Raw genomic sequence first — 72089 nt, 5'->3', positions numbered from 1 at the left:
AAGTACAAACTATTGGGTGTAAAGTAGGTTCCAGGATGTATTATACAACAGGGGGAATATAGCCAATATTTTGTAATAAATGGAAAGTAGTCTTGAAAATTGTATAAAAATATTTTCTTTTTTAAAAAAGATACTTCTTAGCTGATAGAAGCTTTAGAAGTCTACAGAGGCAGATAATTTTAAAATTGCAGCATATAACTTCTGGAGCCTGGCTGACATTCTCATAGGAAGCCGCATGAAAATTACTTTCAAAGGCATTCATCACCTTAGCTTACAGGAGTCTGTTCCTTCAGTGTGTATTAGTCCATGGTGCATCCTTACTTTGACTTATCTGTGAGGTTCACCTCTCGCCCCCAGGAACAAAGCCTGCAGAGGGGCAACTTGTTTGGCTTGGGAGCCTGCCCAATATGAAAAGTTTGCAGGCAAAATCAGAAAGAACAGCTGCAGGAGGAGAGATGAGGGTTGCTGACAGCTAACGATTCGGAAAGCAATTTGCATGAGAGCCTTCTGCTTAACAGGAGGCAGCATGTGCTGGGCAATGGTTTACCATCCACTGCCAAGCTGGTTTCTACACCCTGAGTCCTCATTCCATCAAAACACGTGTCCTGAGGGAACGCCCAGCCACCAGCTTCCACTTACCTGAGTTAGCATGACCTGCCATCTAGAATTTCAGAGAGCTTTTCATTTATTAACTCACATGAATCTACTTTATCCTGAGGCTCTGGATACTAGTCCCATGCAAACTGATTTAATAACAAACATTTAAGTGCAAATCCAAGGTCATCTAGATAATATTCTTTGACAGCTTATTGCATATGAGGCACTGCACTGTGCACTTTTTATACCATATCGGACTTCATAACAGACCTCTGAAGTGGGTGGTTAAGTTTCCTGCCAAGGGATCCATACACAAGAAACGATAACCAGAAAAGACCAAAGTATTACTTATTACTAGTGAGCTAGCCGCTGTTCCTTCATTTTGGAATTCTAATTGAGGCTTTCCTTCTCTCTCTCTCTTGCCCCCAAATCACAGCTGACTAGGTCATGGGACAAGCTTAAGCTAACATGCCTTATTCTGTGAATCATAAGCTGAGCTACTGGGACAGAACCATGTGACACGTTTGTCCCTTTCAAATGTAATAATTCTACCCATTGCTCCATGGATGTTCTGGTTACTGACCAATAACATTAACAATTCCTCTTCCAAGAATAAGATAGAGGGGAAAGGCACTGGATCTCCTATGCCTCCCAAACATGTGAAGGCCAAAGCATGGTGGGAGGAGAAGCATATCTCTTTGTAATATGTTTTATTCCCTGTTTTATAGATGTGCCTATGGAAGATTAGAAAGGCTGAGTAACTTGTCCATGTCATGTAGCCCATGCTTTTAACTTTTTTATTATACCACTTACCCTTCTCACCTATCAATTTGCCTTTTATACTGATGTCCTGAGAAACAGACCACTGTATGGTATAGAAATGAACAACCATAAATAAGCTGGAAATGCATTTCTATTTACATTAACTAAGATAGTCACTTGTTTCTTTTCAGTGAGGTCCTCCGCCTTTTTAGGGACCTGAGTAAACTAACGATGTGCTTCCATTGATTAAACAAGAATCTCCAGTATTCCATAGAAGAATCATACATTTCTTTAAGCCCTGTGTATGCTTCTAGGGTTTAGATTCTAAATCAAATAGGTTTCTGTTTTTCATTAAAAAAAACGAACACAGGATTTCACTTGTAAATTTATTAACTTTTTCTTTTCTGTCTAGCAACAAGCAGTGACTGTTGTTGGGTTGGTGGACATAGTAGAGATGGCCATTCAGAAAATCACAAATTTTAGGAACTCTAGCGTTCATGTAGCTCAGAACTGTAAGAAGAGACCAGAGGAAGATCAACATGCTTTAAAGTATATTACAAATCAATATTGAAATAGAGCTTAACATATAATTCATCTGGAAAGAAGCTCAGAACATGATTGCCAGTTATTTCATATTCTGGTCAAAGACAATGGAAGCACTATTAAAGTATGGCATTTTGACTGCCATTGGAAAGGTCAGGTTTCAAACAGCAGTGCACTAGTTGTGCTCAAAATGACTAAAGAATGATGAATAATTAAGTGAAGAGGAAATGGGAGACCTGCATTCTAATCTTGTTTTGGCCACTGATGGGAATCATGTGGACTTTAAGGCCATCACACAGTCATTTACTACCTTGGTTTTCTCACCTGTAAAATGAGGGAGTGACTATAGTTCTTTAATAATCCTTGATGATCTTTAGCGCTATGATTCTAGAAGCATCTTGATTTAATACAGTTTGAGGATTTATGTCTAAACTCTAGCAAGCAGAAAAATGTTCTTTTATTTCTAAAATGGACTTGACATTGCGTTAACAGAGCAAATGAAATCTTTTGAAGATTGTTCAAAGAATCACCAACTTAAAATTCATCGCCATTGTTGGTTTTTATTGTCTGTTTAACTCTTACTAGATCTATAATAGTTTTATTTATTTTCCTTTGCACCTGGACTGGCAGCCTGTGTGGTTGGAGAAACACATCACCACTTATTTTAGATACTTTGTTATCAGAGCCAACTCTGTAATCTTCGCTCTGCCTGTGAATTATTTATTTAATTTGATGTGTTTTTTCCTGGATTCATAGAATTTCCTTTTGTCATGATGGTTCTTTCCATTTATGGGACTGTAAATACAGCTGACTAAACCTCTCTAGTGGCCGAATACGTATCAGGTCTTTTGTGTGAAGGATGCTAGCTAATCTTCCCGTTCATAGGCTGACTACATTTTTATTCATTTGCTTTTATTCTACTCACCCCTGACAGTAGTATCTGTGGAATAAATAAAATAATGATACCTACTACTTATTTAACTCGGATCAGAAAACTTGACCTTTTCCTAATTTTTTACATTTGCTAGCTTTGTGGCAATATGCACCCCTATTTTTCTCTGAATCTCAGTTCACCCTCTACATGGGAATAATTATGCCTACCATATACAACGTGGTGATCATAAAAGAAATTCTACCCATCTACTACCATATTGGGGAAAAATATTTGGATTGACTTTGACCAGACTTGGAGGCACATGTTTGCAGTGGCCTGTTTGTAAATACTGACTACATGGGGTACAGTGGGATACTCTGAAGGCACCTTACAGAGGTAGATAATATCTCTCCCAGGGCATCAACGCTAAAAGTGAGAAGCATTTTGATTTCTCATCAAGAAAGAAATGTTCTATGATGTTAATGGTTCTTAACTTTTGGTGATTCATTAAAATCTCCTGGGGAGCTTTTGATAATCTTAAAGCCCAGCCTGTAATTTATACCAATTAAATATGAATTTCTGGGGGTTGGACTGAGGCACTGGTATATTTTAAGGTTTGCAGAATGTAATGGTTAATATTTAAGTGTCAATTCAACTATATGCTGAGATACACAGATATTTTGCTAAACATTATTTCTGGGTGGGTCTGTTCCCAGATGAGATTAGCATTTGAATTGGTAGATGGAGTAAAGCAGATTTCCCTCCCCAGTGTAGGTGGGCCTCATCCAATCTCGAGGGCCCCAAAAGAATAAAAAGTCAGAGGAAAGGAGAATTTGCTCTCTCTGCCTGAGTGTTTGATCTGATCCCCTGCCCTCTGACTGTGGCTTACGTCAGTTCTGAAAACTACACCCCTGGATTTCCTAGCTTCCAGCTTATATTTCATATACAATATATTTAATATTTAATATGTTTAATATCAATTACATATGTTAAAGCAATTACATATATTACATTATATTTATTATATATCTCCTATTGGTTCTGTTTCTCTGGAGTACCCTGACTACTATGGTGCTTCCAATACACTGTAAATATTGAGAACTACTATATATGTTAAAATACTATGGCTAAGGTATTACAAAAGTGGATACTCTGACAGTGTAGTTCTGCTTCTTAAATGGGCAATTCAATGAGGATAAGTAGCAATGTAAATTATTTTTTTCATTTTAAATGGTGGCCAGTCATATATATATATATAAACACTTTGGGAGGCTATAAGACACTAATTAAAAGAACTTATAGGATATAAGCACTAAAACCACATCGACTCACCACTCAGTAGAAGGAATTCTAGGCCCAAGATACAGAAACCTCCATACCTGAATCATTGGAAAAGATGTAGAAAAGACACTAAAACTATTGAAATTTTCAGAGATCCCTTGTGACCCTTTTGGAGGTCATGATATCAGGACTCACTGTCTCCTGAGTCTTGTTTTGTAATACAGAGAGGGACCCACAGTTACATAGTAAATTGACACCTGAGACTTGTTTTTTTTTCAGCTAGAAGTGGAAAGGAGAAATATCTTTCACTGAAGCAGAGAGTAGAGGTATAAGTGGGGAAGACAAGGTAAAGAAAGAGAAAAGAAAAGAATCCATTTAGAGAAGACTTGCTCTTGGGGCAAGCCCTGGACATATAGTCATTTATATATCCTATTTCAGGATACATTGCATGCTTTACTGTAAGTAAGCATTTAATGATTTGTCTTCCACATACTTTGTTTCATTAAAGAGATTCACTTCTGCTGGCATTTTGTTTCATGGGATCCCAGGCCCTTAGCATAGTCGCTTAGTAAAGTATTTGTAGAATGAATCAGTCAATATGTCCTCAAACTCAGTACCCTTCTCAAATCAGTTACCTGCTTTATACCATAACTGAGATGATATTATCATAGTGTTAGGACTCAAAGGGAAATATGATCTCGATTTTAGGGTGAGCGGCGAAGCTGCCGAGCGCCCGCGTCGCTGCCGCGGCCGGAAGACAGACGCCCCCCAAAGCCCCTCGCCTAGCTCGGACCAACGGAGCCGGCAGCCCAGCACTCCGGTGAGTGGCGCCTCCTCCCCAGCCCTAGACCCCCGCTGGGGACCGGCCGGCCGGGCTCTTTTGTGCAGCGCACCGGGGGTGCTCTGCGCCCCCTCCGCGCGCCCGGGTCAGGTCCGCCGGACCCCGTGGCTGCGGTGCCCGCGGTGCGATCGGTCTTTGTTTCCACCGGGGCCCGAGGCTCGGCTGGGCTCGGCTCGAAGCCTGGCAGGCAGCGCCGGGAAGGGGGAGGAGGAGGTGGACGAGAAGGGGGCGCGGGAAGGGGGGGTTCCCGGGTTTCCTGGCCGCCCCGCGGCTCCCCCGGCTCGGGGGCGAGGTGCGCGCCCCGCGCTGCCGCGCGCCCCCTCCTCCTTCCCCCTCCTTCCGCCTTTGGATTTAAAACTGCAATTTGCTCTCCAGCTTGCTGAGTGTGTGGCGGGGGTGGGTGAAGGGGGGGACCGTGGGACCGGAGAACAAGGCTGGATTTTAGGAACGGCCCTGGGAAAGGGGGAGACTGCGGAGGGAGGAGCCCCTCCCCTTCAACCCCCAAATCCCAAGGTTCTGCTGGTGCTCTGGGAGTTGAGAGGCGGGGACCAAATGACCCGGAGCGGGTGTGGGGCGGAGGAGGGATTTGGGGGCGACCAGGGCCGTAGGGGTTGGGCCGCGTGCCCGGTTACCTGGTGAACAAAGTCGGCTCACTTTTGCATAAATAAATAATCGCCTATCAATGCGTTTCCTCTGAGGCTCTGATTGAATCGGCCCCCTCTTCCCCAGGGGGTGGGGTGCTGAGTGACAGCTGTCAGCCCCCTGGGCCGGTAGCTGGGGGTGAATTGCAGAATCCCTCTGCTTTCTGGCTAAGGGCGCATTCCCCTGCTGGGTCCTGGTCCCCAGGCAGAGCCAGAGGGGCAGAGGGCTGGCTCTGAGTCTAGGAAATAACCTTGTTTCCTGTTCTACAGGAAAAGGGACAGCAACCCAGAGTTTGGGGGCTGGGGATGAAGACTGATGGGAGCTGGAGGGGTTCCCCAGCAGCCTGACCCCCCCAGCCTCCTGCCAGGCGAAGGGGCCAGCTGAGGGAGGAAGGATGTGGGCCTTGCTGGCCGGAGGCGGGAGCTGGGGCCGTCCCCGAGACGGGCAGCGGGCACTGAGAGGGAGGAGGGAGAGAGAGAGAAGCGGGGGCGGGAATTCTCTACCGCAGACCCTGGGGGCCAGGGCCAGATGTGGAGGGGTGGGGAGTCCCCCCTCCCTCCTAGCTTGGGGGCCCTGGGGCTGGGCGGGGCTGAGCCTGGTGCCCTCCGTTCTGCTCCAGTGCCTGACTGGCAGGGCCAGCTGAATTTGGGCCCAGGCGTCACCCTGGGAGGTAGGGCCAGGCTGCACCAGCCTGGCCCCTGAGCACAAGGAGGGACCCTTGGGGGACCTGTGCCTGTCTGGCTGGGCAGGCGTTGCCCACCGGACCAGTTGGTGTCAGGCGGGACTTGGCCCCAGTTCCCTGGGCAGAGCTCAGGGTGTGAGGACAAGTTTGCCTCCGGGTCAGGGTGGCCACATTTCGTCCGCTGCTGCCGCCGGCGGGGCGGGGGCATGCGCCCGGGCCTGGGCAGAGTCCTGCCAGGAGCATTTGGGGTGTTGCTATTGTTGGCTTGTTCCTGTTCCGTGTGGTCCGGTGTGTGTGGCTGTGTGAGCTGGGGCTGTAGGTGACAGATTACCAGTTGGTCCGTCCCCCACCCACACACAGCCCCCACCCCTGCCGCCTGGAGGGGCAGGCTGGGTTGTGGTGGTGAGCTGCAGGGGGACCCCCCAGGTGGCATGTGCCTGCAGCTTGCCATCTCCCTCCTTTGAGCAGATGTATATTTTTATAGTAATGGAAAATCAAACTGGATAGTAAGTTGAATTCATTTTTTTCTTCTGCTGTGTCAATAGTTGGAATAACCTCTAGAGACTAGTGAACTTCTTGCCCCAGAGCTCCTACCCTCCAGAGGTTGCAAAGATCAGTGAGGGCATGAGCTTTGGGGGTCCAGTTCAAACCAGTGACTCTTGTCCCTCTTGGTCTGGCATTGGGGCAGGTGCCCAGGTGGGCGGGCATTGCCCCCTCCCCAGGCATTCCCCCCACACCCCACCCAGCCCAGGTGTAGTCTGTCCTCTCAGCCACCTCCTTGGTCAGTGCCTAAGCTGTGCCCAAGCCCTCAGGGACCTTCTCCTGGTGGGCTCTCTCCCCCTGCCTGGGCTCCCAGCCCACGTGTTGATATTTATTTTCTGTAGTAAAATCCATTTTTAATGCCGTTACTATTGAAATAATATAGAGAGAAACAAATGTGATGTGTTTAAGTTGCCCTCTGTGAGTTTTTAATGTGATCTATGGCTGAGGTAGTGATGGAAGGAGCTGTTCGGCTTGGAGGAATTTGGTGTCATAAAGAAAAAGAGCTTGCTGTTTATTATTGTTGCTGGGCTGGGGGGTCTGGAACAGGGTCGTGGGGGCAGGGAGCCCCAGCACCCCCAGGTGCTGTGGATGGACAGGGTTGCTTCTCGGTTTGAAGGTGCGTGGTTTCCAGGATTGTTTTGCATTGCTTCCCAGCCCTTGATGGGGCCTTTGGTGAGGGGGCTTGGGAGCTGGGGGGCTTTGTCCCCTCCCATTCCAACTGGTTAGATTGGGGCAGGGAGGCTTATGGAACCCCCTGCTGAGCTAAGTGGAGGTGTACTGTAGGGAGGATGGATTTGGATTCTAAAGGAGATTAAGAGACAGAGACGCGGGATCTTTACCTGCTTGGTGTGGCTGTGCTGGAGGCTTGGAGGGCAAACTGTCCCTGGCAGAAGACCTTTTTTTTAGGGGGGGCTGATCTGGACCGGCAGAGCCCCAGAGGGACATTGCTTGTTCTCAATCAGCCTGGAGCGCTGGCTCGAGCCACTACCTCCTCTTGCCTCTGTTCCCCATTGGACAGGGGCTTCCTCCAGGCAAACCTGATCCCCCTCACTTCCCCTCTTCTCTGCTCTGCCCCACCCCAAGTCAACTTCTTTTTTTTTTTTTTTTTTTTGGTTTGTGGAATACAGAGCTCTGTGCCTCAGGCCAGCCACCCAAGACCACAGGGTGCCATGCCTTCATACCAGATGCCCAGGCACTTCTGGTGTGATTAGTGAGGTCAAGCAGACTCACCATTATGGGATGGAGCCCAGCTCTGCCTCTGGGTCCCCTGGGTCTCTTGGGACAGAGCCGGGGAGGGGGAAGCCAGGATGGGGTGGAGCTGGGAACTGAAGGGGGGGAGCAACAGTAACATTGTTGCTAATGTCAGCAGATGGGCCCCCCAGGGAGAGAGCAGGGGGAGGTGGGGAGGAAAGAGACCCAGAGAGCCCAACTTGAGGTGGAAAGAGGAAAAGATGGTGACAGAAGCCAGTGATGAGGGGGTGAGAGAGAAAACGGTCAAGAAGAGCCAGGATCACAGCCCCTGGAGATGGCATCCAGGGGACCAAGAAGGCCTAGGCATGTGCCACGCCCCACCCCACAGCCCAAAATGAGCGGGCACTGAGAGCCTCTCACCCAAGATCAATTGCTGCTAGGATAGTATCTGAAGGAGAGACAAGCAAACGTCTCTGGGAAAAGGGAGGAGGACAGGTGGGAGAGAGAGAGAGAAGGAAGCTCTCCCACAGGAGGAGGGAGAACGGGGAGACAGGGGGATTCCAGGGGTCACTTGACTAATGCTCCTGCCCCAGGGCAGCGTCTCCCCACTCCCCAAATGTCTGGGAACAGAGCCGACCTCTTCTTTGGACCTGGGGGCGGAGCCTGAGGCAGGTACAGCACCCCACAGGTTGTGGGCGCTCTGTCAGGAGGCACCGGGCTTTTAAAAGCGGGGAACATTAGGACTGTTAGAGACACCAGGGGTGTCGTCCGGTTGGATGCCCCCCACCTTGTTTGACAGGAGGAAATCCAGTCTAGAGGGGCCCCCTCCCCTTGCTTGCCTGGGACCTAGGCTCTTTCCGTCCACCTCTCTGTAGTTAGAGAGCTGGAACAGCTGCAGGGGGCCTCCTGGGTGCGGAGGGGGCCAGAGCTTGAGGAGAGGAGCAGGCGGGCACCCTTGTGGCCAGAGCCCCCCCAGGGGAGGGGGAGGCACCGCTGCTGGGAGAGAGGGAGGGAGGGGAGAGAGGAGGGGAAACAGTGAGTCAGGCTTCCAAGAGCTGAGGATGAGAGAGCCAGAGCTGGGAGGGAGAGGGTAGGGAGGGCTGCTCAGAAGTGAGGAGAGGGAGGGGGCCCAGCCAGGGGCAAGGAGAGCTCTAGAGGGAGGGAGCCAGCCCCTGGCCCTGGCCCAGCGGTAGGGCTGTGCAGGGCTGTGCAGCCAACATGGACTTTGCCCGCGGCAGGTCAGGAAGGAGCCAGATTCTGCCCCTGCGGCGTCCTTTTCATTCCCTATTCCTTATTTATGATCCCACCCCAGGGTCTCAGGAAGAATGACTGACTGTGTCATCCCATCCCTTCCTCAGTTTCCCCATCTATTGTGGGATTTGGACTGTGAGCTCTTCTTAGAGAGGGAGGAACAGAGCCTCCTGGGAAGTGTTGTGGGGTACTTTCTCCAGCTGCTGGCTTTGTGCCGGGGGCCCTGCTGGAGGCTGCCACCAGTCAGTGTAGGGTGCAGGTCTCCGCGGTAGGGCTCCTCTTGAGCCCTCAGAGTTGCTGGGCCAGGGAGTGGCGGTGGTGGGCCACGAGTGCTGGGGTGCAGTGTGTGTGTGTGTGTGTGTGGTGCCGGGCTGGCAATGGTAGGTGGACTGCCTGGGGCCTCTCAGGATGGCCAGGGTGTAGACAGGGCCACGAACTCCAGATGTCCAGAGCCAACCTCCATTTGGGGAGGGAGGAGACACCCTTGTGATCCACCCCCCTCCGCCTTATCCCTGTGGGTCAGAGGCTCTGGGGCAGCTGGGAGGTAGGAATGGTCCCTGTGGGAGCTGGTGAGAACTGCCTATGGGGCCCCTCATGTCCGGAGCTGGGACCAGCACTGGAGGGATCCCCAGGGACTGCCTGGGAGGGAGGAGGGAAGGAGCCCCCCTCCCACCCATCTGACAGGAAGCTATGGCTTCGTCCAAGGCCTGGCATCCCCCAGTCCTTCCCTCCTGGATCCCCAGCATCTCTTCCATTGGTGAGGGGATGAGGGAGGTGGGCACTGAAGCTTCCTCTCCTACAGGGCCTGGCTTTGGGGGGAACGGTGAAGTGAAGGCATAGTGAGGCCCCCTGCCTCCCCCTACGTGCGCACACACAGACTCAGCTGCAGTGAGGCCCTGCTTTCTCCTCTCTCTGCTCTGAGGTCCTTGGCTTGGGAGCCCAGGGGAGGGGCCACTTCTGCAGCTGGCTGGCCCCGAACTCCCAGCTCAGCCAGCTGCTATTGAAGCTTCCAGAAGCTGCAGCTCTGCACCCCCTCCCCGCCCCCTGAGCCAGGAGAGGCCTTTGCTGACCTGGGGGAGGGTGTCTTGGTGAGCGAGTGGGCACCCTTAGAAGGACTAGCACAGACAACCAGACAGATGGGTGGCGGAGCAGATGGACAGAGACACCCACGCACAGGCAGACGGAGAGAGACAGACAGATGGACCAGGACTGGGAGAGACGGACATACAGAGGTGCTGGCAGAGACAGGAGTCAGAAAAATGGAAGGGCCTGGGGAGAGAGTAACAGACAGGCAGAGACAGAGACTTGGAGACAGGGAGATCCAAGGGGGGAGACAAGGTGACTGAGATGGGAGAAGGAGAGATACAGGGTAGAGAGGGAGGGGCAGGAAGAGATAAAGAAAGGGGGAAACCCAGACTGAGAGAAAGAGAGAGGAGAGACTGAAGGCTACAAACCACAAACAAGGATTTGATGAGAATCTGGAAGGTGTTTTCTCCTGCTTCCCTCCCCAAACCCCCAGGCCAGCCAAGTCTCCATTCCTTCCACCCCCGGCTCAGTTTCCAGCTGCTAAAGAGGTCAGGGAGAAAGAGAGAGAGGAAGACACACACACACACACACACACACACACACACACTCCCCCAGATCCCAGAGACCCCTTTCCCCTGATCTCTTTGTAGGGGGAGGGAGTTGCGGAGGGTGCCTCTCCTAGCCCTGACCCCTACTCACAAATGTACATACCCCTTGTCTCAGAAAATATCCCAGAATACTTCCCACTCACTCCCCACTCACACTCACTGTGTGTCTCCTTGTGTAAGTGCACCCCCCCATACTCACGCCTGTCCACAGGGGCCTGGCCTCACACACACTCACAAATACACATTTTGTGGCATACATGTCTCTGCTCTCACACTCATCTTGAATCTCACAAACATAACCGGTGAACCTGTCCCTATGCTTTCTTACCCATACAGGCAGTGACACACAGGCCTCATCGTGGCTTCTCAGAACATGTTGATACACACACATACACAGTCACACTCTCACACAACAGTGGCAGACACCCCAGAGCAGAGAGAGGACTCTTTCTCTCTGGAGGAGAAGATCAGGGTTCCCAGAGAGCCATGGTGGGGGGGTATGCCCCCCACTCTGACCTAGCTGGCAGGGCAGGGAGGCAGGAGACACTTTCAGCCGGTGGCAGCCTTCCTGCAGGGCCTGGCCTGGACACAGAGAAACTGGCTGGTGTGAAAGAGCTGAGAGCTGGTGAGAGTGGGTATGCACGTGTACAAACATGTGCACGTATGTACAGGTATAAGGGATGATGAGTGTCTGTTACAATGTGTATGAGAGAGACTGAGTGCATATGAGGTGGGATATGGGTGTGACAGGAAGATCCACTCCCCAAGGTGTGTGGAGTGTGTGGGTGTGGGTGTGACAGCTACTTGTCGGGTATGTCTGTGTGGAGGCATGCATATGTGACAGGTGCATGTGGCTGTACCTGGCTTTGCAGTGTGCGGGTGTGTGTCATGGGCGTACACATGTGAAGGACTGGGACTCTGGGGCTGAGGGGCATGTGTACCAGGGTGCAGTGTTCTGCAGATGTGAAGGTGTGGGAGATGTTTGCGTGTGAGTGTAGTGTAAGCAGGGTGCATGGATGAGGGGGTAGCTGTGTGAGGCTGTGAGCTCGTAGCCTGGGTTGGAGGGCTGTTTTCCAAGGCAAGGATGCTGCGTGAACAGAGGCCACCGGCATGAACACATGCGAAGGGGCTCCAAGGCACACAGTTGGGCGCTGACCCACACGACGTACGAGGACAGACAAACCCGCCCCTGTCCTCCCTCTTGGTCTCTCCTGGCGTCAGTGGTTTTCAAAGCAGCCTCCACGAGGACTGTTTGCTGTGCAGTTCCCCCCACCCCCCAGCCCGTGCCTCTTCAAACACAGGGATGCCCCCCAGGCAGCTTTGTGGAGGCTCCTGCCTCGACCATCTGAAGGCAGATGGGTGGGCTGGGATCTGCTGCCGCCCCCCCAGGGAGCGAGGAGGCGGCACTGCTCCTTCGGCCTGGGGACAGGAAGAGACAGATGGACTGCCTGTCTCGACACCTGGACGTGGGGTCTGGGGGTGGGCGGGCACCACCGGCAGAGGGGCTCTAGCAGGCAGCCCCCAGGTGGGCCCGAGCAAAGGCCAGGACTCTGCCCTTCACCTCCTCAGAGGGGCACCCGCCCTCACCCTGCAGCCCCATCACCTGTCTGGGCACAGGGGCCCAACTCCAGCCCCTTGTACCTCCTAAATACACAACCACTTCCCCACTCACAGCTCCAGCACCCCTAAACACACAGCCCCAGCACGCCCCCAAACACACAACCACCACATGCCTACCCACCCAAACACATATTACAGCCCTAGTACTTAACCAAAACCCAGATGTTTATGACCCCCAATATACCCCCAGACACCCCAACACACACACAAGGCTTCTACCACATCCTGAAACAGATCAACTCTTCCTCCAGTCCCAGCACCTCCCCAGATACACCCAGGACCCTACTGTAGCCCTAATACCTTCCACACACCCAGGTTCTCAGAGTCCCAGCACCTAACCAGACACCCACAGACTCTCCCGACGGCCCCAGCGTTTCCCTCCGCTGCAGCTCATCACGTCCCCAGACACACCAATACAGCCCCCTACACCTTTCCAAACTCTCCCCGCAACATACACGTACACACACCGCCTCAACACCCACGCAGAGGAGGACACCCCTGTAGCCACACCATTTACCTCAAACACACAGACACGGTGCATCTTTGAACAGTAATGTCCCCTCAGCTTCTCGTACCTTCCAGGCCGTGCACGTGCATGTGCATCCCGCACACGCACACACCCCCCCCCCCAGATCCCAGCACCTCCGCAAACAAGCAGTCCTCTGTGTGTTCCCCAGCAAGCTGCAGCTCCAGTACTTTCCTCAGCCATCCAAGGGCCCAGGGACAGCCCCCACCCCTCTCCAAACACCAGTCCCGCACTCATACACAGACACACAGGGCCCCAGCCCAGTCACCCCTCAGAGCAGCTCCGCCCTGCGCCCACACCTCACCCTGCAGCCGCACTCCCACCATCACACGTTCCAGCACAGCCTCCCTCCTCAGCGCTCTCCATCACCGCTCCCCCACCCCACCTTGTCCTCCCCAGCCTCCCTCCCCCAAACTCCCCCCAGATAGCCTCAGCCTTGCAGACACACTGGCCCACTCTTCCGTGCTCTCTCTCATTCTCGGCTGCCTGGTCCTCCCCCACTTCCCAGAGCCTCCTCTGCCTGGGGAGGCATCTCCATCCCCCCTCATTGCCCCAGGCCTTTCATTCCTGGACAGTGAGGCTGTACATCTGGTTCAAAGCTGCCCCACCCAAGACCCTGTGCTCTGGGCACCCTGGCCTGGGCTGTGGGGGTTTGGGGCCTCTTTGGGGGCTCTTGGCACCTGGTCATCCTGGTGTGTCAGCCAAGAACTCTGAGTACCCAGCCATGCCCTGACTCTGTCGTGTATGGGTGGGGGTGGGGGGGTCTGGGCAGAGGGATTTACCCCCAGCCTGCACATTCTCAGGTGCTTGCCAAATCCCCCTCTTCTTGGGCTCACCTGAGGGGGACATTGGGTCTGGAGCTTCAGGAAAAAAAGATGGAGAAGGTGCTGGCTTGATATGCTTCCCCTCCCACCCCACCCCACCCCCAGATCCGGGCTTGGGGCTTGGTCTCCCTGGGAGTCAGTTCCAACAGTGAAGGTTACTTTACTAGATGCATGATTTTAAATGGAATCTCCACCATCTGTTCCACCCCCTAATTACAGATGCACAGAATCCGCCTCAGAGGGCAGCGTGAGGGGAGTGATTTAGAGGCTGAGCTGCTTCTGCCTGCATTAGGGCTGGGGAGACTGGGGGGGGCCTCTGGGTATTGCTCACAGCCCCCCAATCCCATCTCTTTCCCAGGGGCCCCTCGTGCCTCTTCTCTTGTTGGGGGAAAGGCTCCTAGAAAGGTGCCCCGACCCCCTAGAGCTGAAAGAGGAAGCAACTGCAATGCTGAGGGAGGGGTCCCTGAGAGATCGCCTGTGTCCCAGGCCCCAAGTCTGGGGAGGCAGGCTCCATTAGAGCCTTAAAAAATTCAGTGGATCGATCTCTTGCCTGCTTCTTGTGCCCTGGGGAGCCACAGGCGCTGGCCTGGCCCAGGTGTCTGCCCACCCCAGGGGTAGCAAGGATTAGTGAGGTTAGGGAGGGGGCGGTTAGAGCAGAGGTGGGGACATCCAGGTTTTGGCAGCAGAGGATGTGGCCAGGCACGCCAGGACCCACCAGGTGTGTTTGCACGTATGTGTCGGTCCTCCTTGGCGCAGCTGGCAGGCCCGACCCCAGCTTGAGCCTTGCCCTGTGGGGCTGGACGGGCACCAGGGGCCGGAGGGGATGGGCCAGGGCCTGGGCCTCAGAGGGTTCCGAGGGACACCCCGAGGATGGGTCTACCTTTGCCTGTGGCTCCGGGGACCTGGGGCCCCGGCCAGCTCGCCGGTGGTGGTGGCGGCCGCGGGCACGCTGCGGTAGAAGCTGGAGCATTCACTGTGGGGAGAAAGGGAGAGAGGCCGGGCTACAGGAATTTTAAAGATTGCTGCAGGCAGGAGGGTCTCTGGAACCTTGTGGAGCGGGCAGTCATGCAGAAGTAATCCTATCGCCGCCTGCCTGCATGGAGGAGAGGAGAGGAGAGGGGGCTGGGAGGGGAAGGATGGCGCAGCCGCCCCTTTCCCACCTCAGCCCCTGCCCCAGCCAGCTGTGGAGGGAGCCCGGGACCCCAGGGGGCTCCCCCGGGGAGGCACCACCCTTCCACCGCTGCCTGTGCCCCCTGGAGGGGCGGCACCGCAGCTGTTGCTCGGCTAGGAGCTCTGGGTTTTATAAATAATGCAGCTTGGAGGTGGGGGCCCACTCAGCCTTGGGTCACCCACTGTGGCATCATCTCCAGCTGGCAGTCCTGTGGCAGAGCCCCTCTGCCTTCCAGCCTGCTCCTCCTCTTTTGCTATGTGAGTTTGGGCCAGAGGCCCAGCCTGTGTGAGCTGGGCCAGGGCAAAGGAGTGTGGAAGAACCCAGAACCCCCTGTCCTTTTGTACCCCGCCCCCACCAGCCTTCACAGGTTAACTGGCCACTGGCTCAGCAAATCCAGGCTGGGAAGGGATGACCCGCTGTACAGGGGCCTCCCCAGTTCCAGCCCCTCCATTTTGCAGATGGAGTAACCAAGTCCAGAGAGGGCAGGGATGGCCAAGGCCAGCCAGCTGATGAGCAGCTCCTTCCTGTCCCATTCTGCTGTCAGTCAAGGCTCTTCTCAGCCTCAGCTCAGCTAAGAGCAGGGCCTGGAGGGCGGGGGGGATGTTTGGGAACGTGGTTGCGGCTGAGACGTTGCCATGGCGATGCTGCAGGATGCTGAGCTGAAGTGGGGGTCTTACAGGGTCTCTGGGGCCCCCAGCTCCACACCCCTGTGGTCTTCTCCTCCTCATCTCCTGTCCCTCACCCAGAGGCCTGTCAGGCAGCTCCGGTGACAGGCTGGGTGGGTGACAGGTGGTGCAGGTGATGGGCTGGGTGGGTGACAAGCTGGGTGGGTGACAGGTGGTGCAGGTGATGGGCTGGGTGGGTGACGAGCTGGGTGGGTGACAGGTGGTGCGGGTGCGAGGCAGGCAGGTGACAAGCTGGGTGGTGACGGGCCCTGCTGATGACAGGCAGGGGGTGTGGTTGGCGGGGATGCTGTCTCCTGGCTGGTGGCCTGTCGCAGCCCCCAACCCTCACGCGTGTGCACATGCACAGACTCTGGGCTCAGAGCTTGGGGCTAAGATACTAATGAGGCTTATTACATGTGGGGGGGCAGGTGCCCAGGCTCACTAATGAGAGGCCTTTAACGAAGAGGGGAGACAGCTGGGGGGCTTTGAGGAATTCGGCTGGCCCTCCTGGTCTGGAGGATAAGCCAGGTCGGGGCCCCACCTACCCTTCCCCCCGGCCACTTGGCTTTGTGTTAATACTACCCACAGTCATGATAGTTACCATTGTCCAAGCGTTTGCTACACTGGCTGAGCCCTTTACATGCGTTTTCTTATTTCAACTCAGCAGTCGTAGGAGGGAGGCACTATTGCCCATTTTATGGATGAGGAATCTGAGGCTGAGAAGGCAAGGGACTTCACGTAACAAGTTTCTGTTGCAGCTGACATTTTAATCTTAAGTCTTTCTGTCCCCAGAGCCCGTGCTCTTAACCATCCCACCAGTAACACTCAGGTCTTGGCGCAGACCCCGACCTTCTCTCAGGGCCTCGGTTTCACTCTTCTGGAAAATGGATGTGCGGTGGAGGAGTGAGCACCATACATGCTTCAGCTCTGACTTGGGTGGCTTCAGGGGCTCCTCCAGTTAACTGCCAAAGCCTCACCCCATCTGGCCCAGATTCTAGGTGACACCCCTGGACTGGAGAGAGGGCAGGGCTTAGTACTGAGGGAGCGGAGCTGAAGGGGGGATACCTGGGGTATCCAGACCACTTCCTGCATTGTGTGGTGGGGAGGCTGAGGCCTGGAGAGGAGCAGCAAGGGCCCAAGGCCACACACCCTGTAAGCTGTAGGGCCCCGTGGGATCCCAGGTCTCCTGGCCTGTTGGAAGGGCGGGGCTGGGAGTGGTGCCAGAGCTGGAGGTCACCTCCTCCTGGACCCCACCCACCAGCCTAGCTTCTGCCCTGGAGGTTGTGAGCCCCTACATCCTGGGAGGGGGCAGGGGGCTGTTGGCCACCTCTTTAGGGCCATGCCCCTTCCCCGTCAGTCTGGGCCCGTAGTGTCAGTTGATCTCCTCCCTTTGGGACCCATTGGGGTGGAAACTCCCTGGCAACAGCTGATGGATGGGTTAAGGCCTTGACATTGGCCTGGGGCCACAGCATGACCCTGGAGCGACCAGGCTAGGGCTGGGGGGCTTGGAGGGGAATTAAGGGAGAAGAATGAGGTCATAAATCTTGGAGCGTCTGGGTTCTCTTCTCCTCGACCTTAATCTCTTACCAAACCTGCTCTCCGGCTGCTCATCCAAGTCTGAGGGTTGAGGGGGGTCCACCTGCCCATTCCCCTCTCCCTCCAACTGATGCCTCCCCCCACCCGAAATTGCACCCCCTATGGGGAAGAACAAGTTGCAGCCACTGCCGCTGGACAGAATTAAGAACTTGTGTGTCTAGACTACTGGATTTGGCCTCTGATTCATAACAGTAGGCAGGGCAGAGAGCTTCACTGCCTCAGTGTCCCCAGCCTTGGGTTTGAAATCCTCTCCTGATGCCTGACTGCTCAGTCAGGAAGGAGTGCTAAGACCAAGAGGGATTTCACAGCTGCAGGACACATGGCCCTGTCCTCAGAAGCCCCATTCTGAGATAAGCAGCACAGTCCTGGCCATGAGAGCCCTCAAACCCAGAGGTGAGGTCTTGAACTCAGGCTGGGTGTGCGCTGAGGCTCAGGTAGGGATGGGTGGTGCTGGGTGGCTGGTCTGTTTTCTGAAGCAAAGGCCGAGGCTGGGGAGAGGCCAGAAGAAGGGTGGAGGTTTGCCTGGGGGCCTGAGGAGCCGTCTGTGGTTGGGGGTGGGAGCCTGGAAGGGTCTGGCTTTCCCATAGTCCCGGGCAGCTGTAGCCTGAAGTTCTGGGGCCCTCCTAGCTCCCCAGGGAACCCGCTGCTGCCCGGCCCTGGGGACCCAGGCGTCCTGGCGGGTGAGGGCGGGTCTCCGGCAGGCGCCCTGCCAAGCCTCGCAGCCTGCTCACCAGGAATCTTGTTGCTGAGAGATGGAAGATCCAGGTCGGGCCTGCAGCTCATCTCTCCCCTCCGGGAGGAGGAGGGGCCCAAAGATTCCTTCCTGCACCTGCCCTCCCATCTGGGGCAGGGCCCTCCTCAGCAGTGGGTGGGGCTGGGGGGCCCAGGACAGGCCTCTAAGGCTCCGTCACATGTCCTGGAGCCTAGCCCAGCCAGCAGTGGGCACCGGGGCACTCTGGAGGCAGAATGAGCCTGGTGTGGCAGAGGAGAGGTGGGGGTAGGGTGCTGAGGCCACAGGGGGCCCTGCATAGGGGCCTAAGCCTGGCCCTGGCCCCCACTGGCTCCCCCAGGGCACAGGGTGAAGAGTTGGTTCTCTTCCATTACGGGAGCGTGATTTTATTCCACGTGTCACGGAGTCTGAGATTAACTTGCTCACCAGTCTGTGACAAACCCCTCACACCCAACACACACATACACACAGGCAGAGACACACGGAGATCCTTGGTCTCACAAACGCACCTTCCACAGACACACATAAGCATTTCCATGCTACAACGCATGGCAGACTCTCACATGCAGATGCACAAGCACACACCGAGATACAGTGTGTAAAGATACACCGAGACCTAGATCCACAGTCTCCAAAGCACAACGTTCTCCCACTCACACTAAGGCCACACAGACAGAGATACAAACAGGCGGTCCAGGGGGATGCTCGCAGCCCTACCTAGACATGCACAGATCAAGGACGCCCGGTGCCCCACAGGCACAGATACACATAGACACACACAACCCCAGACACAGTCTTGTGGGCAAGCCTAGACCAACCGCCACACACACTGAGACAAAGGCCCAGATACATACAGAGACAAAGACAGGCACAGACACACAGCCGGCAGCACGCACACAAGCACAGGCGTGCACACCCGGACACAGACAAAGACAAATGCCCAGAGGTTTTGCTGTGGACAAAATGTGAGGCGCACACACACATCTGGGCCTCCTGCTCGACCTCTCTACCTGGGGACGTGGTGATCTGGCGCCCGTGGCTCCAGGGAGAACTCTGAGGAACCTTCTGCTTGGTCAGAGCCCCCCACCCTGGGCCCAGGGCCAGCCCCCACCTCTGGCTCCCGGCCCGTGGCCGAGGCCATGCAGCCACACCCTCAGCAGCGCCCTGACATCCTACCTTACCCTCCACGTCGTGCACACTCACGGTCACACCGTCTCCTCCTGCACGTGCTCACGACACCCTCCACGCCCGCACACTTATGGTTTCTCCCTCACACCCCCCTCAGGTGTCCCCTCCTTGTTGTCTTTCTCAATCACTGTCCCCACCCCCTCGCCCCGCAGACATGCACAACCTCCAGCACAGCCTTCGTGGCCCACACCCTCGCCTTCTCACGCAGACCCCCATGCACAAATAGAACGCACGGGCTCTCCGCCACAGACCCACAAGCCACGTACACGCGCTCCTTCACATACTTCCTCAGCACCACTCTCACAGACTGATTCACAAATGCAGCACACTCACACACGCACGCTCCCCCGCATACATCCCCACCGCCTTCTCACATGCGCGTGTGCGTGCACACACACACTTTCAGAGCCTCCCTCACACCATCACTTTCCTTCCTCTGTCTCTCACAAACACTCCCTCTGCCAAGAGCGTGGCTCTGCTGCAGAGCAGCCCCTGAAGTACTTGTCACTCTACTCCACCACGTCCTTGGCCTTCCTGGCCTCAGTCTCTTCCCTTCCACCTCCAGCCCTGCATACTGTGGCCTTGTATTCTTTTGCCATTTCTCTGTTTAGTCAACAAGAATATAGAGAGTATTCATTTATTCATTCAACAAATGTTGACTGAGCACTGATTATGGGTTAAGCATTGGGGATACTATGATGACACAGGTCCTTCCCTCGTAGAGCTCTCAATTTTGTGTCCAATTCGTTTGCTGCTTGTCTCATCTGACTAGAATGGAAGGTAACCCTTGATCTTGGATGTTGAGAGATGTGTAGGAGTTCACAGGAGGAAAAGTAGGGGAAGGGTGTTCTAGGCAGAGGGCAAAGCATGTGCAGAGCCTACAAGTAAATCAAGGTACAGTAGGCTGGAAACTGAGGTGATGCTCAGAGACTAGAGGAGAGGCTGCAAAGAGGGAAGAAGCCAGATGTCACAGAGTTTCGATGCCATGCTCAGGGGTTTAGATTTTGTCTAGTGGGCCACAAGGAGTCATGGGAAGTCTTTAGTGACAGGACAGGGTGAGGAAATGATGGTGGTCTGACCTAGAAGAGGTGAGTGGGAAGGAAAGGAGACTCATTTAGGCACAAGAACCAGTGGGGTTCCAGTTCCAGAGCTGTGACCTCAGGAAAGTCACACAACCTCTGTGACCTGGGTCCATCACATGAGGATGGGAGACAGTACCAGAGCCGGGCTTATGGTATATGCTCGGTAAACAATAGGCATTATTGTCAGTTATCGGTAGGACACGGCAGGGCATCAGATGAGGAGGAGATTTTACTGAGCACCTACTGAGTGCTGGGTACTGCGCCAGGTGCTGGGGCCCAGAGGGGAGGTGGTCTGCGGCTTCAGGAAGCTCACACACCATAACCACAGCTCACGTGGACAACAGAGTGCGGGGTGTGCGGGTGGAGGCAAAGCACCTCGGAAGGTTAGAGGAGCATGAGGGCTCTGGGTGGCTCACGAAGGAGCTGGCATTGAGCCGGACCCTAAAGAGGCTGGTTGAACTTGGGCAGGCAGAGGTGGGAGAAGGAGCTTCGGAGAGAAGGAGCCCTGTGAACGACAGCCTGAGGGCAAGGGGTCTAATCCGGCTGTTGTGCGGGACACAGGAAGGGGGTGTCGTGGGATGGGATTATGGAGGCGAGACCTTGGTGGCCAGGCTAAGAGGGGGGGTCAGCACGGGCTGAGCTGCACTCTAGAAATCCCATGTTTTGGTGGTAACATGGAATGTGTCCATTAGAGACTCTGCTCCAGGCTCCGCCAGTAAGCCGTTGCCCTCTTCGACCTCAGTTTCCCCATCTGTGTGATGAGTTCAGTCTTGTTTAGGAGGGAGTTCCGGTATCATGTCCTGGGGCTGGCCTAGCCTACTTCGTTGGGCATCTTCTGGCCTGGGATTCTGGGTCTCAGCAGTGCTTCCTTCCTGAGCACCCTCAGCCAAAGAAAGGAGCAAAATGAGGGGTTCCCCAGAGGCAGGTTTTGGGCGCTGCAAATGAGGGGCCAGGAGCTCCACACGGAAGGGAGGGGTCTTTGCCTGGATCTGACTCCAAGCCCCAGAGGGAAACCAGAAGAGAATGTCAAGGTCCTTCTTCCCTCTCGCCCTGACCCGTGTGGTGGCGGATGTGGGCCATGTGCCCAGTCCCTGGTCCAGGGGGTATCAGGACTATTCTGCCCACTGACAGAGGAGCAGGGCTTGGGTTCAAGAATGTGGCCCAGGGCTTAGAGTCCCCTGGGGTTAAGGAGCCAGGAGGCCAATCTTAGGGTGGCAGAGCCAAGTAAACGCCCATGGGTAACAGGGTTCATTTATATTTGGTGTTGCCAGGAGTTGTGGTCTAAGGCAAGTCCTGGTGACACCCAAAAAAATAAAAAAAGAAAAAAAATGCTGATTTTATAAAGACTGCTTTCTTCCATAGTTGACAAACTTATGATGGTACTGATGGTTGGATACTACTCTTAGAGATGAAAAAGGTCTTAAGGAATCTTCCATATTCCATTCACCAATCTGTGTTCTTGTTCAAAGCAAAATTAATTCCTCTCAAAATTAACGTATTAGCTTAATAATAATTTTTAATCTTCAAATAATCTATCTGTGAGAATGGGAATTTTGGGTAGGAAAAAGTGACAGAAGATGGGACAAAAAGAGAATTCATAGAAAGACAAAACAGAATTTTTTAAATGGTGGGTACAAACTTCTGTTTCCAACTATATCAGTTTACCTTAGGAAAACATACTAGAAAGGCCAGATAAATCATAAGCAACATTTGACTGTGAGCGTTAGAAAGCTACTGAGGTAACCATGACCTAGAAAAGTAAAATAGAGAAAGAAACTCACTGAAGTGAGAACAATATTCTGCACATGCGTTTCTAGCCCAGTCATTTAGAAACTACTGATGAAGAGCAAAAGTCTGAGAAACCAAACGTGGCTCCTAAGAGGTAGAAAAGCCAGTAGAACGTAGGACAATGTCATAGGACTAAGGAAACCAGAGTTGGAATTGAGAAATAACAAGGCAGCTAGAATTTTAAGGACCAAAATCACAGAGAGAGTAAAGATTCAGAGAACGGAGCTGCATTCAGCAACAGTGTTCCCTTGCAGTATTTTCCATGTATAAAAGGTAGACAAGACAAGATGCTAAGAAGTCAAACAAAAGCTAACTGAAGTCAAAGCAAAGACTTAGTTGGCTCATAATGCTGAAGAGACAAAATTGGGGTTCAGAACCTATGAAAGATTTGTGGCCCAATGGAAAACTAATGATACGAATTAGGACACTGGAAGTCTCTACATATGTGTGTGTGTGTGTGTGTGTCTGTCTGTCTGTCTGTGTGTCTGTGTGTTAGGAAGGTTGATGCAACATCTACATTGAACCTTATAAAGAAGGAAAATGAGTATGAAGTTGGTCCAGGTGACTGAGGTGATCTTCCCCTACCTAAGAATAGGAAATTCTCTCCTCAAGAAAATACAGTTGACCCTGGAACAATGTAGTATTTAGAGCCGCTGATTCCCTGTGCAGTCAAAAATCCACATACAACTTTATGGTCGGCCCTTCTTATCTGTGGTTCTGAATCTGAGGATTCAACCAACCACAGCTCATGTAGTACTGTATTACTTATTGAAAAAAAAATCCATGTATAAGTGGATCTGTGCAGTTCAAACCCAGGTTGTCCAAAGGGCAACTGTAATGTCATTCAGATTCTCTACAACTTGTCATATCCCAAATCTGGTATTCACTGAAGAACCACCAAGACTACCAAGAAAAGGAGAATTAGAATAAAAAACAAAACAGAATCAGAATCATAGATGACCTAAACATTAAATTTCATACATATTTTGGTAAATATTATCAAGTTCAAGAAAATAGATGACAAGGTGAAGAATTTAACTTGACAACTAGAAACTAGAAACTGATTGAAGTTGAGCTGATAGAGTTAAAAATTATACGAAATTTAAAACTCGGTAGTGGATTGGACACAGGTAAAGAGAGGTAAGTGAACTGGAAGATAGAGAGTAGTAACAATATAAAGACTAAAGCACGGGAAACGAAAAGAATAAAAAGTACACATACGCGCATTTGAGACATATGGGCCACAGTAAACATTTTTATCATATGTGTAAACTGGAGTCCAAAGAAAAAAGGAGAGAGAGATTGGGATGAAAACAATATTTCAGAAATATTAACAGCTGAGAGTTCTCTAAAACTAAAAGGAATCTATGGAGCCTTAAATTCAACAAGCACTAAAAAAAAAAGAACAAATACAAAGAAAACCACACCTAAGATCACCACAGTACAATTCATGAACAGCAAAGAAAAACATGACATCTTAAAAGCAGCCCGACGAAAAAGAGAGAGATTACTTTCAAAGGAACAATAGGATTAAGATTACAGTTTACTTCTCAGCGAAACTGAATGGATACTAGAAAATAATGGAATAACATTTTTAAGTGCTAAAGAAAAGAGCTGCCCATTGGGAATTCTAGAGGCAGAGAAATTGTTGTTTGGAAGGAGAGATGCAATAAGGAAATTTGCAGACAAACAAAATTTAGAAAATATTTTCTCATCAGAACTGACTGAATTAAATTATAAAGGGAGACCTGCAGGCAGAAGGAAGATTATCACAGATGAAAATAAGGACTTTATAAAGAATTATGTATAACAGAAAGGATAAATAAGTGGATAAACCTAAATAAAATCTAACAACACAAAAGGGTAATAATAAAATATATCAAAAATTAGAATGCATTAAAACAAATGGAAGAGGAAAATATAGTAAAAGAAATTTAAGATTTCAGCATTGCCTAAGAAGCAGTAAAAGAGCTAATAAGTCATGGTACATGTGTAACTGCTACTTATATAAAAATAACAAGCTAATACAAGGCAAAACGGAATTTGAAGAAATCTCAAAGGAAGAAAGAAGAGCAAAAGGAACATAACAAGGTGGGACAAATAGTAAACAAGGAGTAAACGGTCTGTAAGAAAATACATTAACTGTAAATACTCAAATGACAAGGATTATTGAAACAAACAAAAAACCTAATTCTATGCCACCTACAAGAGACAAGAGTCAGATTCAAAATGAAAGGATTCAACAATTATGTCATAACAACAATAAGCAAAATTGAAGAAGATTTTTTAATGTTAACATAGATTTGAAAGCAAAAAGTATCACTGGCGATAATGCAGGATAATAAAACCCACTGTTACTTTACAAGGAATATATTATAAATCTAAACTTCAATGCAATATATGAAGGGAAATTCCAAAAATCTAAGTAGAAATAGAAAAATCTGAATTACCTAGATCAGTAACATAGAACCACAACAATAAATCAGCAGATTATAGAAGATCTGAATACCATCATTAAAAACTTTGGCCTAAATTTATATAAAACACTGTACCAACAATGATGGAATATATATATCCCGCAGAAATTTTTAGGTGCACGTGGCACATTTATAAAATTGACTATATTCTGGTTATAAAACAAGACTCCGAATAATCAAGAAATTTAAAACTATATAACCAATATTTTAGCAAATAGTTGGATATTAAAGACATACTTCTGATCATTATGTAGGTCAAAGATAAAGTTGCAATGGGAATTAGAATTTTATTAATTGAATGATAATGAAAACATGCCATAACAAAACCTGTGGGTTGCAAATAAAGCTGTGGTCACAGAGAAGTTTATGTATTCCAATTATACTCTCTAAATGTAAAAGGGAAAGGAATAAAGCAACTAGAAGATAACCTATCACCCTGAGGTAGGCAGCTCCTGAACTGTACCTGGTGGGGAAGGCAGGGCAGAACTTCAGGAGGCCAGCTGAGAGCACGGTGAACACCATGTCAGGAGCAGTCTCCAAGAAAGAGAATTTAATGTACAAAGGGATGACTAATATATATTTAAGAGCTAGCACCCTGACCCTTCTTAAGGATGACTTACGTTGCTGGGGAAAAAATAAGAAGTGCTCGATGTAGCAGGTGAATAGCTTTATAATTCCCAGGAGAATCTTGGTACCAGGACCACACAATGAAGAACTTGGAGTCCCCATGGCTAATCCAGCAGAGAAAAAAGGAGGAACAGAGATGCGAGAGAAAATAAAGGGAACTCTTGGTGCAATCCGGTGCTGCTGCAGGCCCAAGTCCAGGTATGTGCTCTGTATCTCCACATCTTAAATAAAAGCCACCATGTTCCTCAGTCTTTCAGGTACTTAGAATTTCTCTTTAGAACCTGAAAATGGGGTCAGGTTTCCTGTCTCCATCGCTACAGTACAAAATAGAGGCGGGATGTTTGAAATAGTTCTCCATCTGGCAGAGGAGGCCTTGAATCTGTGAGCCACTCGCTGCAAACCAGCAGGACATGAAGGATTCTTGAGCAGATCTGAAGCTACTGGGAGGCCTTTGAGGAGTTAAATCCCATAGTAAATACTGTACCTTCAATGGCCCCTTCTCCCTCTCTGTCCAGTCTTCCTCCACTCCCGTGGGGGCCCAAAGGGGTTAAATGAGCACTCTTTGACTTGTACTTGGTGGTCCCAGAACTTGACTTGGGCTTGGAGACTTCCAGGAAAAGTCTGCCTTCCATCTACTGGCTTGGGTTTCTTGGGCTCTCTGCTCCAGGCTAATCCCTTCAACCTGCTTTTCCCATTTCTGCCAATAATCCCCCTCTCCAGACCTTCCTAATGCTCTTCTGGGGCAGGGGGGAGACTTACTGAGGGCAATGTTTATTTCTAGAGGGAGAGGTGACCACATGACTTCACACTGGTCGTCCCCTTGATTATTCAGTTTCTGTCTAGATTAGTCGTGGGTGTTTGTGCACCCCAGCCTCACCCCCAGGAGGCTTTAGAACACTGTCCTTATCTCAGCACTGAGCCTCTATCTAGCCTCCTTCCCTCTCTCTCCTTACCCATCTTTACCCACAGACTCGCAGGCTTTCTGGACCTCAGAGGAAGATAAGCACTTCACAGAACCTCTGCTACAGAACCAAACATATTGAAATGACTCTACGAAGATACTGAAACAACAGAAAAAGAATACATGACGATTGTTTCTCCTGAGGGTTCAGTTACCTAGGGGACCTTTAGCAAACTTTGACTGATAAATCTAACCTTTCCTTCCTTGGCAATAGTTGATCACACTGTGAGGAAAACAAGTTAGAGAATGGAAAAATAATATTTGGATTTCAACGAAATAATAAAGATGCAGGGACTATCTTTGACTTTTGCAAGGTAAGAAGAGAGTTTACATTTTGATTATTTGATGGCAGGAATCCCTTTTACAACACGGCCAGTCTGCATGATGCATTTAAAAATCAACCTTTTCAAATATAGCCATAACCCCCACAAGATTTCTTGATTTCTCTGGGGTCAGATAAACCATCACATCTCACAGTGGTGCCCTGTACATGAAAATGATAAACATAACCTGGAAGCACGGCAGTGGCTAAAACTATGGAGCTGGCAGCCATTCACTGAAAGGATTTTTTGATTTTAATTCATTGCATAAAATGCTAATGTCCAAATTCAGGCAGGTAGATCTTACCAACCATCAAGAGCTTCAACCCTGCTAACAGCTAAGTATGCACTTTTAAACCCTACTTTGACTGCCCCACAAACTTACTGGGTTTCGTTAATGCCTCTGTTACTACTTCCTTTGTGTCGTTTTCTTTTTCTTTAAAAACACAGCTGTGTGATCTTGGGGAAGTTATATTATTTCCTTGAGACTTGGTTGCCTTCTCTGTGAATATCTGGGTATAATTTTAGTTTTGCTCAATAGAATTTTTGGTGATAATGAAAATATTCTATATCTGTACCATGCAATGCAGTATTCAATAGCTACATGGAGCTAATAAACATCTTTGAAATATGGCAAATGCAACTGAGGAACTGAATTTTTAATCTTATTTTTAAATTTGTTTAAATATAAATAATGCCATGTGGCTAGCATCTGTTGACAGTACAGATCTACATAATATTTTAAGGACACTCTCCACTCAAAAACTCTACCATTCATTAACTCAACCTAAATATTTTTGCCCTCTGACAAACAAAAAATAATTTATGCTTCCCTTGAAATTTTCTGTCAAGACCTTTATCAGTTTGGGGACATTATATTCTTAAAATTGACTTTGCTTTATGAAACTTTAATAATGCTGGAGTTTCCTGCCCTTGGTAACACCTTTGTGTTGATGGGAAATATTGTGGATGATCAAGGACCATTTCAAGAGATCATGGAGAGAAACCTCCTTCTGGATTTAATTTCATTATGAGGATGTCAAAATGCTACATTACTTAAAACCCGTACCGTTTTTATGCTAAGTTATATTCTACATGTAGATGGAAAAATGTTAAAAAGATTTTTAAAGAACTGCGCATCTGTTTTTGAAACTGATTTGCCTCTTCAAGGCTTGCTAGCACTTTATCCATCTCAGTACTATTTCACTTAGTAAACAAATGCAGTTGCCATAATTGCTGCTTAGGTGTCTGTGTTCCCTTCTAGGCTATATGTTTTTGAAATTAGATACAATATTTATATCACAGGCCCTATGTATAGCACAATACCCATTGCTAATTCAGATTGTGTTTTAAGATATGAGACAAAATGTAAGACTTTTATTATAGTCATAAACATCTAGCAAACCAACCAGAAAATAAACGCTAGTTTTCAGTTGGTTGGCCGAGAACAAAAAAGTGAAGAATACCTAATGCAAAACCATATCTCTAATAACTACTGTTGGATTTAGAGCACACACATGCTAAAAAATATCTTCTTATCAAAGATTTGAGGTTGGACCTGAAAAAATTATATCAGAAGTGAAAATAATCATGTGGTCTGACCAGCGTGGATCACACAAAGTAAGTGTATATATAAAGTAGATAGACTACGAGGTCCTACTGTATAGCACAGGCAACTAACTATATTCAATACCTTGTAATAACCTATAATGGAAAAGGATCTGAAGAAGAAATACATATATCGGAATCACTTGGCTGTACACCTGAAACACAACATTGTCAATCAACTATACTTCAAGTAAAACAAAACAAAACAAAAAACTAAGTGTAAAGGGAAGTATAGTTTTATCAATTCACCTCTGATATCCAATGGACCAAATGAAAGACAACAGAAACTACAACTATCTAGGAGACAGGACATGGCCGGCAAACCAGGCCGTTACCCTCGGTAACGGTCATACCTGCCAAAAAATATACAGACTAGCCTGCATTCAAGAATACATAGGAATTCTTCATTTATCTGGCATTGTTAGGCAATGAGGTATTGTATGTTAGGAGAAGATTTTTTAAAATGACAAATTGAAGAGGAGTTATTTTAACCTTCACTCGGTAATGTTTTTCTAAAATTAAGAAATGTATCCACTGGTGTATCTAATGTTTCCTTGATAACTCGGGGTCATCAGTTCAATCAACGTTTGCATGAATAATGCAAATGGAAACAAGACAGGCATGCTTACTGAAACTGAAAATGACATGGCACTGGCTGGAATAACTGATGAGAGAGCAAGAAAAAAGCAAAAATGAAAACAAACAGTGATCAAGAAACAATCAGTCAAGTTCTGACTTTCTGTACTTAGTTTCAAAAAGAGATACCACAAATCCCAGCGAGAGACTCCAGCATCATTAGCTGTCTTTCTCCTTTGTTTCCACCTTCCTTTCCTTTTCCTTCTACCCTAGATTGTTCCAGGCAGTGCTTATAGCTGCTTGCAAGACAAATTCTAATACTTGCTTTCTCTCACACAAACTTCACAATATGTCCATGTGGTAAATGGTGTGGAGGTAAAAGAGAATTCATCACAGGCACATCTCCTATGAAAATAAAATTAGAAACTAGCTTCTAAACATGCAGAGAGAAGGGCGTGGTGTCGGGCACTAATTTCCTTGCGAATTCCTCTCCATTTCTAATAGACGTTCTTCTTTACCAAGATCCCTTTTTATTGGTGTCCCGTTCCAGACTGCTCCACTCCGCCCATCCTCATCCTGTAAAATACATTCACACTCTTTTGTGACCCTACTCATTTGCCCATTAAATAATCAATCATAGAACTGTCGGAATTAAATGTAGAGTGAAATTAAAATACTGGAGTCACTTGGAGGGTTTAAGCAGCTCCACCAGAAAATACTGGGCATGGATTTAAAAGAGGCTGCGGGGGACTTGCTCTTGTCCAAGTTCTTTCTCAAGAAGTATCTGAAATAAGCCTAAATTCAGAGTTAATCAGTCTGGCCTGCTTTCTCAGGTGGACTGGAACTCATTGCTCTTTCCCCTCAACTCCCTGATGTCAGTGGCACTTTCCGGAGATGAGGTGGACTTCTCTGCCTACTGCAGAAGCTCAGTTCCCCCAGGACCCACTCCCTGTCTGAATCCCACACTTGAGGCCAGATGCCAGCCTTCCCAGAACATTCGTGGCCTCCTTTCAGTTTTTGACCTGCTCAGATTGAGTCCCTCTAGACTCTTTCTGGAAACCTGATCTTCACCCCCTTTCCCTGACCTCGATGGTTACCTGCCTACTTTAGGCCTCAGGTGCTTTAGCTATAAAATGATATAGTTGCCCTTAATTCTAAAGTCGTCTTTCTAAAGCGCTACAATGTGGTGGCTCCTTGAAAATGTTTCTCTTTGCTGGTTTTAATTTTGTAGAGAATTAAAACCCCAGCCACTCTAAAAGACAGTAAGTTACATTGGATAAGGAAAGTGTGCTTTTGTAGTTAGATAAACAGGGATGGAAGACGACTTAGTATGTTTTAAGATACTCATGATCCGTTCTCGTGAGAGTCGGGGAAGAAGGGGAAGAGAGTTAATAAAATACCAAACAATTGTGACAAATTAAGTTCACCAAGATGTAGGTGATTAGTTACTACTTGAATAAACCACACAAATCCAATCCAAGTTTTCCTTTAGTTTTCTAAGAAGGATCCCAGTGAACTGAGTCCCATGTTCAGTAACTCCACGTTCAATGGCTTAGTCTTTAAAAACTGTTATGTTGCTGGAAGCAGAAATATTGCCCATCAGTCCTAATTGATGTTTAGCTATCACGCACATTTGAAATAAATTTATTACTTTGCCTGATCTCAGTGTAATACATTCTAAAGGGGCAAAGAGCACAGGAAAAGTTATGGAGTCTTCATCTTCTACACTGAAGTGTGCAATAAATTACATATTATTTGGCCGTGAAATTCACAAGCCATAGAAACCACACCATTAGCAATGTATACAGTGGTAAACAGCAGGTAATGAGAATGATATAAAACCAAACAGACTGTGTAGGTTGGCACTGCTGCCAATAAAGCAATTATTAAATGCATTCATATGCATCTACGCTAGGTAAGCTCTTTAGGGCAATTGATATGAGTTCTACATGCCTGTCAGGATATTATATATAGCCCAGTTTCTATGCCCTTTATTCAAAGACGCTCAGAAAGGGTTACTCTGGGTAAATTCAGACCTTTTCTCAATATAGAATTTGGTCAACATGCATTCTGAACAGCAAAAGTTCACAGTATTTTCCTACACTAATTGCCACCTCAGCAAATGCAGGATTAAGTATAATCGATTATAAGAAGTTAGAAAGGAAAGATGGAAGAAAAGAAGGAAGGTAGAAAAAAGGTGGATATGGAATACTTCATAATTTATGTAGAGTGGACCTAAAACTAACCTGAGGTTTCCCTGAATTATTAGCATATGCTATAGAAACTTAAATGACAAAATAAAAAAATCCAGCAAGGGAAACTCAAAGATTCTTTGCTTTTTCACTTTACTGCATATACACGTCCATCTTAAACAATCTATATGCTTATATCCAACAAGAGAGCATTGTTTTGCAAGACTGTTTGGCTTCTATCAGCATGTAAAGGTCAGACAACTCAACTTTAGCAGAGTCAGCTTTCAGGTGAATAATTGTTTCTTTCAGGTTGCGAGCATTTGAATTCTCCAGAAATGTTTCCCAAAACATGAAAATTAAAAGAGTCCTAGGACAGCGTCCTTTAGAAGTTTTATAGTATCAAGGTTTTTGGAGGAGGAGTATCCTTGTCCATTATCAACACAATGATTCCAAGCAGGTCAATTTTTGCTGAGAATATTATATAACAGAACCCACTTCACCTCCATTATACTGACAATGATCTTCCTTACTTCAACCTTGTGCTTCTTAGAAAGTTGAAAATACTGAGCCAAGAACAGACAGTGACAATGCCAGAGACTCAGATGTACCTATAGGTGCCTTCAGACAACATCAGCCACCCAGGCTAAAGTCCTGGTTTAAAACATCCCAACATGAATGAATCTCAAAAACCATATGCTGAGCAAGTGAAGCCAGATCAGAAGGGCACCCACTGTATTATTCAACTTACATGAAATTGTAAACTGGGCAAAAGTCATCTCTAAAGATAAAAAACAGATCCGTGGTGGCCTTGGGGTGGGAGATGGGGATACTTTTGCAAAAGCCTAGGAGGAAACTTTCTAGGGTTTTAGAATTGTTATCTATCTTTATGGGGTGCTAGTTATACAAATGTATACATTAATTAAAAGTCACTGAGCCGTTGACTAAAAATGTCTGCATTTTATTTTATGTAAATGATACCTTAATAAGGTTGATTACAAAATGAACCAAAACCAAAACAAAGCAGAAGAAAAACCTCTCAAGACCTTAAAGAAAATACACTGTTTTCTTCCAGGGTACCAGATTGGAAATGAGGCATTGGTCTGTTCTACCCTCAGATTATCCCTAGGATTATCTAGTCTGTTTTAAAGCACTAGAGTCCCCTATCAGGAAAACTCACCCCATGTTTAATTACTTTGATTTCTTCTGTGCCTCTTCTCCCAGCACAGTGAAGCCATTCACGGAAGAAAAACCAGCTTTTTCCAACTTTGCATCTCCATATATTATTTGCAAAGCTATTATTTATAGAATAAAATTTGGCTACACTTTGTAAAAATCTAGCTTTTTGAGGCTTACAAATCTTAACAGTTAACCTATTGCCTCCACTGGAATTTGGGAAAAAAATTATATTGAAAATGAATAGCTGAGAATTGACATTTTTGTGTGTGTGTGATTTTCTCCTCCCCTAAGAGAGAAGTGAGTAGGAATGAGAAACACATACATAAAGGAAAAAACATTATCTTGCTGCCTTTGCATGGTTATAATTTATAGGAGGCCCTTATCAACAATAATCTATTATCAGAATCAATAAAATATAATCTCCATGCAGGCCAGGCCAGGGTATTTGTCTCTTTTTCAGCAGATTGCAATACAAACCACATTCATGGATATGCTTCTTGATGATTTTGTAATACTGTAACAGTTGACCATTTCCTCATGCCTCTTCCCCTTAACTTCAACCTGGTTTTTCTCTAACGACCTCACATTTCCTTCTCTATCACTTGGTTGTGGGCCTCTTTTCCAACTCCAACTCCAACTCGCATTTCACTCTGGAACCAAAGGAAGACTCACACCTTCCTGCTTTTTAGTGATACCTCAAGGTCATTTCCATATTGTGATCACCCTGAAGAATAGCCAGACAATTGTTATTTCAGAGCCATCTGACAGTTTGTAGCTCTAAAAATTAACTAAGGACCAAATTTGTCAAAAATATCCTAGTTTAAGATTTTGGTAATACAGCAACAGTAATCCCGAAGTCACTTATGACAATCAGTGTGGGAAGCACCCTCCTTCAGGAAGATCCTTTGCCATACAATACTCTTTCCCTGTCTGGTAATAAGGAAGAATGGCCGTGGAAAGTAACCTTTTGTGGAAAGAAATACTTGGCTTCGAGAAGGCTTGCAGTTCATATCTTTTTCTTAAATTAGATTCCCCATTAATTACTTTATCCACAAAGAGGTAATTATCAGAATTATGTAAGCAATTAAGGAGATGCTACTCCACATCCTTTCAGCTTGTTGACCTTTCTCACTTTATTTCATGTGGCTATCTGAAACATCAGTGATTTACATGTCTTTCTTTTTCTTTAACAGATTTCTGTGTGTGTGTGTCCCCATGATGAAAACATCATTAAAGTAAAATATCATGAATAGACTCTTAAGAAGCAGAGTGTACTGAAAGTCCTGGAAAATATGAAAGCACTAATATTCATGGACAGCTCTACACTCTGAAAGTTACTCCAAATGTTGTTGATCTCTCTTTTGTCTAGGAGTTTTTCAAATTTTCTACCATGATCATTTGTTAGTTTTATAATTACATAATAAAGGCATTATATCATACAATCTTTTGTTATCCATTGCAGTTTTAAAACTATTCCTTTCTTTGTCCTCAGCAGATATGTCATAGATTATTAGTACACAAGCAAAGACTTTCAACGTAACAGTACTTTATAGTGAGAAGAACTGTACTGAGCTATCTCTATCCTAAGACAATGCACTAGGAAAGCACTAGGAATTCTTAAGCACTAGGAATACAGAGACGATCAAGGGGCAAGTTCCTTGCCTTCGAGTATACATGATCATTATAGCAAATGCTTAAATAGCACTTAGTATGTAACTCACCACAGCAGTCTTATTATCCTCCATTTTAATAGGTGAGCAGAGGAAGCCACAGGGAAGTCATAGGGTAAAGCCAGAATTTGAACCTAGGTAGACTAGTACACTCTCCACGGCTTTAACTACTACATTTATATATATATATGTTTTATATATATATATGTTTTATATATATATATATGTTTCTTATATATATATATATATATATATATATATATATATATATATATATAAACTCCAAGTATTCCAAAGTTACAAAACACTTATCTACCAAAACTCAAAAAGGAGCACACAAACTTGCATAGAAAATAAACATGTAAAAGTTCATAAATAAACCACAATATAACCTGCTCCACATAATATACTGACTGCAGTGTCCTGGGCCTCTCCCATCCTTAGGTAGCTGGAAATTACAACAAAATAATACTTTTCACCTTTGGAAGCCACACCATCTCCCATACCAACCAACCAATTACTTCCTTAGAGAGAATAGGAAATTAACCTGAATATCATAAAAATATATATATATATAGCATTAGTGATGTAGAAGCTTTGTTTAAAGACAATAACTTCAATAGCAGAGGAAACGTTACCATTGCAGGCTTCCGATAACCTCTATATTTCTCAGATTTCATGCTAAATCATAAAATGCCATATTGTGTCTGAAGCTATTTTTTCAATACTCCATTTTCTTAAATGGACTAGCAATGCCATAAATACTGAGAAACATTTTGGCTCCCAAATCCTAAAGCCATTCTGATTATGCCTGGGTGATCATGGGAACGTCATCGGAACTACCAGAGGACTGGCTGAAATACCAGTGTTCTGGCCAGCTTACAAATTAGAAATTATACAGAATCCAATTTTATTTTTTTGTTAAGTAATTCCTATGAGGCTGTTGGGATGTCAATGTAAAGTCCTTTCATGTGTAATCTTTATCCATTAGATAGGGAACAATGCCAATCCCCGTCATAAATACTTTCACAACCTGACGTTGAAAATCCACTGTAGGGCATAGGACCTGCAAATAGGATATGAATCACACACATCCACTCATTCAGACAATCCACAAATATTCATTTTTAAGTCTACTATATGCCAATAATGTACCGGCCTCTCAGATGCTAGACCATGCTAAATGCTGAAACAGACATACTCAGTTCGGGCCCTCCTGGAACTTATTACCTACAGAAGTGCCTTCATTGTAAATGGTCAGGTCTCAGCCAATGCTATTATCATCAGCAGGTGACCAAATGATACAGCTTGCTTTCTAAACAAGCTCCACACTGTTTGCTTTCAACATATTTGCTTTCCTTCAAGGCACATAATCCAGTGGTCAGTTTCTCCCAGTTAGTGAGGTTTGGGGAAAAGGTACCCAGTGAACAATTCCTTGTGGCCTCACTCTTTCCTCACACTCTCCTCTGTGCTTTTGAGCTAAAGAGACGTGGATTAAAGTCATTTGTTCTAACCTTATTATTTTAAAATACGGCTGCTCCTGCTTTGAGGATTTCCACTGGACCAACAGAGCAGCAAAGCAGCACTGAATCAGAAGCAGGTAAATTTCAAAATGACAGCTCTAAACATATCCACTCTCCTTTTGTTCTCCTCCTATCCCTTTGCTCTGAACACCTCTGCCCTGAGGCTTTGCCTTTACCCTTCTCTGATTACTGCTCCAAAAGGGTTTCCAAGAACAGGGAGTATTTATGGCTTCATTTGCTCCCAAGTCCTTGGTGGAAAAGGATGCTTGCTTCCTGATTCTTACTAATTCCACACTCACATCATCAACACAAAAACCATCATTAAAAAGAAATTTCCTCAGCTTCATATTTCTTCTGGGCCAACACTGAAAGAATATTTTCAAAGAAACAATATCCTCTCTCCTTTGCTCTTCTGAGTTTCACGTTCTTACCTCCAGTCTCATTTTCAACCCTTATTATGGGATGCATCACAAAAACAGAAGAAAGTTCTTTGTGCTTTCCTGTACCAGCTAATTATTCTAATTTGTTCTGTCTCTACCGAACAGAATGCGAAATCAACACAAAGCCTGATTGTGCGACCTCTTCCAAGGGAATGGTCTGAGAGTTGTCTATTTACTAATGAAGCTCAGTGTGTATTAAGGGTTGACTGAAGCAATCATCAGGAATTTTCATCCCTTAAATTAGTCTTTTCTACCAGATGCACATCTTTCATTTCGGATAATATAACTTTTAAGTTCAGGATACAACTGGACAAAAGAAAAGAAAAAAAGGTAACCAACACAACATTTGCAGTAATAACACAGTAACAGCTATCATCCTTCCCTGAGGAATTCAGCCTACTTTATGGACACAATTTAGTACAAACTCATAAGAAAGCTAACAAAGCCCCAAACCACTTCACAAGAGTGTAGAGAGGTAAAGGTCAGAAATTATTACTGCCAGACCCAGCAGACAATGGCACCTACCGGAAAGAGCACAGGACAGGAAAACCTGGAAGCCTGTGTTCCAGTTTCGGTTATTCCTTTAAGCACTAGTACGATCTGAGTGAACTCAGCCTGCCCTGCTTTTTCCGTTTATAAAAACCTACATCATCCTCTCAGTAGAATGAAATGCCACATCTGAAAAGTTGCAGATCTCTTTAGGAAAGAAAAAAGCTCATGCTTTCCAACCAAAATGGAATAATTCAGTCAATGGAGACTTGATAAAAATTTGCCATAAAGCAATTGTTTACTTGAAATCTATCTTTTGTGGTATATTTATTGGGGTAAGGAGTGTAAGCAAATCATAATTAGAGTTACGGATTATTCCAGAAATCAAGGTCATTGAGTTCAGATTCCAACTTTGACCCTGACCCAGGCTTACAGAGATGTAAGATGTCCCAATACCTCATACCCACCATACATGGGAGAAACAAGGTATGCAGACAGATCCTCTTATAAATATCCCATATGTAGTGGTTTTAATACAGGGTCTCAGATTCACTGCCATTCTTCGCATCCAGATGTGGGTGTTTTCCCTTGAATTTAGGCAGGCTTTCCATGGCTTCAAACAATAGAGCAGGGGTCAGTAAATTATGGCTGGTGGGCCAAGTCTAGGCCTCTACCAGCTTTTATAAATGAAGCTTTATTGGAACACAGCCATGTTCCTTAGTATATGTATTGTTTGTGTCTGTTTTCACATCACAGCAGCAGAGCTAAGTAGTTGCAAAAGAGACTGTATGGCTTGTAAAGCCTAAAATATTGACTGTCTGACACTTTATGGAAAAAGGTCTCCAACGCCTGCAATAGTATATAATGAAAGTGATGCTATGTAACATCTAAGACTAGGTCATAAAAGGTCATGCAGCTTTTGCATGATTCTCGTGGAATGCTTCAACCCTGGACACTCATTCTCTTGGGATACTCTATCTTGAATCCTAACTACCACGTTATGAGAAGTCCAAGCCACCTGGGCAGCCATCTATAGGCACTCCAGTCAACAGTTCTTGTTGGGCCCAGTCTTCAAGGGCCAGACATGTGAATTAAAATTATCTAGATGATTCCAGCTCCAGCCATCCGAATCCTCATGAGCTGAGGTTCCAGACATCAGTCATGGAGTAGAGACAAGCCATCTCCTCTGTGTACTGTTTGAATTGCTGACCCACAAAATCTGGGCACATATTAAAACTTTTGTTTATTTCACCACTAAGTTTGGACTTCTTTATTATGTAGCAATAGATAACTATAGCGCTGTGTCTGTACACAGGATATCTACAGAGCACAGATTTTTAGATGTGAATGTTGACTGCTCAATTTCTAAGAAGAACGTATACACACACATAGGTACAAAATGTTTATGCATATGTAAATATTAGACCTATATAAACTAATCTATATTATCCATAAAATGAGGGGGCCTTGATAATGGCTAACATTATTTTTCAGTATTTATTGTGTTCCAAGAACTGATAAATTCTTGCATTGTATGAATTTTCTCTTTCACCCTCATAGCAACTCCCTGAGAGAAGTAATGGTATCTCTATTTTATAGATGAGAAAACTGAGGCAAAAACAGATAACATGCTCAAGAGTACTCAACAAGTAAATTTTAGAGTCAAGATTTGAACCCAGGTTCTCAAGTTTTAGATCCCTTACTCATACTCACCAAGCTATATACTGAGGAAGGGGATGAAAGCTGACACCATTACCTCATGCTCAAGAAGTTAGACAGAAACTTAGCAGGTATGGTTGAAAGAAGACAGAACTTGGAGTCGTAAGTCCAGAGCCTGAGTTATGAGATGAATTCTCCTCTCATCTAGATATAGGTTTGTTTTTAGAAAATGAAGAAGGTCACTGCATATTTTGATTGTTAATTTCTGTACTTAATGATTACCAAAGAATGGAATTTTACCAGGGAGCTATTTTGCAATGACATAAATTATTGATTCAAACTCAAACTTTTATTATAAATTATTGATTCAAAATCAAATCTTTATTAAGTCTCCCTTGCATCAGAAGTTTTTCCCACTCTTCATTTCTTTGAAACCCTTTCCTGTCTACTCTTGGCCAAAGCTTGAAGCCTAATTTAACACTTGGAAATAAAATAATGAAATAGTCATAACACAGCAATTCCAATGCCTACTGAAATGGAAGCTCTAAATAATTTTTCAGATAATTTAGGAGATTAAAAATATTTACATCATAGATGCAAAGACAGAAGTTACTTGTGTAATAAATGGTGAGACAAAAAGTTTCTGGTCAAGTAGATTTGTTTATATATGATCACTAATCTGAGTTCTACCCCTGTGCTAAAACCCAGTGACAGGTTGCATACAGCTTCTAAAGGGATAGTTCAGTGCATTGGGTCAACTTCATGCCATAAAATGTGGTATTAATAGTAGTACTAGAAGACAGAGTGACTGTCTTCTTTGGGACATAGATGAAGACCCCAAGATAGACAATATCAAGGACAAATTATGTAGAATAAGATATTATCTCAGTCCTTGGAACATGTCATCCAGGATAGAACAAGAAGGAGATTTATTATCAAGTACATGAAGCCAGAGACAGTAAGCAATGAGTGGTAGTTGGTTAAAATAGACAGGTTTTAGAAGTAGAGGCACGGATGTAGAAAACAAACTTAGGGTTACCAGGGGATTGTGGCGGGGAGGCTAAATTGGGAGATTGGGACTGAAATATACACACTACTATACATAAAATAGATAACTAGTAAGAACCTGCTCTTCTTATTAGCCCAGGGAACTCCATTCAGTACTCTGTAATGGGCTATTTGGAAAAGACTCCAAAAAAAAAAAAAAAGTGGGGCTTCCCTGGTGGCACAGTGGTTGAGAGTCCGCCTGCTGATGCAGGGGACACGGGTTCGTGCCCCGGTCCGCGAAGATCCCACATGCCGCGGAGCGGCTGGGCCCGTGAGCCATGGCTGCTGAGCCTGCGCGTCTGGAGCCTGTGCTCCACAACGGGAAAGGCCACAACAGTGAGAGGCCCGCGTACTGAAAAAAGAAAAAAAAAAAAAAAGTGGATATATGTACATGTATAACTGATCAACTTTGCTGTACACCTGACACTAACACAACACTGTAAATCAACTATACTCCAATAAAAATTAAAAAAAAAAAAAGGTTTTAAGAACCATAGTCACGGAGCAGTGTGGATTGGAAAGACCTGGCAAGAAAAATTTCTGCATCCTCAGACAATGCTCCCCAAGCTAGCTATTGCAAGGGTGAGCATTTAAGAGATCTTTGACCTAAGGAGGACATGAGATTAACAATCTATCCCAATGTGCATGAATTATTCTCCTCGGTGCTATCAGAAATCAGATGGCATCCTAGAGCAGGGGTCAGCAGATCTTCTTTGTAAAGGGTCAGATAGTAAATATTTTGGATTTTCTGTACCATACGTCTCCATTGCAACTGCCCATCTGCTGCTGTAGCACAGAAACAGCCATGCACAATACGTTAATGAATGAGTGCGGCTGGGTTCAAGCAAAACGTTATGTACAAAACCAGGAGTCAAGCGAGATCTGATCAGTGGGCCAGAGTGTGCGGACGCCAGTTCTGGGTCAGTGTTCACAGCTGAATGAGTCATGAGGCCTTAAGTTCCAGTTCTCATTGTACTACTTTCTACCTGGGTGAACTTGGGTTCATCCTTTTATTTATATGGGCCACTGTATTAGTCAAGGTTCTCCAGAAAAACAGAACCAACAGCATGTGTATACAATGTGCCCATATATACTGACAGATATAGCTCTAGATATCGATATTGATACCTAGATCTATATCCATATCTATATAAAGATAGAGAAAGAGAGAGAGATTTTAAACAATTGGTTCACACAATAATAGAGGCTTGGTAAATTCAAAATCTGCAGGTTAGGCTGTCTAGAGACTCGGAAGAGTTGCAGTTCAATTTCTGTAAGTCTTCTGGCAGAATTCCTTTTTGCGACAGGGAGGTCAGTCTTTGTTTTATTAAGAGCTTCACCTGATTGGATGAGGCCCATGCATATTATGGAGGATAATCTGCTTTACTCAAAGTCCACCACAAATTTAATTATGAATTTCATCCAAAAACACCCTGGTGGCATAGTGGTTAAGAATCCGCCTGCCAATGCAGGGGACACGGGTTTGAGCCCTGGTCTGGGAAGATCTCACATGCCATAGAGCAACTAAGCCCATGCACCACAGCTACTGAGCCCGTGCACCTAGCGCCCATGCTCTGCAACAAGAGAAGCCACCGCAATGAGAAGCCCGCACACCACAACAAAGAGTAGCCCTCGCTTGCTGCAAATAGAGAAAGCCCATGTGCAGCAACAAAGACCCAATGCAGCCAAAAATATAAATAAATAAAACATAAAAATTTTTAAAAACACAAAAACACCATCACAGAAATATCCAGAATAATATTTGACCAAATAACTGGGCATGGTGGCCCAGACAAATTGACATGGAAAATTCACCACCTAAGCCATAGTTTTGTCACCTTTTACTGAGAAATATGACTTATCTGAGCTATTTTGATACCTAGAAGATACCTTCTAGAGGTAATACCCTCAGTATTTTACATGGTAGGCAGTAGAGGGAATGAGCCCATTTGCCCAGTCATATGACACCTAAAGGATAAAATTCTGTCTTCTCTCTCCAACCCACAAGGATGAATGCCAAAAATACATCACTTATATCTGCTTTAGCTAACATAGGATAGGTCTGGAACAGACCTATGCTCCCAGTAAGTCTCATGAAATGCTGTTTCATTAAGGAGAGACTTTACTTGCTAAGATTAGAAGCAAAAGAGGGTGGTGGATGAAAAACTGCCCAAGGATATAAGCTCATGCAAGGAAGCAGGAGAGAGAATGGGTATCCGAAGATGTGCGCTCTGAGCCAACACTAATTCCACAGCATCAGGTTATAATTCAGGGAGCCCAACCGCTGGGGTTTTTTTCCCCTTCTTCTTTTTCCCCAAAGAGGGACAAGCATACTGACGAAGGAAGAGCATCAGTCACCACAGATAAATTGCTTTTTAGAGCTGATCTCGCAAATGATTTGGCTCAGTGTAGACTATGATTTGGCTCCCAAAACCATAAGCTAGAGCATTTCATTCCAGGTCCCTCCTCAAATATCCATGATAGGTAAAACTCTGGCATCAAGTAGGTCTTGAAATCTCCCCAGGTGATTATAATATGCAACCAGGGCTGAGAATCTGGAGAGGTAGAGCAAATTTAAATTGAACTTTAGTTAAACAGTAAAACAAGCTCTGACTCTACTGGCTGGAGCTAGACAAGGGATATGGATTTAGTGGGATGAGAAGATAAAGGACACCAGGGAGTAAATCAAATGCTTTACACCTGTGCTTAGCTAATTGTTACTCAGATAATTCAGACAATCTTACAGCACCTGAACCCTGAAATTCCTTAGTTCTGTTTAAAAAAAAGTAACTCTTCAAGTAACTGAACTCTGAGAATCATGCCAATCATAAAGAAAAAGAAGAAATCTTATTTTTTGAATTAGTTGATTTCATATATACTGTTTCACTTTCATGATATTAACTAGTTATCTTTCTTTCCATTTTATGTTTGAGGAAAGTAAGGCTTTAAAGTCTCAGTAATTTGCTCAAGGTCACTTGTTAAGGGTGTGGTAGGCAGCATATTGGCTCCTAAAAATGCCCTCACCCTAATCCCTAGAACCTAATAATATGTTACCTTACATGGTAAAGAGGACTTTGCAGATATGACTGAAGTTATAGGCCTTGAGATAGAAAGATTATCCTGGATTACCTCATGGAACAAATCTAATTGCATGAGTCCTTAAAAGCAGAAAACCATTCCCAACTGTAGAAAGAGAAAGAGAGAGATGTCCTAATAGAAGCAGAATCAGAGAGATGCAACATTTTGGGGTTTGTAGGTGGAGAAAGGGGACTCTGAGTCAAGGACTACAAGTGACCGCTGGAAGCGGATAAAGTCCAGGGAACAGAAACACCCCTAAGAGCCTCCAGAAAAGAATGTAGCTCTGCCAACACTTTTTTTTCTTTTTTAACCATCTTTATTGGAGTATAATTGCTTTACAATGGCGTGTTAGTTTCTGCTTCATAACAAAGTGAATCAGCTATACATATACATATATCCCCATATCTCCTCCCTCTTGCATCTGCCTACCACCCTCCCTTCCCTATCCCACACATCTAGGTGGACACAAAGCACAGAGCTGGTCTCTCTGTGCTTTGTGGCTGCTTCCCACTAGCTAGCTATTTTACATTTGGTAGTGTATATATGTCCATGCCACTCTCTCACTTCATCCCAGATTACCCTTCCCCGTCCCTGTGTCCTCAAGTCCACTCTCTATGGCTGCGTCTTTATTCCTGCCCTGCCCCTAGGTTCTTCATAACCATTTTTTCTTGTTTTTTTAGATTCCATATATATGTGTTAGCATATGGTATTTGTTTTTGTCTTTCTGACTTACTTCACTCTGTATGACAGTCTCTAGGTCAATCCACCTCACTACAAATAAGTCAATTTCATTTCTTTTTATGGCTGAGTAATATTCCATTGTATATATGTGCCACATCTTTATCCATTCATCTGTTGATCCTGCCAACACTTTTACTTAATTGAGACCAATGTCAGACTTGTAAGGCAATAAATTTATGTTGTTTTGAGTCACTAAATTGGGATAATTTGTATGAAAGCAATAAAAAAAAAAAACAGAGGTCCTACAAGAGCCAGGCTATATATTTATACTTAAGTATTTCTGAAATGAATTTAACCTTGTGATTGACAGCAGTAGCAGCAGCAGCTTCCAAGGGATCCCACCACACACCTGAGGCAAAAGGAGCCTAATACAAAGCAGTGACAGCAGCAGGTCACTGCCCCACACTTGGGGTAGAGGGGGACTTGATCTACTGTAGCAGCAGCATAGCCTGAATGGGAACCCATCCTCCTGTGGCACTAGTCCCATCAACATTAGTCTAATCTGCTAGCATCTGCTGTGCCAACAGGCCCAACGTATACAAACCCTCCAACTCAGTAGCATTAAGTGAGCCAGGCTCAGTGTTTCCTGAAACTCATATCCAGTTGCACTGGAAATCCAAAATATCACCTACTGTTATGAAAATATAAACAATAACAGAAGACTGGGAACTTCAGAAAGAAAAGGGGAACAATGGAATGGGTGAAAACAAATGGGGTAAATATAAAAGACTATCATTAGCCTCATGAGTTTCTTAAATTCTATATGATGGTCAAAGCAAAAATGATGACACCATCTGATGGGGTTCTCAATGTAGAGAAAGGAAATACTACAGAAAATCATACTTTAAAACTGGGGAATATTAAGAGACCTAAATGGAAGTAAAATTTTGAAACTTCACTTGAAGTAATGAAACGCTGATTCCAGTAGGCTATGATAAGTTACATATGTATACTGTAATGCCAAAAACAACCACTAAGAAAACTATACAAACAGTATACACAAATGATTATAAATGAATTAAATTAAAATGGACTTATTAAAAAATGTTTAAGTAACCCACAAGAAGGCAAAATAAGGGAAACACAGGATTGAGAAACTAAGGTAAAAGACAAAACAAAAAATAACATGGTAGACCAAATCTTTGACATGGCAATAATTACATTAACGGTAAATGATCTAAATAACCAAGTCAAAGACAGAGATTGGAAGAGTAGATTAAAAAATCGCAAGCATGATCCAACTATATACTGTCTATAAGAAGCTTACTTTAAACATCATGATATAGGTAGTTCAAAGTAAAAGGATGAAAATGATATATCATGTGAACATTAATCAGAAAAAGCAGGAATGGCTATATTAATATCAGACAAAGTAGACTTCAGAGCAAAGGAAATTATTAGGGGCAAAGAGGGTCATTACATAAAGATAACAGGAATAATCCACCTAGATGACCTAGTGATACTAAATGTGTGTGCACCAAACAACAGAACTTCAAAATGCATGAGGCAAACACTGAAAAAGGTAAAAGGAGAAAGTTTTAAATCCACAATTATTATTTGAGACTTCAACACAGCAATTTATACAACTACCAGAGAGAAAAATCAGCAAGGATATGGAAGAACTGAAAACATCATCAATCAACAGGATATAACTGACATTTAAAGAACACACTCAGTAAGAGCAGAATACATATTCAAGTGTCCATGGAACATTCACTCATATACCATATACTGGGCGATAAAAAAACATTAGCAGATTTAAAAGAATTAAAATCATAGAGAGTATGTTCTCTAGCCATAATGGAATCAGACTAGAAATCAATAAGAGAAAGACAACAGGAAAACCTTCAATCACATGAAAACTAAACATCACACTTCCAAATATCTCATGGGTAAAAAAGACAGCATCAAGGAAAAAATTTTTAAATGCATAGAATAAAAGAAAATGGAGATATAACAGATCAAAGTTTGCGGAATGAAGTGAAAGCAATGCTGAAAGGGAAGTTTATAGCACTAAATTAGGAAAGAAAATATTTCAAAGCAATAATCTAATTTTCTATATTAAAATAGTAAAAAAGGAAGAGGAAAAAACACTAAACAAGCAGAAAGAAGGAAATAACAAAGATGAAACAGAAATCCATGAAACTGAAAACAGGAAAATAGGGGGGGAAATCAATGAAACAAAAGGCTGGTTCTTTGAAATAAGCAATCTAACCAATAAAGATCTAGCAAGACTGATAAAGATAAACAGAGAGATGGCACAAATCACAGATATCAGAAATGCAACCAGGGATACCATGACATATCCTGCAGGTTAATGAGGGACAAGTTACTATGAACAAGTCTACACTATAAATTCAAAAATGTAGATGAAATGGGCCAATGTTTCTACACCCAAAACTACCAAAACTCAGCCAAGATGAAATAGATAATCTCAATTTTCCTGTAACCATTAGAAACACTGGTTTTTCATTTAAAAACTCCCAAAAGAAATGTTCAGGCTTAGATGTTTCACTTTTACCCAAGACTTAAAGAATTAACACCAATTTTACATGATTTGATAAGAAATAGAAGTAGAGGGAACAGTTTCTAATTAATTTTATGAAGCCAGTATTACCTTGATACCAAAACCAGACAGGGATAGTATAGAAAGAAGAAACCTACAGACCAATATTTTTTATGAAATTGGCTGAAAAACCCTCAGCCAAATATTAGCAAATTAAATCCAGAAATATATGAAAAGAATAATATACCATGACCAAGTGGGTTTTATTCCAGTTATGCAAAGTTGGTTAAATATTTGAAAATTAAACAGTGTAATCCACCATATCCAATAGATTAAGGGGGAAAAGTCATGTGATCCTATCCATTAATGCAGAGAAAGCATTTGACAAAATCCAATCCCATTCATGATTTTAAAAAAAGAAGAAAAAAAAACTCCAAGCAAACTAGGAATAGAAAAGGAGCATACTGAAACTCATAAAGATGATCTACAAACAACCTATACCGACCTGATATTTAACTGTGGAAGACTGGATGCTTTCTCTGTAAGATCAGAAACAAGGCACCGATATCTGCTCTCACCACTTTTATTAAATATATCACTGGAGGGTCTAGTAAGAAAATAAAGCAAAAATAAATAAATACATAAATTTAAAAGTTAAATTTTTAAAAAGTTTATTTAAAAGATAAAAGGACTATTCCTACTACGTTGCATAGGAAGGAACATATCCTACTGAATGTTGAATAGTAATATATCCTATTATACTGAATAAGGAAAAGTAAAACTGTCTGTATCTGAAGATGAGATGATAATCTAAATGGAGAAAATACCAAGGAATCCACAAAAAGCTTGAGAAATAATATTAGTTTGTAAATGAGTTAGAGTACAAGATCACCACAATTTTATCAAATTATATATTAATAACAAATGTGTAGAAGCTTAAATAAAAATATGTGATGCCATTTACAACTGACCTAAATAAATACCTAAATATAAGCCCAATAAGACATTTATAGGACCTCTATACTGAAAATTACAAAATGCTGATGAAGAAAAATTTTTAAGTCCCAAACAAATAGGGAGACATACCTTGTTCATGGATTAGAAAACACAACATGGTAAAGATGTCAATTCTCCCCAAGTTAAGAGGCTTAACACAATTACTCTTAAAATGCCCTCAAGGTTTCTGTGGATATAGACAAGCTTATTCTAAGATTTATATGGTAAGAAGAGGCTGAAGAATAGCTAAAACAACTTGTAAAGGAAGATGAAAATGGGAGGAATTAATCTACCCAATTTCAAGATTTTGCAGTAATGATGGAGGGTAGATACATAGATCAATGGAATGGAATAGAGAACCCAGAAATAGACTGACATAAATACATATAACTTGTTTTTGACAGCAGTGCAAAAGCTATCAAGGAAGAATAGACTTTTCAAAAAATGGTACTGAAACAGTTGGACATCCCTCGACAAAAACAAACAAAAAATGAACCTTAACCTCCACACCTTACACAAAAATTAAATCAAAGTGGATCATAATCTTAAATGTAAAAGCAGGGCATTTTTAGAAAAAAAATAGGAGAAAATGTTTGGCATCTAGAACAAGGGGAATAATTCTTAGACTTGACACCAAAAGTATGATCAATAAAGGCAAAAACTGATAAATTGGATCTCATGAAAATGAGTTAAAAATGCTTCATAGAAGATCCTTTTAAGTGGATGAAAACTCAAATTACACAGTAGGAAAACATATTTGAAAATCCCATATGAGACAAATGACTTGTATCTATAATATACAAAGAACTCTCCAAACAACTTAAAAAAATCCAACTAGAAAATAGGCAGAAGACAGGAACAGACATTTCATGGAATAGAATATACACACGGCAAAGGAGCACATGAAAAGATGCTCAGCATCATTAGCCATTAGGGAAATGCAAATTAAGACCATAATGAGATGTCAGAGAGTAACTAAAATTAAAGTATAGTGACAACATCAAATGCTGGCGAGTACATAGAAAAATTATATCACATCACTGGTGGGAAAATAAAATGGTTTAGCCACTCTGATCAACAGCTTGACAGTCTCTTTTAATCCTAAAAGTAGATTCACCCTACAACGCAGTAATTGTACTCTTGAGCATTTATCCAAAAGAAACAAAAAATTAATTAAGTTCCCACAGAAACTTACACATAAGTGTTCATAGCAGTTTTATTTATAATAGCCAAAAACTGGCAACTACTCAAATGTCTTTCAGTGGATGAATGTTGAAACAAATTGTGATAAAATCTGATGATAGAATACTACCGAGCAACAAAAAGGAACAAATTATTTTTTTAACATCTTTATTGGAGTATAATTGCTTTACAATGGTATGTTAGTTTCAGCTTCACAACAAAATGAATCAGTTATATATACACATATGTTCCCATATCTCTTCCCGCTTGCGTCTCCCTCCCTCCCACCCTCCCTATCCCACCGCTCCAGGCGGTCACAAAGCACCGAGCTGATCTCCCTGTGCTATGTGGCTGCTTCCCACTAGCTATCTACCTTACGTTTGGTAGTGTATATATGTCCATGCCTCTTTCTAGCTTTGTCACCGTTTACCCTTCCCCCTCCCCATAGCCTCAAGTCCATTCTCTAGTAAGTCTGTGTCTTTATTCCTGTTTCACCCCTAGGTTTTTCATGACATTTTTTTTTCTTAAATTCCATATATATGTGTTAGCATACGGTATTTGTCTCTCTCTTTCTGACTTACTTCACTCTGTATGACAGACTCTAGGTCTATCCACCTCATTACAAATAGCTCAATTTCGTTTCTTTTTATGGCTGAGTAATATTCCATTGTATATATGTGCCACATCTTCTTTATCCATTCATCCGATGATGGACACTTAGGTTGTTTCCATCTCTGGGCTATTGTAAATAGAGCTGCAATGAACATTTTGGTACATGACTCTTGTTGAATTATGGTTTTCTCAGGGTATATGCCCCGTAGTGGGATTGCTGGGTCATATGGTAGTTCTATTTGTAGCTTTTTAAGGAACCTCCATACTGTTCTCCACAGTGGCTGTATCAATTTACATTCCCACCAACAGTGTAAGAGGGTTCCCTTTTCTCCACACCCTCTCCAGCATTTATTGTTTCTAGATTTTTTGATGATGGCCATTCTGACTGGTGTGAGATGATATCTCATTGTAGTTGTGATTTGCATTTCTCTAATGATTAGTGATGTTGAGCATTCTTTCATGTGTTTGTTGGCAGTCTGTGTATCTTCTTTGGAGAAATGTCTATTTAGGTCTTCTGCCCATTTTTGGATTGGGTTGTTTGTTTTCTTGTTATTGAGCTGCATGAGCTGCTTATAAATTTTGGAGATTAATCCTTTGTCGGTTGCTTCATTTGCAAATATTTTCTCCCATTCTGAGGGTTGTCTTTTGGTCTTCTTTATGGTTTCCTTTGCTGCGCAAAAGCTTTTAAGTTTCATTAGGTCCCATTTGTTTACTTTTGTTTTTATTTCCATTTCTCTAGGAGGTGGATCAAAAAGGACCTTGCTGTGATTTATGTCATAGACTGTCCTGCCTATGTTTTCCTCTAAGAGTTTGATAGTTTCTGGCCTTACATTTAGGTCTTTAATCCATTTTGAGCTTATTTTTGTGTATGGTGTTAGGGAGTGATCTAATCTCATACTTTGACATGTAGCTGTCCAGTTTACCCAGCACTTATTGAATAGGCTGTCCTTTCTCCACTGTACATTCCTGCCTCCTTTGTCAAAGATAAGGTGACCATATGTGCGTGGGTTTATCTCTGGGCTTTCTATCCTGTTCCATTGATCTATATTTCTGTTTTTGTGCCAGTACCATACTGTCTTGATTACTGTAGCTTTTAGTATAGTCTGAAGTCAGGAAGCCTGATTCCTCCAGCTCCGTTTTTCGTTCTCAAGATTGCTTTGGCTATTCGGGGTCTTTTGTGTTTCCATACAAATTGTGAAATTTTTTGTTCTAGTTCTGTGAAAAATGCCAGTGGTAGTTTGATAGGGATTGCATTGAATCTGTAGATTGCTTTGGGTAGTAGAGTCATTTTCACAATGTTGATTCTTCCAATCCAAGAACATGGTATATCTCTCCATCTATTTGTATCATCTTTAATTCCTTTCATCAGTGTCTTACAATTTTCTGCATACAGGTCTTTTGTCTCCTTAGGTAGGTTTATTCCTAGATATTTTATTCTTTTTGTTGCAATGGTAAATGGGAGTGTTTTCTTGATTTCACTTTCAGATTTTTCATCCTTAGTGTATAGGAATGCCAGAGATTTCTGTGCATTAATTTTGTATCCTGCTACTTTACCAAATTCATTGATTAGCTCTAGTAGTTTTCTGGTTGCATCTTTAGGATTCTCTATGTATAGTATCATGTCATCTGCAAACAGTGACAGCTTTACTTCTTCTTTTCCGATTTGGATTCCTTTTATTTCCTTTTCTCTCTGATTGCTGTGGCTAAAACTTCCAAAACTATGTTGAATAAGAGTGGTGAGAGTGGGCAACCTTGTCTTGTTCCTGATCTTAGTGGAAATGCTTTCAGTTTTTCACCATTGAGGACGATGTTGGCTGTGGGTTTGTCATATATAGCCTTTATTATGTTGAGGAAAGTTCCCTCTATGCCTACTTTCTGCAGGGTTTTTATCATAAATGGGTGTTGAATTTTGTCAAAAGCTTTCTCTACATCTATTGAGATGATCATATGGTTTTTCTCCTTCAATTTGTTAATATGGTGTATCACGTTGATTGATTTGCATATATTGAAGAATCCTTGCATACCTGGAATAAACCCCACTTGATCATGGTGTATGATCCGTTTAATGTACTGTTGGATTCTGTCTGCTAGTATTTTGTTGAGGATCTTTGCATCTATGTTCATCAGTGATATTGGCCTGTAGTTTTCTTTCTTTGTGACATCCTTGTCTGGTTTTGGTATCAGGGTGATGGTGGCCTCGTAGAATGAGTTGGGGAGTGTTCCTCCCTCTGCTATATTTTGGAAGAGTCTGAGAAGGATAGGTGATAGCTCTTCTCTAAATGTTTGATAGAATTCGCCTGTGAAGCCATCTGGTCCTGGGCTTTTGCTTGTTGGAAGATTTTTAATCACAGTTTCAATTTCAGTGCTTGTGATTGGTCTGTTCATATTTTCTATTTCTTCCTGATTCAGTCTTGGCAGGTTGTGTCTTTCTAAGAATTTGTCCATTTCTTCCAGGTTGTCCATTTTATTGGCATAGAGTTGCTTGTAGTAATCTCTCATGATCTTTTGTATTTCTGCAGTGTCAGTTGTTACTTCTCCTTTTTCATTTCTAATTCTATTGATTTGAGTCTTCTCCCTTTTTTTCTTGGTGAGTCTGGCTAATGGCTTATCAATTTCGTTTATCCTTTCAAAGAACCAGCTTTTAGTTTTATTGATCTTTGCTATCATTTCCTTCATTTCTTTTTCATTTATTTCTGATCTGATTTTTATGATTTCTTTCCTTCTGCTAACTTTGGGGGTTTTTTGTTCTTCTTTCTCTAATTGCTTTAGGTGCAAGGTTAGGTTGTTTATTCGAGATGTTTCCTGTTTCTTAAGGTAGGATTGTATTGCTATAAACTTCCCTCTTAGAACTGCTTTTGCTGCATCCCATAGATTTTGAGTCATCGTGTCTCCATTGTCATTTGTTTCTAGGTATTTTTTGATTTCCTCTTTGATTTCTTCAGTGATCACTTCGTTATTAAGTAGTGTATTGTTTAGCCTCCATGTGTTTGTATTTTTTTACAGATCTTTTCCTGTAATTGATATCAAGTCTCATAGCGTTGTGGTCAGAAAAGATACTTGATACAATTTCAATTTTCTTAAATTTACCAAGGCTTGATTTGTGACCCAAGATATGATCTATCCTGGAGAATGTTCCACGAGCACTTGAGAAAAATGTGTATTCTGTTGTTTTTGGATGGAATGTCCTATAAATATCAATTAAGTCCATCTCGTTTAATGTATCATTTAAAGCTTGTGTTTCCTTATTTATTTTCATTTTGGATGATCTGTCCATTGGTGAAAGTGGGGTGTTAAAGTCCCCTACTATGAATGTGTTAGTGTCGATTTCCCCTTTTATGGCTGTCAGTATTTGCCTTATGTATTGAGGTGCTCCTATGTTGGGTGCATAAATATTTACAATTGTTATATCTTCTTCTTGGATCGATCCCTTGATCATTATGTAGTGTCCTTCTTTGTCTCTTCTAATAGTCTTTGTTTTAAAGTCTATTTTGTCTGATATGAGAATTGCTACTCCAGCTTTCTTTTGGTTTCCATTTGCATGAAATACCTTTTTCCTTTTTCTCTACGTCTGAAGTGGGTCTCTTGTAGACAGCAAATATATGCGTCTTGTTTTTGTATCCATTCAGCCAATCTGTGTCTTTTGGTGGGAGCATTTAGTCCATTTACATTTAAGGTAATTATCGATATGTGTGTTCCCATTCCCATTTTCTTAATTGTTTTGGGTTCGTTATTGTAGGTCTTTTCCTTCTTTTGTGTTTCTTGCCTAGAGAAGTTCCTTTAGCAGTTGTTGTAGAGCTGGTTTGGTGGTGCTGAACTCTCTCAGCTTTTGCTTGTCTGTAAAGGTTTTAATTTCTCCATCAAATCTGAATGAGATCCTTGCTGGGTAGAGTAATCTTGGTTGCAGGTTTTTCTCCTTCAACACTTTCAATATGTCCTGCCACTCCCTTCTGGCTTGCAGAGTTTCTGCTGAAACATCAGCTGTTAACCTTATGGGGATTCCCTTGTGTGTTATTTGTTGTTTTTCCCTTGCTGCTTTTAATATGTTTTCTTTGTATTTAATTTTTGACAGTTTGATTAATATGTGTCTTGGCATATTTCTCCTTGGATTTATCCTGTATGGGACTCTCTGTGCTTCCTGGACTTGATTAACTATTTCCTTTACCATATTAGGGAAGTTTTCAACTATAATCTCTTCAAATATTTTCTCAGTCCCTTTCTTTTTCTCTTCTTCTTCTGGAACCCCTATAATTCGAATGTTGGTGCGTTTAATGTTGTCCCAGAGGTCTCTGAGACTGTCCTCAGTTCTCTTCATTCTTTTTTCTTTATTCTGCTCTGCAGTAGTTATTTCCACTATTTTATCTTCCAGGTCACTTATCCGTTCTTCTGCCTCAGTTATTCTGCTATTGATCCCATCTAGAGTATTTTTCATTTCATTTATTGTGTTCATCATTGTTTGTTTCATCTTTAGTTCTTCTAGGTCCTTGTTAACTGATTCTTGCATTTTGTCTATTCTATTTCCAAGATTTTGGATCATCTTTACTATCATTATTCTGAATTCTTTTTCAGGTAGACTGCCTATTTCCTCTTCATTTGTTAGGTCTCATGGGTTTTTATCTTGCTCCTTCATCTGCTGTGTGTTTTTCTGTCTTTTCATTTTGCTTATCTTACTGTGTTTGGGGTCTCCTTTTTGCAGGCTGAAGGTTCGTAGTTCCTGTTATTTTTTGTGTCTGTCCCCAGTGGCTAAGGTTGGTTCAGTGGGTTGTGTAGGCTTCCTGGTGGAGGGGACTAGTGCCTGTGTTCTGGTGGATGAGGCTGGATCTTGTCTTTCTGGTGGGCAGGTCCACGTCTGGTGGTGTGTTTTGGGGTGTCTGTAGACTTATTATGATTTTGGGCAGCCTCTCTGCTAATGGGTGGGGTTGTGTTCCTGTCTTGCTAGTTGTTTGGCATAGGATGTCCAGCACTGTAGCTTGCTGGTCGTTGAGTGAAGCTGGGTGCTGGCGTTGAGATGGAGATCTCTGGGAGATTTTCGCTGTTTGACATTATGTGCAGCTGGGAGGCCTCTTGTGGACCAGTGTCCTGAAGTTGGCTCTCCCACCTCAGAGGCACAGCACTGATTCCTGGCTGCAGCACCAAGAGCCTTTCATCCACAGGGCTCCTTAATTTGGGATGATTCGTTGTCTATTCATGTATTCCACAGATGCAGGGTACATCAAGTTGATTGTGGAGCTTTAATCCGCTGCTTCTGAGGCTGCTGGGAGAGATTTCCCTTTCTCTTCTTTGTTCTCACAGCTCCCAGGGGCTCAGCTTTGGATTTGGCCCCGCCTGTGCGTGTAGGTCGCCGGAGGGCGTCTGTTCTTTGCTCAGACAGGACGGGGTTAAAGGAGCCGCTGATTCGGGGGCTCTGGCTCACTCAGGCCGGGGTGGGGGTGGGGGGGTAGGGAGGGTCACGGAGTGTGGTGTGGGCCTGCGGCGGCAGAGGCCGGCGTGACGTTGCTAGCCTGAGGCGCGCCGTGCGTTCTCCCGGGGGAGTTGTCCCTGGATCCCTGGACCCTGGCAGTGGCGGGCTGCACAGGCTCCCCGGAAGGGGGTGTGGACAGTGACCTGTGTTCGCACACAGGCCTCCTGGTGGCGGCAGCAGCGGCCCTAGCGTCTCATGTCCGTCTCTGTGCTCCTCACTTTTAGCCGCGGCTCGCGCCCGTCCCTGGAGCTCTCCCAAGCAGCGTTCTTAATCCCCTCTCCTCGCGAACCAGGAAACAAGGAGGGAAGAAAAAGTCTCTTGCCTATTCGGCAGGTCCAGACCCCTCCTCGGACTCCCTCCCGGCTAGCCGCGGCGCACCAACGCCCTGCAGGCTGTGCTCACGCAGCCAACCCCAGTCCTCTCCCGGCGCTCCGACAGAAGCCGGAGCCTCAGCTCCCAGCCCCGCCCGCCCCGGCGGGTGAGCAGACAAGCCTCTCGGCTGGTGAGTGCCGTTCGGCCCGATCCTCTGCGCTGGAATCTCTCCGCTTTGCCCTCTGCACCCTTGTTGCTGTGCTCTCCTCCGTGGCTCCCAAGCTCCCTCACTCCACCACCCGAAGTCTCCGCCCGCGAAGGGGCTCCTAGTGTGTGGACACTTTTCCTCCTTCACAGCTCTCTCCCGCTGGTGCAGGGCCCGTCCCTATCCTTTTGTCTCTGTTTAGTTTTTTCTTTTGCCCTAACCAGGTACGTGGGGGGTTCCTTGCCTTTTGGGAGGTCTGAGGTCTTCTGCCAGCGTTCAGTAGGTGCTCCGTAGGAGTTGTTCCACGCATAGATGTATTTCTGGTGTATCTGTGGGGAGGAAGGTGATCTCCGCGTCTTACTCTTCTGCCATCTTCCCGGAAGTTTCTGGAACAAATTATTAATATATGCAAAAATTGAAATGAACTTCAAGGGAATGATGCCGAGGGAAAAATTTTGAAAAGCCGATCTCCGAAGATTAAGTAATTCATGATTATGTTTACATATTTTTCTTAAAATAACAAAACCGTGGAGATGGAGAACAGTTTAGAAGTTGCCAAGGGTTAGAGATGGGGGTAGAAGGTACAGCGGGGGAACTCTGTGAGGTTTTTGTGGTTCCAGTACAAATAATACAGCAATCTTGGTTTTAATCCCTAAAGATTTCTAAAAGCAATTCCTAATAAGAGGTGTCCAGATATTTAGTAATGGCAGATTAGAGGTATAGCTCCCCAACATAACAACTTCAAAAGAGAACATACTAATTCAATGCATATGTTAATTTCAAAAAAAAGGCCAGTCACAATACTTAAATGGTATATATCTTAACTATATTATTCTAAGTATCCAGCTATACCAGATGGACTAGCAAGATTTTCTGTACATTCAACCTTATTTAAGACAGTAAATCTTATAAGACAGTTAGAAAAAGAAAAAAAAAAAAAAAAAACAAACCTCAACTACAGTTGGATATTCTCATAGGAAGATGAGGTGCAAATATGCAGCAGCGGTTCAAAAGCTTAAGCAGTGGCACCTAAATTTGGTTGTGCATTAGAATCATCTGAAGCACTTTTTAAAAACCCTCACACTGACGGTTGGTCATCGTAGACCAATAAAATCATTTTAAATCTCCTCAGACGATGCCAATGTCTAGCCAGAACTGAGAACCAGCGGACTAAGCAGAAGGGGATGTTTCTACAAAGATCTCTTAACAATAAGTCCTTTCACCCAATCAGATTTACCTCCCCGCAAAGGGCTAAAGAACGCTAGTGTTGTCCATACTTGCTTAGCTTTAATTAGCACTTGTGACTTGCCCAAAACCTAGATCATGTTTCCCCTAAATTTCATGTTATTCCCTACGTTTTTCAAACCCAGGGCTAAGGGGTTTGCCAGGATGAGATTTTAAGTGCTCACACAGGGGAAGTCCCTGGCAAACCAGGACAGCGGTCCCTCTACATTGAAATGTAAAGCATCCTAAATAACCCTGCCACTGCTCCCAGATCCTAGTCTGTGCCAACCAGTGAAGAAAAGGCATTCTCCATTACTACCACGGCAAATGCTGCTGTACTTGCCTTGGCTGGTCCCTATCTTTTCCAGGCACCAATCCCCTTCACCTGCTGGTGGACGCTTTGGCCAGCTGACAATGCAGATATTTTCAAACTTTAAGGTGAATAAAAATCATCTGGAGGGCCTGTTATAACAGAGATCACTGAGCCCCACCAGAGCTGCTGATTCCATAGGGCTGGGACAGGGCCCTAAAACTTGAATATCTGACACATTATCAGGGGACGCTGGTAAAACTGGTCAGGTTGTTACCGAATGCAGGTTCGTCTGTCTGAAGCACAGTGAGGCCAAACAAACCTAAAGGCTGGAGTCTGGAGCAGAGAAAGGTTTATTGCAGGATCGAGCAAGGAGAGGGGTGGCCCGAGTTCCAAAACACCCTGAAATCTCCAAAGGATTTCAGCAAAGCATTTTTAAAGGCCAGGTGAGGGAGGGACGTCCCAGGGAATGTGATCAGCTCGTGCACAATCCTCTGATTGGTTGATGTTGAGGCCACAGGGCAGGTAACATTATCCATCCTTAGGTGCCAGAAGGTCTGGGGGCTACGTGCTCATGATCATCAAGGAGTTAATTTCTTCCATTGGGTGGTGGTTTTTAGCATCTGAAAACTCAAGAAATATGCCTGAGATACTATTATCGGAGTACTTCAGAGAGGAACTACAGCAGAGGATATGGGGGATGGGTCTGTCCTAGGAAGGCCCCATAGGGTACTGCTTGGTTACAAGGTGACCATACTTTGAGAACCACTGCTCTAGTGGCTTGGAATGTTCAGAAAGTAATGGAAGAATCCCTTCCCAGGTCTAGATTCTAGTATCGCCAGCTATTTTGGTGGGGGGAAGGGTAAGTTTTGTCCTTGCTTGGACTTCTTGTTCATTTATATCAAAGCCTATTTGAGGCAGTGCGCTCGGCAGTCCTGCAGTTCTGTCTTTTGCTTCAACAGTGTTTGGAATGAACAGACCCAGGGACGCTCCTTGCTCCAGCCCCTGACCACCCTCCAACCTTTCTTCCTGTCGCAACCTTTGGAATCAGCCACTCAGCTATCCTCAGCCTCCAGGACAGGCCAACACCGTTTTTTGAGCTTAGCTCCTTATCACTGATCAACCACGAGTTCCCAGGTTCGTCAGAATTATTCCATCGAGGTGGAGGCCGCTGTCCACCGCCTGTTCAACATGCATCTGGGGACACTTACCTCTCTCTGAGCTTCTATTTCGACAGCAACAATGGGACTCTGGACAGTGTGGGCCACATTTTTCGCCAACTGGCTGAGGAGAAGTGTGAGGGCGCCCAGTGTCTCTTGAAAATGCAAAACCAGTGCTGTGGCCGCGCCCTCTTCCAGGATGCGCGGAAGCCTTCTCAAGATGAGTGGGGTAAAACCCAGGACGCTGTGGAAGCTGCCATTCTTAGGGGGAAGAGCCTGCACCAGGCACTATCAGATCTGCGCGCCCTGGGTTCCGCCCGCGCAGACTCCCACCTCTGTGACTTCCTGGAGAGCCGCTTCCTGGAGGAGCAGGTGAAACTCATCAAGAAGATGGGCGACCACCTGACCAACCTCCGCAGGCTGGCTGGTCCGCAGGCTGTGCTGGGCGAGTATCTCTTTGAAAGGCTCACCCTCGAGCACAAACAGGAGTCTCTGAAGTCCAGCCGCCTCTGAGGAGCCCCTCTGGCATCAGAGCTTCTGCCTGAAGCCCTGCTCTGCAGCTACTAGGCAGCTTTGTAACCGCCCTGGAGCCCTCTCCCAAGCCTTGGACCAAATGGAAACAATAACGCTTTTTGCAGAAGGAAAAAAAAAAAGCCTATTTGAAACACAAACAGAATAAAGAGGAAAAAAAGAAATATATATATATATCTATAAGTATATATATATATATTCATGTTTTTTTTCCTTTTTTAAAAAATTTATTTTACTGAAGTATAGTTGATATACAATGTTGTGTTAGTTTATGCTGTACAACAAAGTTATTCAGTTATACATATATATAATTTTTCATATTCTTTTCCATTATGGTTAATTACAGGACATTGACTATAGTTCCCTGTACTATACAGTAGGACCTTGTTGTTTATCCATCATATATATAATAGGTTACCTCTGCTAATCCCAAACTCCCAATCCATCACTCCCCCACCTCCCCCTTCCCCTCGGGAACCACAAGTTTGTGTGCTATGTCTGTGAGTCTGTTTCTGTTTCATGGATAAGTTCATTTGTATCATATTCTAGATTCCACATATAAGTAGTATCATATGGTATTTGTCTTTCTCCTTCTCACTTACTTCATTTAGTATAATAGTCTCTAGGTCCAGCCATGTTGCTGCAAATGGCATTATTTCATTCTTTTTTATAGCTGAGTAGTATTCCATTTTATATATATCACATCTTCTTTATCCATTCATCTGTGAGTGGACATTTAGGTTGTTTGCATGTCTTGGCTATTATAAATAGTGCTGCTGTGAACATAGGGGTGCATGTATGTTTTCGAATTATAGTTTTGTCCAGATATTTGCCCAGGAGTAAGATTGCTGGATCATATGGTAGCTCTATTTTTAGCTTTTTGAGGAACTGTCATAGCGTTTTCCATAGTGGTTGCACCAATTTACATCCCCACCAACAGTGTAGAAGTCAGTCAGAAAGAGAGAGACAAATACTGTATGCTAACACATATATATGGATTTAAGAAAAAAAAATGTCATGAAGAACCTAGGGGTAAAACAGGAATAAAGACACAGACTTACTAGAGAACGGACTTGAGGATATGGGGAGGGGGAAGGGTAAACTGTGACAAAGCGTGAGAGAGGCATGGACATATATTCATGTTCTTTTAACATATGAATTGCCCCACTTTATCTGTGTGAAATAAGTTTGTTCCCGTTATTGGGCTGCTTCTCAAGCTTTGCTGCTCATTTGAATTACCTAAAGAGCTTTTAAGAAAAACATTGGTGTCTGGGTCCCAGCCCCAGAGATTTTGATTCAGTAGGTCTAGGGAGGAGCCTGGGCCCTGGGAGGTCTCAGAGTTCCCCAGGTGATTCTAGTGTGCAGCAACTTTGGGAACCACCTCTTGGCTTCAATCCAGCTAGTGATCAGATATTAAATCTAAGACACATGGGCTAGTGCGTGAGCTCTAGGAAGATTTGTGCCAGGGAAAATGATCGATAGTTGTGTTACTTCTCTGAAATGGATTGAAATTTCCAATTAGCATGAACAGGGGAGGGTGAATGGGTGAATGCAATAAGGTGTATCATTTACGTATTGCCCTATGTGTATGGCTAGAAGCTTTTGCAACTGAGGTCTGCCCTACTTTTCATGCTAATGGTAATGCTTGTCCTCCTAATGCAGCTGTAAACTTTATAAGCCCATAGGTAGACAGCATCACAAAATATTTACCCCTCCCCACTGGCCCACTCTCAAGCTTCTCTCCCCTTCCCCAATACACAAATGTACATCAATGCTCTTGAGACCAATATCAACATATTGACCTTCAATTCTTCTACTTTGCAGCTTCCCTCTTATCAGGACATGTCAGCATTTAGTGCAAGGACAAATGCTTGCCTCTTGGTGAGTAATGTAGACAATGCCTCCAAGAGACAAACAGCCCTTAGGGAGGGGGAAAAAGTCTTTCAAAAATGTTGATGCCCAGAGGAGGCATTTTCAGTCATCTCAGCTTAGAGGTCAAATATCCAAAATTAAAAAGGTTAAAAAAAAGAAAAAGAAGAAAGCAAGGAAGAAAAGAAGGAAACAATTTTCTTATCTCATAGTAATAAGGCAGTTTTCCTTAAAAAAAAAAAGACTTAAGCCTTAAATTCTCTTTCCTAATCAAAATGTGCTTTTCCGTCTTTAGACTATTCCTCTTATATCCTGTATTATTCATGACGTTTAATTCTTGAAATAGCACATGGCTGAAAACAGAAGCTAACCTCTTGTCCACTATGAATTAAATCTTCTTTTCCTAGGACCTGTCTACAGTGTACAATTTGGGGTTTGCCAACATAATTATTTTTTCTGAAATAAGTTACAGCATTTTGCCTTTTCAATATATAGTTATACAATATATTGTTAACACAACATAGTTAATATAGTCAATATAGTAAATACAACTATAACACACGTGATATGATGCCACTGGTGATTTTCTTCATCCATGTAATTCTGAAATTTGACAGTATAGTTTTCATATTCTAATGGGCTGAGTATTACCTTTGCGAGGATAGAACAATAAAATAAATTCATAATATTCTCGTGTGGTTTGCCCCTGGGGTGGATTACCATAATGGGGGGATATTTGAGCCTTTCCCCAAGTCATTAAAAAACCTCCAGCGAGCAGCCCCTTGTCCGCTCCAGGGAGTGGGGGGAAAGGATCTTTAATCATAATAATCCTGGGGGGAGAAATCTCAGAAATAAGACATCTGCTTCTGTGCCTTGTTGTTTTGCAGAATAGCAATGATTGCTTTAGCAGCTTCTATTGCCATGTGTGTACAATAAGTAAATGAACATAAAATTGAATGAACGCATAAAAGAAGGATAAACCCACCCAGCTTAACAAATCCACTCTCTCACCTGCTGTGCCCTGAAACATGAAAGAAAGAATCACGGGATCATAAGGATTAATAAAATAACAGTCTCTGTTAACAATATTGACAGAAGGTATAGGAAAATTTGTCTGATGTGGGACCAACAGCTTAACTGCTTAATCCTTTTTTTTTTTTTAAGGGCAACTCATTCATTTATTGTTTAAAGATTGCAAGACAACTTCTGAATTTCTGTAGCACAGTTTAAATGTTTTACTGTTTTGATAAATCAGAGTATAATAGAAAAAACAATTAGTTTCCAGTAATATCTATATCTCTATTCAGAATTAAGTCTTCCACAGACATGTAACCTGGAAACAAAATCCTGTTACAATAAGCAAAGCTTCAACAGAGCTGCTACTTTTCGGGCCAGGGAAAGGTTCATCCCTATAGGAGGAGGATGTGCTATGTAAAATGGCTGCAAGGTCACAGCCTTGAGGGCGCTGGAAGTCTATTATCCTATCCCACATTAAGTAGTTTGGTGAACTTCAAACGTCCGTTCATCTGCAACCAAGCTGGCAAACTTTAACTGATATTTCAAGCAGGTAAAAAATAAATTAAAAGAAAGCCTTACACTGATGTTCCTTGATTCACACTGTTAAATGGTTCATTAACATGTAATTCTGGCTAAGAATTACATTTGAGACTCCTTGCTCAGATTTTGGTTAACAGTACAAATCTTTGAGAAATTCAAGTTCTTATTAATCAATAATTTGTCAGCTAGGCTACATTCAGGCATCAGCTGCAACTACAGAATAGGTGCACTGCCTCAGCGCTTTGGAAAGACATAATCTAGAACACTACTAGCAGACAAAATATCTGTTACTAGACAGCACAGGTGCAGTACAGCAAGACAAAAACATATATTCATGTGTGCCGCGGACCAGCCGGAGAAAGAGGATTTCACCGCCCAGGGTCAGAAGGGAAGGGGTAAGGAACTGAAGTAGCACCGAAGAATGGGGTCAGAAGGACCAAGACAATTGATGGTTGCAAGGCAAATTTTATTGCGCTACAGTTGCAGATTATCTAGACTAGAAATCGGAAGGTTGCCAGATGGTGGTTTACATTACCTACAGACTGTCTCGGCTCAAGGTTAACTTCCCTGGGAGGAAACCCATAAACCCAGAAGCATCAAAAATAACCTGCATGTGCAGGGGGAAGACAGCTTTGCTTGTCTCATTTTACATTCTTTCTGATCTCTGGGCCCTGGTGATTTATCTCCCATGGAATGGCACAAGGAGGGGAACAAGTAGGGACAGTCCCTTCGAGCAGCGGCGGCATGCCTGGCATGTCCTTACCTGCTCTCAAGGCTGACTGCTTCCCACAGGTCTTTTTTATTTTTTAACTTTTGCTGCAAAATAATTCCATGAAGTTTAGTGCCGAGAGTAGTGTACTGTTGCATGAGGATACGAAACAGACATGAGAAGATTATTATCAATAATAGGCAAATTATGGCCAGGGTAATAAATCCTGACAACCTTCCAGTAATCCAAGACTGAGGGTTTAACCACTTTAAATGATCCAGTAAAGTTTGAATTACATCTTCTGGCGAAACATCATCAAGATGTGTATTTTGTATATCCTGAATTTCAGCATTTAATTTCTTAAGATCAAGACTAATATTATTATCTGACCAAACACTCAGCAGATGCATTTTTACTTTTTCCCATTCCCAAATACAGTCACTGTACTTTTAAGGAGTAACACACATCCATGTATACTTTGCATGACAAGCTAAACGCATCCTCAATTTTAATGCTGCCATCTGATCTCCAATCCCCAAAATTGCGTTTTTAAATTCATCTAACTTGTTATTAATCCATAAATATATGTGACTTTGTAAAGATAAAGCAAGACTGGTATGTTGAGATAACTGATTAGCAAAGTGAGCATGATTAATACTCTGTGAAAGAGCAAGACCGGCAGTAGCCACAGTAGCAGACAGAGCAGCCGACGCAAGTAAACTTACTATTAGCCACCCAAGAAACCGTCTCCTCTGCAAGGCTTTAGAGACTTCCACCCATGCCTGTACTCCAGTATCTTCATACCAAGGTTCTCTCAGATGTACAGGCACCATAACATACATGGGTTGCTTTAGTATAAGCACAGATTGCGTTCCTGCAGAAGGGAACATACAACTGCTAAAAATACAATTAACACAGCTAATATTATATCCTCCTTTGGAAGAATTACCAATGTTAATAGAACCACACAAACGTGTATATGGAGGAGCAACACAAGTTATAACAGGTGTATTGGAATAAGTTAGAGCTAGTTTCCATATATCCCAGTTCTTTTGAAATGTGATAAACCTATCTATGATGGGAAAAGAAGAGATAAGAATTGACACCTTGGTATAATCTATAGTACACCATATTTGGTTATTATTCCAAGATGCATTGCAATGTTCAAAATTGGATCCAGGAAAGTTAACGGTCGTAAGGGGAGGCAATTGATTTTTTGATTTTCTGTTAAGCATAGTAACCTTACGTCCAGCTATAAGTATCCCTTGTCCTCCAAGTAAACACTTCATACAGAAATAATTTCCTGAATCTTCACCTGTAACCTTGGCTATAGTAATAGCGGAATCCCTAAGTGGTGAGGCGTATGAGATTTGACCTCTAATATTAATAGCTTGCCCATTTTATACCAAATGATGGTATCCTTAAGATCCTCTCGTCGGCTGGTAGCCGGGCATGTAAGAGTAATGTTGGTTCCTGTAAAACGAAGGATGCCTGGAGAGCCTGACAAACTAATTGATTGATCCGTTCCCTCATAAACATCTGTATGCTCATAACTAATAGCCTTTACACATCCAGTTTCCAGATTCAATGGGCTAAGACAGACAGGATGGGTACTAAACCAGTTAGTATAATTTACAGACATATTGATTTGTTTTATATTCCCAATAAGAGGCCCATAAACACTTATCATTGTAAAATACAGGAAACTCTGCTTCAGACCAAGATATGGGTTGTAATAGTGGAGGATAAGGTACATAGGCCCAGTAAGTTGCTGCATTAACAGAGGGAACACATGAAATGGTTGCCAACATAACCAAAAATAAAGTTACAGGTGTAACAGGATTATTCTGTTGTTTCACTGACTCTTGAGCTCATGAAACCAGTTGTTTAATTTGTCCCCAAGTTGGAACAGCACTCCTTTGAGTCGTCCTGGCAAGTGGTCTCCTCTTCTTCTTCTTCTTCTGAATCAACACTGTCAAATTTTCAGGAGAGGTGCAGAGCTTCTTCATCTTCTGAACTAGGTGAGCTATGGCGAGCCATCTATTTGCTTGACTAAGCGCTCAGGAAGCCAGCAAAGTCCAGGCACTGATCTGGGAAAGATACACACGTGACCACGTCCCCAAATCAACACAGGATCAGGACCACGCCAAGTGCTGGTTGACGGATCTTTCCAGAGGACCTCCGGAGATTGAGAGGCCAATCTTGGCTCAGCCACCAACCTTCCCCCTGCAGAGCAGCCAAATTTGTCAACAGTGAGAACATTTAAAATAAACAGAGCATGATTTATAAGGTTCTGTGGTGTTGTTCTATACAATTCCCCCCTTTTTATTTTTTCAGTAGTTAGCTTTAAAGATCTATTTGCACGTTCTATAATACATTGTCCTTGAGGGTTATATGGAATGCCTGTAATATGGGTAATTTTGTAATGAATTACAAAATGTTGCAAAAGCAGCGGGCCCATTATCTGTTTTAATAATTTTGGGAAGGTTCATGAAAGCAAAACAGTGTAATAAATGAGTGATAACATGTTTAGTAGCTTCTCCGGTCTGTGCTGTAGCACAGAGGAAACCAGAATAAGTATCGATAGTGACATGAACAAACTGTAATTTCCCAAAAGACGGAATACAAGTAACATCCATTTGCCATAAATGTCTAGGTAATAATCCACGAGGATTAACAACATAATGTGGAACAGGAAGGTGAGGTAAGCATTGTGGGCATTGCTTAACAATTTGTCGGGCGGCTTCACCAGTAAGGGAAAATTGTGCGTGTAATGTAGCCGCCGACTGACGGTGTAAAGCGTGCAACGGCTGTGCTGCTTGTGAAGCAGTTTGATCATAACTTACCATAATATGAGGGTGTCCAGGACATGGACCATGAGTATCAAGAGTATGAAGATAATGAATGCAGTACATTAGCCATTCTTGACAGCATGATGAACGGAAAGGAGGAGTACGGTAAATTGGGACCTGTCCTGCTTTAGGGAAAAGAGATTGAGGAGGAGGAGTAACTTCAACTCTATTCTTGGGAGGAAAATGTACAGGATAAAGATCACGTTTAGATCGAGTTAAAACATCTGCAGTCGCATTAAGTTTAGTCAATGGACCAGGCAAGTTAGAATGAGCACGGATATACAGACCTGCAACAGGACCATCATGGGAACGAATAAGCTGTTGAAGCAAACAAAAAGAGGATGATAATTCAGGGTCATTAGTATGTCCTATGCTCTCAGTCTCCAGAAGAAATCACAAGCTAATAAGATATTTACTATCAGAAAACAAATTAAAAGATATAGAAGGCAAATGTTTAAAAGACATAATGACAGCATACAGTTCAACACGTTGAGCTGAAGTCAAGGAAGTTTCTTTAACGAGGTTTGTTCCGTGGTCAGTGATTACAGTAGCCACTCCTGAAGAAGAACCGTCCGTAAAAACCAAAGGTACATGAGGAACAGGCTGTTGCCTAATTATAGAAGGAAAGATATGAGTTAAGTTTGCTGAATTGGATCAATTTATCAGCAGGGTAATGGCGTTCCAAGGTACCTGAAAATCCTGCAAGAGCAAGACCCCATTCATTATTATGTTGAAAAAGTCAATTTTGTTGACTAACTGAATAAGGGATAATAATTTGAGAAGGTTCTATACTTATAGGTTGTAAGCATCTAGTTCTACCTTGCATTATTAAATTACTAATAAGTTCATAATAAGGGTTAATAACTTTAGAGGGTGTAGATTTCATATGAATCTATTCAATAATTCCAACAGTTTGCCATAAGACGGCAGTAGGCACATGAGGAGTTGGACAAATTATTAAGAAAATTGGAAGGTGAGTATGAATTCTAGTTAATTGTGTAGAACTGATAGATCTACTCACTATTTGTAAAGCTTGAAATCCTTCTGGAGTCATAGAGCGTGAAGAAGAAGGATCTGAGTCACCTTTAAGATTATCAAACAAAGGCTGTAATTGAGCAGTAGTAAGTTTTAAGGAAGGCCTTAGCCAATTAATATCTCCAAGTAATTTTTGAAAAGCATTTAATGTTTTTAAATTATCAACTCGAATTTGCAGTTTTTGAGGCCTAATAGTAGTGTTATCAATATATTTTCCCAAATATAAAAATGGAGATTGTCTTTGAATTTTTTTTGAGGCAATGACCAAGCCAAATGATTGTAAGGACTGTTGTAAAAATTGAAAAGCAGTCTCTAATAAAGAAATATTATCAGTGGCTAAAAGTATATCATCCATATAATGTATGAGATATAACGATGGAAACCTTTTTCTCACAGGAGTCAAGGCCTGAGCCACATATTTTTGGCATAATGTAGGACTATTTGCCATGCCCTGAGGCAATACTTTCCATTGAAATCTCCTCATGGGTTCCTTAAAATTTAAGGAAGGCAAGCTAAAAGCAAAATGTTTTCTATCTTCAGGAAACAAAGGAATAGTGAAAAAACAATCTTTTAAATCTATAACTAAAAGATGATAATTGTGTGGTATGGCTGTTGGAGAGGGTAGGCCTGGTTGAAGAGCTCCCATTATTAGCATAGTTTTATTAACAGCTCTTAGATCCTGTAATAACCTATATTTTCCAGATTTTTTCTTGATAATAAAAATAGGAGTATTCCAAGGACTACTGGAAATTTCTAAATGCCCTAATTGTTCCAGTACTAATTGTTCTGCAGCTTCTCATTTCTCCTTTGTGAGGGGCCATTGGTCCACCCATACAGGGTCATCAGTCAGCCAAGTAATTGGATCAGCAGTGAGTGGAGAATCCAAGGCGCCTAAGAAAAACCCAAACCTTGTCTATCACTTTTTATTTTCACATCAATAGGACAGACAGTTCCTTGTTGATTTGTTCCCAGCCCTTTTGTGGGAAGAAATCCTTGATACAACATCATATTAGAGACTTGAGAGTTTGGACTATAAAGTAATACTCCCATTTCTTTTAATATATCTCGGCCCCAGAGGTTTAAAGGCAGCCCAGGCAAAACATGAGGCTGGAAATATCCTGAATGGCCCTCACTATCTTGCCATTAAAAAAAACTGACTACTTTGCATAGGAGAAGAACTTTGTCCTATTCCGTGAAGTTCTGTAATAGTAGGACTAATGGGCCAACGTTTAGGCCAGTGTACCTGCGTCATAACAGAGACATCAGCTCCAGTGTCTAACAAACCTGAAAAAACCTTTCCATTAATGGTTCATTTCATTTCTGGACGTTCTTTCCCTATCTTCTGAATCCAGTAGGCAGCATTAGACGATCCAAAAGCCTTTGTTTCTCTCTTTTGATGTTGTAAAATTTGTCCATGAGGTACAAAGGGCAAAAGTAGCAATTGTGCAATTTTATCACCAGGAGAAATAGTTATTATATTTTTAATAGTTTGTGCCATGACTTTTATTTCTCCTTCGTAGTCAGAATCTATGACTCCTGGCATAACAGTTAAACCTTTCATGGCGACACTACTTCTTCCCAATAATAGTCCCATCAAACCCTTGGGTAAAGGTCCACAGATGCCCATAGAGAGGGCCTGAGGACCCATTTCAGGAGTTAATACATATCGGGCGGAGGTACTGAGCTCCAGTCCTGCGCTTCCTGGTGTTGCTCTGGAGAGCGAGGATATTGTATGTTTCTGTTTTTGGTTAATGTCTGATTGATAATTTGAGGAGGATACACAGACATTGCCCTTATTATTTGTTGGGGCCGGGGAAGGCCCCGGGAGGAGTTCCCCGACAGTGGTGGCCCATCCTTGTGGGCCACTGAGCAACAATCTTGTGCCCAATGTTTCCCCCTATTGCATGTAGGGCATAAACCAGGGATTTTCTGACCATCTGGAGGTTTCTGAGTAGGGAAGGAAGGACTAGGGTTAGAATTAAAAGATCTACATTCTCTAGCAAAAGGACCTGCCCTTTCCGCATTTAAAACAAGTCTTTGTTTTCTTTTGATTGTTTTTAAACCCCACGTTAGTTAATGCTGCAGCCACAGCAGCACCCTGTATATAAGTAGGCCCAATGCCTGCACAAAGGCGAATATAAGCCTCCAATGTTCCCCGTTTTCTCCAAGGTCGAATCGCAGCCTGACATGCCTTATTAGCATTCTCAAAAGCAAGCTGCTTAACTACAATCGTACCAGTGAGTCCGTCCACAATGAGTCTCCCCACCGCCTGTGACAACCTATCTACAAAATCAGCGTATGGTTCATCAGGTCCCCGTCTAATTGTTGAAAGGTCCTCAGTTTTGTGTGTAGAAGGACATTTCCTCCAGGCTTGTAATGCCAAATGATTTATTTGAGGATAAGCAACAAAGGGATAAGTTAATTGATCTTGTAAAGAAAGATATTGTCCTTCCCCAATCAGCATATGATAATCAACTGGAATATTATGGGCAGCATTCTTTTCTGCTTGTTCAGCAGCCCGTTCATAAAAATCAAACTTCCATATTAAATAATCTCCACCATTTAAACAAGCTCGTGCAATAGACTTCCAATCAGCGGGGGGAAGAGCTTCTCCTGTCAACCATAGCAGCAGTAAAAGGAGCAGTGGGCCCATATTGAGCACAGGCAGATTTTCAATCTTTCAAAACTTTCAAAGGGAGAGCCTGATGCTCCCTAGTAGCTTGTTGAGGATTATTAGGATCAGGTCTCTCTATGACGGGACAACAGAAAATAGGATCTTCTCCTCGTTTTATGGCTCCTTGTACAGCGTGCTGCAAGGGACTGAGCATTTTTACAGATGTAGATTTTTGAGGAAGACAGTCCTTATTAACCTGCAGCTTTCTCACTGACTTATCTATCACAGCCACTAGAAAATCATCCTCAGGACATTTCTCTCTTTTATGTTTACAAGCCTCATCTGTTAAGTCAAAATGTTCCTCTTCATCTAAAATATTTAAATTAATTAGCTCTTTCGGTTTAGGAAGCGGCGACACAGTAGCTGATAATACAGTCTCTCCTTCTGTCAGAGGCTTATGTTTTTCTGACTTTACATTCAAATCAACACTATCATGAGAAGAATCTAAACATATTTTTATCAGATTCCACAAACTATATGTAACAACAGGAGTATGAGTAGGCCCTCGAGACTCGTAATAATTTTTTAAATCTTCTCCAACTTTCTGCCAGATTTCTATGTCACCAGAGCCACCATCAGGAAACCAGGGAGATACACCATGGATATGCTGTAAAAATTCAGTCAACAATAAAGTTCAGAAACTTTATTACCCCGAGCTTTAAGCATCAAAAGTAAAACCTGAGCAAATAATTCATACATCTTTGAGCCCTTTTGCCCCATCTTATTTTACTTCTGACTATTGCCTTATGCCTCTATTCGTTTCACTTTTACTGGTGGCCACACATATTTTGCATAAGGGTTCTCTTACCTGCACTTTCTTTTTCTTTTAACTGCCTTCACGCTTCAGGTCCCTGTTCGAGTGCCACTTGCCGCGGACCAGCCGGAGAAAGAGGATCTCACCCCCAGGGTCAGAAGGGAAGGGGTAAGGAACTGAAGAGGCACCGAAGGGTGGGGTCAGAAGGACCAAGACAACTGATGGTTGCAAGGCAAATTTTATTATGCTACAGTTGCAGATTATCTAGACTAGAAATCGGAAGGTTGCCAGATGGTGGTTTACATTATCTACAGACTGTCTCGGCTCAAGATAAACTTCCCTGGGAGGAAACCCATAAACCCAGAAGCATCAAAAATAACCTGCATGTGCAGGGGGGAGACAGCTTTGCTTGTCTCATTTTACATTCTTTCTGATCTCTGGGCCCTGGTGATTTATCTCCCATGGAATGGAACAAGGAGGGGAACAAGTAGGGACAGTCCCTTCGAGCAGCGGCCGCATGCCTGGCATGTCCTTACCTGCCCTCAAGGCTGACTGCTTCCCACACGTATGTTGCCTTGTTTAAGCCTCAAGCCCTCGATCCTTTGTTGAAATACAATAATTTCATTCCTATGGTTTTCAATACCAAAAACTCAACCTCCAAGAGGGCTAAAGTCTAATTTGTACTCCAAACCAAGTAGCAGTGCAGTTCGCTACTACTGAGACTGAATCCATAAAGACTTCAAGACCACGTCCAGAAGACAAGTTATTATATATAATACCCTAGAAGGTCTGAAACATAATTATCATATACATAGCTGGTCCTTCAGAGCTTTTTACCTATAACATGTTTTTTGATGAAAGTTATTTAATGTACTGGAGATAACTGTGACTTACTGATCAAATATTTGAATACTTATACTTACCTGGGATTTCATTTCTGCTGAAAGAAAAAGGAAGAACAGGACTCACTAAAACAAACAAACATACATTAGAAATGAAAGTAAAAATCTTAACACACACTATCACTTTTGGAAGCAGCATAGAGGGGCAGTCAACGGTAAAACACTGGTGAAATAGGTCAACACTCTAGGCCAAAAATCCATTATTATTATCATCAGTGACAGTACCACAACTGTGCCCTTCAGAATTAATAATCACTCCTAAGAATCTTCATTCGGCACCAGATGACGCGGTTAAGAGAAACACTCTGGGAGGTTTTGAATCAGACTTGGTTTTTTGTTAGCCAAGTTACAGGAGAATTTTTAAAGTGGGGGGAAGGGAAGAAGGAAACGGACCAGGAAAATAATTTAAGCCATCATCTATAAACCAACAAAGCACTGATAGTTCCGAACATTATGTCAGACACTAAAATGACTGATATAAGCTCAAGTGGTTTACACAACCTATAAAAAGACTATACCAGCAAAGTCCCCATTTATCTGTAGAGTTCAGAAACTAAAACAAGGAATATTTTAGCTTAAAAGCTTATCTCAAGAGAATCATACACACTTCACATGAATAAAAATACCTGAAACCAAACATTTTTAAAAGCTCCAATACCCAAAATATAAAGAAAAATATTAATTCAGAAGACTCAATCAATCCATGATAATCACAAAACGGCTGGGCAATCTCTATCTCCCTTCCACACTAACCATCCATCCTATGGAAGACCAAGGGAGATCAGACCTTCCAGACTTACCTTCCAGACCTTCCAGACACCTGGCTGCTGCAAAATTCTATGGAGACTCCTTGTGGAACAGCAGTTTCCCATCTCTTGTGTCTCTCCCTATCATGATCATGATCATGCAGGAAGCAAGTCTGGCTGTGCTATTTCTTATCATTGTCTGTCACCCATCTGCAGCATGGTATTGTACAGATAAGGAAAAAGTAGTTCCCTTTCCCCCAGAAGGTTGAGGCTCAGGTACAGGGTAATTCTCCTGTGCACACAGTCATTATTTAGGCCGACTCAGTGACTTCAACAGGCTTAATCATGTGATCAGGTTTGTTGCCAGCTGCGTAATGCTCCCACATCTGTAGATAGAGCCGCTCTAGGTCCATCGTGTATTGTTTGGTGTTGAACAGAGGGCTAGATGTTCTCTGCTTCCAGACTTTGCCACGAAGTTTCTTCAGGTATTCTAGATCAGTTCCCAGTTTCACAGCTATGTCTTCATATTCTTGTCTATTTTTAGCAATAAGCTCACGACAGCCTAAACAAGTGAGCTGGGAAGCTGCAACTCGGGAAGCAAGAGTCTCTCCTGGCATAGTCACCATGGGTGTCCCTGACCAAAGGACATCCATCCCTGTGGTGTGTCCATTACAGAGTGGAGTGTCCAAGCAGACATCAGCCAGCTGGCCTCTCCGAACATGTTCCTCTTTAGGAGCAACAGGTGAAAAAATGATACGGTTCTGGGGAAGGCCCATATTTTGTGCATACTGTTGAATATTAGGTTCTCCTACTGCTGGAAAACGCAACAGCCACAGTACACTATTGGGAACACGCTTCAGAATATTTGCCCACATCTGCAAAGTAGATGGGTCAATTTTATATAACTGATTAAAGTTACAGTACACAATGGCATCTTCCGGTAACCCGTACTGAGAACGTGTGGTTACAATAATGGTACGGGGAACCTCCTCTCCAGTGGCAGCCTTAATGTTGATCTGGGTAGTTGCCAGTCCATTGCTAAGACTGAATCCATTAACTGTTATCTGAATTTGTCCTCTGTTAATCATTTCAATAACTGCCTCTGCAATAGTATTCATAGGAATGACAGGCATATTAAGAGCCGTATTACTGCTGTCTGCGTTGTCTCCTCCATCAGGACATTTCATCTTGACAATCTGCACATCTGGGAGACTATCAAGAAATGCTTTGAGGTCGATGCCATTCAGCACAATCCGATTGTCATAAATGTGCCCATTGGACTGAAAATCGATGACTGCCTTCTTCTTCAGGTGAGGGAACATATTAGCATGATCACCAATAAAGAAAGTATGGGGCATATAAGCCAGTTTCTCAGAATACTGCTCAGCAACTTCAGCAGGTGAAGTTTCCTGATCAGTGATGATATAATCCATGAAAAGCACGCCACTGGTCCCAGGGTAGCCCAGCCACATTGCCTGAATAGGAGCTGGCCTGAGAGCAAAGAGTTCATTTCGAGCACCCCTGGTATAACCATTCATATTTACAAGGATGTGTATACCATCTTGATGGATGCGATCAGCTGCTTTCCCATTGCATGGAATCTGAGAAAGATCAATGAAATGATGGGCTTCTGCCATCACCTTCGCTCGGAAGTTTGTGCCATCATCTGGGCTCAGGGCATAACAGAATACCTCAAATTTATCAGGATTGTGCATGCCTGGAATAGACTGCATAAGATGAGAAGTAGGATGATTCCCAAAGTCAGAACTCACGTATCCTACACGCAGTCGACCATCACTGAGCTTCAAGTCTTTTGGATGTTCGTACGGTGGTTTATGAAGGACACCGATCTCATCCAAGCAGAGGTTCCCATGGCTCTC

At 43.8% G+C, this 72089-nt stretch overlaps 1 protein-coding gene and 1 pseudogene across 2 annotated transcripts in view; one reads left to right on the top strand and one right to left on the bottom strand.

The window, feature by feature from the left end:
• The first annotated feature begins 28335 nt into the window (after positions 1 to 28335).
• Positions 28336 to 57093, top strand: LOC309958869 (ferritin light chain-like; annotated as a pseudogene). Its single transcript has 2 exons — positions 28336 to 28364; positions 56551 to 57093. The product of its transcript is annotated as a ferritin light chain-like (transcript).
• A 13411-nt stretch (positions 57094 to 70504) lies between these two features.
• LOC309960014 (UDP-N-acetylglucosamine--peptide N-acetylglucosaminyltransferase 110 kDa subunit-like) overlaps positions 70505 to 72089 on the bottom strand; it is a gene marked incomplete at its 5' end in the record, with an annotated part of 3157 nt that continues 1572 nt past the window's right edge. Inside the window, one exon of the mRNA XM_082836559.1 lies at positions 70505 to 72089. This exon is cut by the window's right edge and continues 1572 nt beyond it. Within this exon, the coding sequence (XP_082692685.1) occupies positions 70521 to 72089 (1569 nt within the window). The 3' untranslated portion in view covers positions 70505 to 70520.

The sequence above is a fragment of the Leucopleurus acutus genome (assembly GCF_964270905.1).
Source record: "Leucopleurus acutus genome assembly, chromosome: 3".
Lineage (NCBI taxonomy): Eukaryota > Metazoa > Chordata > Mammalia > Artiodactyla > Delphinidae > Leucopleurus > Leucopleurus acutus.
The sequence above is the reverse complement of the archived record's forward strand: the minus strand, read 5'-3'. Positions and strand labels throughout refer to the sequence as shown.